General features: G+C 42.9%; 1 protein-coding gene across 3 annotated transcripts; it reads right to left on the bottom strand.

The window, feature by feature from the left end:
* Positions 1-32,469: 32,469 nt before the first annotated feature.
* On the bottom strand, positions 32,470-46,841 carry LOC147605221 (PI-PLC X domain-containing protein At5g67130-like). 3 transcript variants are annotated; one of them, XM_086793801.1, is made up of 9 exons: positions 46,466-46,841; positions 46,168-46,364; positions 34,399-34,521; positions 34,147-34,284; positions 33,897-33,995; positions 33,452-33,755; positions 33,104-33,327; positions 32,930-33,016; positions 32,470-32,696 (listed from the first exon to the last, which is right to left on the bottom strand). In XM_086793801.1, the coding sequence occupies exons 2-9, from the start codon at positions 46,264-46,266 to the stop codon at positions 32,661-32,663; spliced, it is 1,110 nt and encodes a 369-aa protein (XP_086649927.1). In that variant the 5' UTR covers positions 46,267-46,364; positions 46,466-46,841; the 3' UTR covers positions 32,470-32,660. The 3 variants fall into 3 exon arrangements, with proteins under 3 accessions (XP_086649927.1, XP_086649928.1, XP_086649926.1); XM_086793802.1 differs by having other exon boundaries at positions 46,241-46,364; positions 46,466-46,839; XM_086793800.1 differs by having other exon boundaries at positions 34,399-34,468; positions 46,466-46,837.
* Between the last annotated feature and the right edge of the window lie 25,248 nt (positions 46,842-72,089).

Below are 72,089 nucleotides of genomic sequence, written 5' to 3'. Positions count from 1 at the left end.
ATGGCTGCCCAACACCCAAATCAGCCATAAGGCGTCTGAGCCACACACACTCAACCGTAGCTGTGAAAGCTGCCCTGTACTCAGCTTCACAACTAGAAGTGGCCACAGTAGGCTGCTTCTTGCTCAACCATGATATGCATGAGCTTCCAAGCATGAAGCAAAAACCACTCGTGGACACGCGTGTGTCATAACAACCAGCCCAGTCAGAATCTGAAAAAGCATGTAAATCTGGCGGCAATGATCCCCCCTTGGGATAAAACAACCCAAGATGCCGAGTACCACTCAAATAGCGAAAGATACGTTTCACTGCCTGCCAATGCTTAATGCCTGGGCTATGCATAAATCTGCTCACCTGTGAGACTGCAAACTGAATGTCTGGCCTCGTAATGCATACATAAATGAGGCAACCAACAGCTGTCTGATAGAGTGTGACATCAAAGTGATCTCCAGCATCATGAAGACTCAACTTCAAACCTGTCTCCATTGGAGTAGCAATAGGCTTGCAGTCTTCAAGGCCAAATCTCCGCAACAATGTTTCAATATACTTTGTCTGACACAAAGCAATACCTCCATCACACTGCTTAAATTGCACCCCCAAATAATGATGCAAATGCCCCAAATCTGACATCTCAAAAGAGGCATTCAAATCAGCCTTAAAATCAGCAATATGACTCTCATTTGGTCCTGTGAGCAGCATGTCATCGACATAGAGAGCAATGATTAGATGTACACCATCCACACGTTTAGCATACAAAGTGCTTTCTGTTGGACTATTCTGAAACCCATGTGCAGTCAAATATGCATGTATTTTTTCATACCAAGCTCGTGGAGCTTGCTTTAAACCATATAAAGCCTTTTTTAACCTGCACACTTTGTTTTCCTGCCCTCTTTGAACAAAACCACGAGGCTGCGATACATACACCTCCTCATGCAAATCTCCATTTAAGAACGCAGTCTTTATGTCCAGCTGATGTACATTCCAACCATTATGAGCTGCTAATGCACAAATGCTACGAACAGTGGTCATACGACATGTGGGAGCAAAAGTCTCATCAAAATCAATGCCCTTCTCTTGAGCATAACCTTTTGCAACAAGCCTAGCCTTATGGCGATCCACTGTGCCATCAGGCTTACGCTTCAATTTGTATACCCACTTAGTGCCAATGGCCTTCTTGCCAGGGGGCAAGTCACATAAAGACCATGTACCATTCTTCATAATAGCATCGTATTCTGCTTGCATAGCAGCCATCCAATTTTCTGAAGTTTGTGCCTCATCAAATGAAACAGGCTCACTTTCATCGCACATACTAGAAACAGCCAATGCATAACAATCTGACGCATAAGAGGCACCATGAGAGCCAGAACGAGTGCGACTAGACAAAGGGGCATCCAACTTGCTGTCACGCAAAGTCTGCACCAGCCATCTAGGCATATTCCTAGAGCCCTCAATCTCTTGTCTCTCATCCTCAAGTGCATCATGCACATCTGCATCAGATATAGGCTGATCTGTGCCATCATTTAAAACCTGCATAGGCTGAAAAACTGCCTCATGAGGTATTGCACTTGACTGTGCACCACTGAAAAGAGGCAACAATGTATCATAGACATCACGTGAGCTGATATCTGTCTCCTTAGTACATGAAACCAAGGGCTGAACTGCATCTTCCACAAATACAACATCACGGCTAACCAAAATGCGCTTTGTCTGTGGATGATACAAACGATAGCCTTTGCTCTCAGCACTATATCCAACAAAAATACATTTGACAGCTTTGTCATCCAATTTTCTGCGATGTTGCACAGGCACTAATGCATATGCCAGGCAACCAAAAACACGTAAATGGCCAACAGATGGCTTGCGGCCATGCCAAGCCTCATATGGAGTGACAACCTGTAATGCTTTGGTGGGACACCTGTTTAGTACATAAGTGGCACACATGACAGCCTCAAGCCAAAAACCATGTGGTAGACTTTGACTCTTAACCATACATCTTGCCATTTCCATGAGAGACCTGTTTTTTCTCTCAGCCACACCATTTTGCTGTGGTGTATACGGCACTGTACATTGGTGTTTTATCCCACGCTCAGCCAGAAATGCATTAAATTCTGAAGACATATACTCCCCCCCTCGATCTGAACGGAGGGTGCCCATCTTACTTTCTGACACATTTTCAGCCATAACCAAAAACTGTTTGAAGCACAAAAACACTTCGGACTTTGCCTTCAAAGGATATACCCATGCATGCCTGGTAAAATCATCAATGAAAGTCACGAAGTAAAGGTAGTTTCCAAATGATGGAGTTTGCATGGGACCACAAACATCACTGTGAACAAGCTGCAATCTGCGTTCAGCTCTCACTGATCCATCTTTGGGAAAGGAAGCACGCTGCATTTTACCCAATATGCAGCCCTCACAAACATGCTTGACAGGTGCCTCAAGCTTAGGCAAAGAAGACACCATTTCAGATTTCTGCAGGCGCAGCAAACTTGCAAAATTCAGATGACCAAAACGTGCATGCCACAGTTTTGCATTTGAAATAGCCTGCGTATCCATAATAGCACATGCTGAATCCTCTACACATTTGCCATCCATATTGAGCTTATACAGCCCTCGACATAGTGAACCAGATGCTACAATGATGTCACCACAAGAGAGATCATGAACAGTACATCTGTCATCCACAAATTTTACAACCAAACCTGTTTTGGCAAATGCGGAAACTGACAGCAGATTCTTTTTGATCCCTGGCACATACAATGCATCAAAAAGTGTAAAGGTGTTGCCATTTGCAACATTCAGCACAATCTGTCCAACTCCTTTAACGGGATAAGAGGAGTTATTGGCACAAGTGACAGTATTCCCTGTGGGAGCAGACTCAAGGAAAGTGAATAAACTGCGCTGCGAGGTGATATGCTTAGTGGCACCACTGTCAAAGTACCATACATCTGAATCTACTGCAGACATACATGTGTCATGCAAAGATGGGTCATAACTGCACTGCGCATTGAATGCCCATTCTGTATCTAGCACAACATTAGCAGATTCATTGTTAGAAGGAGAGGCATCTGCAACAACCATACCAGCCTCTTTCTTCTTAGCCTCTTTCGCAGCCAGCTTAGGACACGCTTTGATGACATGATCATTTCCCTTACAGTACTTGCAAAATGTCTTCTGTTTGTCACCCTTCTTCTCATCTTTGTCTTCCTTCTTTGGTTGCGCAGCATTTGCAGATTTCTGCTTACTAGAAGAAAAGCCAGCTTTACCTTTCCCGCTTCTCTGACTAGCAACGAAAGCTTGATCTGCGACACGCATAATATTCCTGTTTTGCCTTGACTGGTCTTCTTGCAGCAAAACAGAAACTAACTCCTCAAATGATAAGGCATTGGGATTGCCTTTCATCATCAAGCGAAGAGTGGAAGCAAAACCCTGATAAGAATCTGGTAGACCATTCAAAACAGTCTGCACAAGTGAACTGTCTGACAGGATTTCATCTGCAGAAATGAGCTGCTCTTTGAAATCCTTGATCTTTGTCAAAAAGCTATCCATAGAATCACCTTCGTTCATATGCTCACTCTCCAACTGTTTTCGGAGATAAGCAACACGAGCCTCATTTCTTGCCTGATACAATGTGGCAAGTACATCCCAAGCATCCTTAGAAGTCCTGCAGGAGCGAATATGTGGGATAATGGTACGTTTGACAGACAGCGCAATCAAGGCATGAGCCTGCGCATCTCTACCATCCCAACGAATCTGCTCTGCTGAAAGTGGTGGTTCTCGAACAGCTGCTACAGCACTTGTGCCTGCACCATCATCAACAGTACCTGTTTCTGATGTGTTTGCAGCATTCCCAGCCACAATAGGACGTGCATCAATACCCTGCACAATGTTCCATAACCCCTTTGCTACCAATACATGTCGCATCATATATGCCCACAATGGATAGTTGGTGCCATCCAACTTATCCTCAGCAGCCAACATGCGGAATACATCATTGTTGTCAGCCATGGCCAATGACTGTACTACTAGATGTAAATGCTGTCTGTAAGAGGAAAACCTGTATAAAATCGACCTGTGCTATGTAGCACAGCCCAAAACAGACGAATGGGCACCTGTCCTGCAGATTTTAATTTTGACAGAAAATCTGCACAGTAGGACGATTTTGCCTGCGCAGTACTTGGAATGCAAAAACGGAGGGCGAAATGACCTCAGATCAAAATTCTGACCTGCAGTCGCTCGTGAAACCTCGTCGCAATCGGAGGAGATGAAGCGGCAGGTGCCGGTGATGCTGCCCGGGAGGAGGAAGCCTGCTCTGATACCAATTGTTGGAATTAGGGTTGCAGGAATGCACACACAACTTCAAGAAGATGAGGAAGCTTGAGCACAACACAGTAGTGTATTATGAGTGCCAAAAATGAAAGATAACAAGCCCTAGAAGATAATGGGCGTATATACAATGCACGGGGGAAAAAACCTCCTAGTGAGGGAAAAAGTGCCCCGGCGGTCCTAAGTGTGTTCACACACATCACTACTATAATATGGTAACACTGACGACCCGCATAGGGGATAGGCCCCACACTTACACCACTGGCATGGTTGGTGAGATCATGGGTGATATGCGGCCAGTGGGATGACAGGCTGTGTGACAACCATTCTAGAGACTGGCATAGTTATAGCGCCAGCTCATTTACTTGGGTTCACACTATAGAGAAACCTAGTATGTATTTTGGTTGAGTACCTTTTCATATGTGTGTACTCTTATCTTTGTATATGGTATGTTGAGTGAAGAAGAAGAAGATTTTCAGCTTCTCACCTTGTGTGTTCTCTATTAGGGTTTTGTGAGTGTGTGTGTGCTTTGCAAGAGCTCAAGCTCTCTTCTCCCCTGCATCTTTTCAGGGAGCTGGGCACAAACCAACGTGGCCGCATGCAAGGAGGGGAGGCCAAACAACCAAGCTCTCGGCCAACGCAACCGCATGCAAGGACACCATCGAACTCGTCGAGAGGAGGGGAGGAAGGTGACGTAGCTGCATGCAAGAAGGGGAGGCCAAACAACCAAGCTCTCGGCCAACGCGGCCACATGCAAGGACACCATCTCACAGGCCAAAAGCCAATCTCTCTCTCTCTCTCTCTCTCTCTCACACACACACACACACAAACACGGGCCGGTTGCATGCAACCAATCTCTCTCTCTCTCTCACACACACACACACACACACACACACAGAGCGCAAGGTTCCAGAACAACATCGAAGAAAGAGCTGGGTGCAAGGTTCCAGAACAACATCGAAGAAATACACACACACACACACACAAACACGGGCCGATTGCATGCAACCAATCTCTCTCTCTCTCTCTCTCTCTCTCTCTCTCTCTCTCTCTCTCTCTCTCTCTCTCACACACACACACACACACACACACACACACACACACGGCGTAAGGTTCCAGAACAACATCGAAGAAAGGGCTGGGTGCAAGGAATACGGGCTTACCATCGACGATACCAAGGAGGGGAGTTGCGCTACAGTAGACCGAGGAGGGGAGGCGTGCTACAACAGACCGATGAGGGTAGGCAACGGCCAAAGGGGAGGAACACCTGCATAACAAACTTAATATTAGTAGGAGAGAGAGAGAAAATAAGGTGAGAGAGAGAGAGAGAGAGAGAGAGAGAGAGAGAGAGAGAGAGAGAAAATGAGAGAGGGGAGAGAGGCATGGCTCACTAGCCGCACACAGCACAGAACGCTCAGAGACTCACATAATTTTTAAACTCTCCCCGCCACATTGAAGGTATGGCGGCTGCATGCTTTGCCCGCCCTGCAACCTGTAGGTCAGAGAGGTGGAGGGGTGGAGGGGTGGAGTCTGGACCTGCAGGCTTGAAAGAGGAGGCGGCCCTATAGCCTGCGGGTAATAGAGAGGAGGCGTCGTGGACCTACAACCTGTGGGTGACAGTGGTTTGAAGGAGGCGGCGAATGCATGGATTGCAAAGGCGATGCACCCCCAAAGAGTTTGTCACGTGGAGGGGGTGCGTTAGCCAAGTTAAGAATAGATAGATGTGGTTGCGTGCCAATGGGACAAGTTTGGATCATTTATGGGTATGCACCCCCAAAGAGTTTGCCACGTGGAGGGGTTGCGTTAGCCGAGTTAAGAATTGATAGATATGGTTGCGTGCCAATGGGACAAGTTTGGATCATTTATGGGTTTGCTTTTTTGCTGATGGGCCGGACATGTTAGAAATGATGCAAAAAAACAAATTCAGCAAACTGTCAGATCAAACTCACAGACTGTCAGATTCAACCATCAGATTGGCGGATCCAACCAACAGACTCTCAAATCCAAGCAGCAGACTGGAAGATCCAATCAACAAATGGGGAAATATGACCCAACAAAGGGTACTTAGACATTGACATGAAGGAGCGTCGCCAGTTTGCTGAATTTTTGCTGCCTCCGAACAACCATATGCTCCCATATGCTAGTTCTATCATGTGGGTGGCTATAGGTTGAGGCAGAAAGCCCGCAGTTGGGGTATTCTTTGAAGAAGTGTCCCATTGCCTTTCGTGCAAATGCTGGTGAGAAGGCACCCTAGTTTGAATTTTTCATTGGGCATGAATCATCGGCCCCAGCATTCCTCTGACGCACCATGAGACATACTATGTTTGTGGGTTGATGCTTTGCCAACTACATCGTCTCACTTGTAGTGTCCCTTTTACTATCACTCTGTGATTTTGACCTTTCAATCGAATCTGGGTAGCATTGTATATTCTAAATCACGGGGATCTTCACTCAAGTTTATGGTCCTTTCATCCCGAAAAGGAATGCGGTTTCCTGTCAAACGAGTTGGGACCGTTGATGGTTGATGGGCCGGATACATTAATTGTCTAAGTATTCTTTGTTGGCTCATATTTTCCCATCTGCTGATTGGATCTGGCAGTTTGCTGCTTAGATTTGATAGTCTGTTGGTTGGATCTACCAATCTGACGGTTAAATTTAACAGTTTATGGGTTTGATTTGACAACCTGCTGAAATTTTTTTGCATCATTTCTAGGAGCGTCGTTAGTCTGCTGATCAGATTTGCCAGTTGTGAGGTGAAAAAAAAGAAGAAAGAACATGCCTCTATAGCCCTTCACCTCCCAAACTTGGAAAACACTAACACAACGGAGGCACCACCAGCCACCACCGGCTGGAACACTTTCACACTTCACCACCCAACCCACGCCAGACAAACAGCACAAAACAGGGGCACCATAGACCAAGATAAACACCCAACATTTATATTCCCAGAAAACACTTCATACAAGCTTCTCCCGACACAGAAGCCTTACTCACACAACTCATACACTAACTCAGACTTGTCACTGCCGAGGATACACCACATCCCCAATCACCACGAACCTCTTGCCTGCCTGTTGTGCCAATAGCACCAAAAGGAACCCGGCCACTCACTCTTCAGAGGGCGCCCACACCAGCTAACCCTCAACTCTTCTGCGACCCATCACTTCTGTATGTGTCGTCAGCAGCAGCAGCTCGATCATCATCATCTCTCTCTCTCTGTGCTGATCCTCTGCCAGTCTCTTCAAACCCTTCCTCTGCAATGCTACCGGCCCCACCAGCTCAGCAGCAACACCTCATCTCTCTCTGCTTCACTCGGCACCCTGCTCTCTGTCCACTCTGACTAACCGAACCAAGGCCACACCACCTCAGTCCGTCCACGCTCCAGCCTTTGCTGCTCTTCACAAGTCCCCAGCGTATCACCGCTCTTGTACTCCCACACGGCCACCCTTCGCTCTTTGACGCCCGCCAGTGCTTCCACTAGCTCCCACACTTCACAAGCCCACCAGGCTTCTCTTCTTACACTGTCAGCCCGTCACCAAGTCGACTAGCCGCTCCAGCTTCCTCTTTGGTGCCTTCTGCGCTACCCACTGCAGCACCTTCCCTACAGCTCTCTCTGTTCGCAGCTGCACTGCAGCCACCAAGGGCCCTGCTTTTCTCTCACAACCGGCGCCCTCTTTTGACCAAGACTGCTTCTTGTCCACACCTCAAAGGCACTCACCTTGCGCCAGCCACTCCTTTCCTTTTACAAGGCGGCCACCACCTTAGCCACTCACAGAGGCACTCCCTTTTCGCTATCTCCAACTGCAGGCGACCCATCACTTCCGCTGAGCGCCCCAGCTGCTCTTTACATGGGAGGCCCCCCGTTTGTCCTCGCCAGCAGTCACACCATGTTAAAACCCTAAGATCTCTCTAGATAATTGTTATGCATAAACGTGCATAAATCAGGCATAAACTCAACCACCCAACCACCCCCGAGCCCAAGGGATGCACACATGAATAATGAATGAAATACATCATACCTCTACCTTGATGTCCCATACCATCAAGAGGTATAACACAATCCAATAGCATGTAGCTATAGTGTGAAATGGTAGGTGAGTAGATATGGACCTCTACACAAGAGAGCATAGCATAAGCCTCCAAGCCCTCAAGCTCCCTTGAGTGTGCCCCATGCCCCTATTATATAGGAGGGCCCTCAAGTGACTCTTGACTTTCCATTCCTCATGTGTGACCCTTGGATGCCTGACCCTAACCTTAAACCTTAAGGTTAGTTCTAACCCATGCTCCACTAGAGCTTGTTCCCATGCTCCCATGCTCACAAGCCTAATGTGGGTTAGTCTCCTAGTATATGCACACATAATGTGTATATAGCATAGCACACATAATGTACATATAACATACTTCCCCTCTCTCAAAACATTGCACTCTTGCAATGAAAAGAAGAAGAACTGCGTTGAACAATCTCAACCGACTCCCAAGTCGAATTCTCAATTTCCCTATCTTTCCACCTTATTTTAACCTCAGGGATTAGTCAACTACAAAGTTTTCTTTCCCTGAATTCAAGTACCTTATCAGGTTCATGTGGAACATAGGATAATTCATCGACTTCAACGAGTTCTTGAGGAGTAACTGTGTCATCCTCACCTCCCAGTTTCCCTTTCAATCTATCGATATGAAAGACTGGATGAACACTAACAATTGGAGGTAGTTTTAGTTCATACGCAACCGTGCCAATCCGATATATAACTCGAAATGGACCACAATATCTAGGAGATAAATTCGAGCATTTTCCCATTGACAAAGTCTGAAAATCTTTAGGAACATTAAAATAAACCAACGCTCCTGGTTCAAAAGACCGAGATGAGCGTTCTCTATCAGCATAAATCCGTGCCCTATCATGAGCACTCCTGATAGAATCCCGAGCTTCGGTCAGAATTTCCTGCATATCTCGCAAGAAATCCCTCGATGCATCAAGCTCGATGTCCTTAAGACTGACATCAATAGGTGCCCTGAGTTGATACCCATACATAAGTATGCACGGACTAAAATAATAGCCGTAAATTTAGAACTATTATAGGCAAATTCCATCATTGGAAGATATTTTCCAATATGATGATTTTCTAGAGACATATGCACAAAGCATATACACTATAATCTGATTCATACACTCTGTTTGCCCATCAGACTACTGCGGATGATCAGAACAATTCACATTCAAAGTAACTTCCTCGTTGTAAACCTTTCGGAATAAAGTAGGAAAGCATGGCATTATAACAGCAGAAACCAGGGATTCATTGGCGCCCCGACATACCCACATCTGCATATAGAATAATCGACATCTCGAGTTACCCATATCAACATAGAGAATCATCAACGTCTCGATGAGTCACATATATCCATCCGTAAACCTATCAGGTTGATTGTGTAAATCACCTAAAGTACGGAACTAGAGAAAGAAATGCCAACAAAGGAAGAATCCAAACACAACAAGATAAACTTGTTTGAACTCTAAAGAAAGAGATTTCAACAAGTGAAAATGCCGATGAGATTACCCTCATCAAAACATGCAGGCTATAGATAAAAGAAATTTATCTAGAGAATGCCCACAATATAACTTCTAGTGAATTTAGAAAATAAGATTGTCTTTGAATGTTGAGGTCAACATGCTAAGTGATGTAAGCAAAGCAACAATCTTGAGCCCAAATTATCCCATAAGATAATATATGTGAGGGATCCCTAGCGTCCCATACCACCATGATACCACCCATACATACCTTAACAATTTGAAACTCCCTAGTATGCCGTCTAGGGAAATATGAATAAAATCCTGTATAAAAGGAATAAGATGGCCTTATCCAGACTTTCACATACTAAACCTGTCTCTATATACCTGAGACTACATCAAGGAATAACTCCTTCTGAGTACATCATTAGAAAAGAAATTGAATTATTGGCGCCTTTCTAATGATAACTACCCAAAACACAATAAAGTTAGGGTAGACAAATAACTCACCTAGATATATAAGTAACTAGGTATCAGAGTTGGAACATATACAAGAGTACAAGAAATATACTCCAAAATTATGTGCAGGCAAATGCTACCTTCAAGCACATGTAAATATTCAAAAGATCAAAAGATCCTTATGCTCTCTTCTCCTCTGCATCTTTTCATGGTATCGGAGCCTGGTTATGCTAAGGGCTGAGCGACAAGCAAGATAAGCATAGGAAGCGGCGAGGGTAAGAGCTTCATCTACTCTTCTCCCTTTGGGTTGGGCTGGGGAGCTCGTCGGGAGACACCGGCAACAAATGAACTCCGATTGACGAGCTTTCTTTGCGGGAGCAAAGCGATAGGGTAACTATATAGTTTGTTGGACATACTTTTCCAGGCCGAAAAAGCGTTTTGGGCGCATTTGGACCTCCGTTTTTTCAATTCGCAGGCGTTCATAGCGGGCACTGTTGGTAAGTTTCGATCTTTTGCAGAACTCTGTTTTTGGAACTGCAGGAAGGGCGATTAGTTGTGCAGACACTATGTGTGCTGTAAAGAGGTCTCAAAGTTGCCATTGGGTGTATGTATGCAAATTGAAGTCACTGGTTGTGACAGATTAGGTGTAGTATAGTACCGCTACATAGAATATAACAGTTTGTTTGCAGGTCAACAAGAGTACTATTTTTTGGTAAACTTGTGTTGTAGAAAAGATATCTAATGATGGAATAAACTAGATTGTTGCAGAGAAGCTTGGCAAGAATAATTTCCATGCTTGGAGGTTTAGATTGACAAATTTTTTGATGGAAAAAGGTTAATGTATTTCCACATGACAGAAATGTGAGCAGGAATGTACTAGATGTTATGCATTCAGATGTATGGGGTCCTACGAAGACTATATCTAGGGGTGGCTGTAGGTACTACGTAACATTCATTGATAACCACACGAGGAAAGTGTGGGTGTACTTCATGAATGAGAAGAGTGACATGTTCACACATTTTCAGAATTTCAGAGTGATGGTTGAAAAGCAGACAGGAAAGAATATGAAGTGCTTAAGGTCAGATGGAGGGGGAGAATACTTCTCTAAGGAGTTCTCTGAATTCTTGCGAAAGAATGGCATTCAAAGATAATTTACATGCAGATAGACTCCGCAACAAAATGGAGTTGTTGAGCGAAAAAACAGGCACATTGAAGAGATAGCATGGGCATTGATGGCAGAGAAGAATATGCCACACAGCTATTGGGCTGAGGTATGTCTACAATAGTTTATATCATGAACATGACTCCTATCGCATCCATACATGATGTAACACGAGAGGAGAAGTTTACTGGCAGGAAACTTGATTTGTCCCACTTGAAAGTTTCTGGATGTATTGCATATATGCATGTGCGAGAGGAGTTGCGTACTAAGCTAGATAAAAAGTAGAAAAATGTGTGTTTATTGGGTATTTCCTTGAGCAAAAGAAATATAGATGTTATATTCTTGCTACATGTGAATTGAGGGTAAGCAGGGATGTTTTGTTTGATGAGATGAGTAGCTTGTATGCTGTTGAAAAAGATGTTGGGACTGATGTAAGTGGAAATGTGGCTGCACAAAATGCAAATCAGCAAAATCACAGTCATTGAGTGGACTAGGAGAGTGGACCCTCATCCAGCGGTTCTATTGATAGACCATGGAGTGGCAAGCTGCGTCATAATACCAGCCCTGAAAATGTAGTTGGTGAATCACATAAAGGCAAAGAGAAAGTGGTTGAGCCCCTTGGTATGCCTGCTATTTCTGCAGAGGGCATTCTCTTGTTGATGGAGATTCTAGTGGCTTAGAGATGAGCCTTGATGAGGAGCTTGGGATTCCAGCAAATGAGGACACCTAGTGTGAAGAAGGCTATGGAAGCAATGAATGCAAAGGTGCCAACCACCAAACCCGCCCCAATAATGTAAATGTCAAACAGTCATGAAGGCACCTCGTGAGTGTCAGCTTATGTTAAGCTTAACATCTCAACACTCCCCCTTGAGCTCAACTCCAGGTCATGAACTCCAAGCATATCTCAAAATCTGAAGAGCTTCCTAGCTCCCAAGGCCTTCATGAAGATGTCAGCGACTTGATCGTGTGTGATGACATAGGCCAAGTCGATGTTACCTGCCAAGACTCTCTCCCTGATGAAGTGGTAATGTACCTCAATGTGTTTTGTCCGTGCATGGAAAACTAGGTTCCTGGCTAGCTGTATACTGCTAAGACTGTCACAATATACTGCTAGGTTCCTTTGTACTCTGCCTCTATACACTTGACAAGGCAACTGTGGGCTGATTCTTTTTGCTCCATGTCATAGCAGCACTCCCCAATGAAAACATAAATCCATTGGTAGATCTCCTGTATAATATGCTACCTGCCCAATCTGCATTTGTGTACCCATATACATCCTCTTTCCGAGCATAGACCTCCCATTTCTTGTGTTGGGTGAGGGATTGAGAAATCCATTGCACTTGGCACTTCGTGATTTGCCCAATCCGTACCTCATGCTCAAGATGCGATCGTGTGGCTCAGCATTCATCATCATACCAATAGTTATGGGGCATGGAGCCGCAAGGTGGCTCTGCCACATGCAAATGAAAGTAGTAGTGGCAAATGTTTGGATAATGGTGTTGTGATGTAGGGCGGGTGGGGGAACAATGGAATAGACCTCATTAAGAATTGTCAAAGGGCCAAGTGTGCCAGTGTACACATTGGGTACTCTCTTGAAAAAGCTGACCCGAACATAGGATGAAAGTGAGTGGGAATATGAAACAAAAACAGGATCTGAAAGCTGAAACAATAACCGAAAGACCCATGGTTCCTTTGGAAGATTCTATCATGGTATGGTTGGATTTCCCTACAAGCAATGATGTTAAGCACAAACGCGTATTGATTAGCCCTCGAGCTAGTCATAACATCGTGACAATAGACACTTGGGTGGGACAACCTAAACTCATCCCTACAAGCAATAGTCTTGCAAGAGGAGCCAATGGACAAAACATTGAAGTTCCAAGTTACTTTAGTTACACTACTCAAACAATCGAGCGATATGGAATTTACATTCCATGTTACCCTAGATTCCCTTGAGTATGATATCGTCCTCCTTGGCAGAACTTGGATAGATTAATCGTTGTATTCACTAGATGAATCCATGCAAATAGTCACCTTGAACACTCTTGCAACAGGCAATGTACAATTACTATTATGGGAGGAAGAAACCTTGAAAGAGCTGGAACTTCCAATGTATCTTACTGAAAAGATCCCTACGATTTTGGTGGGATTGAAAATTTCAAATAAAATCACCACAGCTCAAGCACAGCTTTATCCAAAATGAGAACACAATCTCATGACCCTCGAGCTATGGGATTTATTAGGTCAACCAACACTCATGGCATATCCTGAGAAAGGATTACCTTTACACAAGACTTGAACATTCCATGTTTGGGGTACTTTGAACATACAATGTATATTGAAACTAACCCCCTCACGTGCAAGTTTTTTGTGGTTGAGTATGTGTTGGAAGCAAATTTGATCTTGGGCATAAATGGATTGTTGCTGCCAAGCACCACTGTGCTTTGCTAGAGTGATAGAGTCATCATGATGGTCAACGACAAAAAGTTGACAATACCATACTACCAGGAAGAGGATCCAACTTTAATGGATATCTATGATTCTAAACGCAAAAGGATACAAGCCTCTTCCACAAAAGCCCCTCTACACAATGACCTACCATCTGCATCAACGACCGACTCTGATAAAGCAGCTACTCCTTCAACCCCATCCTCACCTACCAAGCTCAATGCCAAGACCTCGCAATCAACATCTATTACTCAAGAAGTTCCCATAGCCAAACCATCTATCTCTAACAAGGAAATCAAAGGAAAGACCCTAGAGCCTAAATATCTTCATCGATAAACCTCACCAAAGGAGACAACCACATGCTCAAAGGCCTCATAATCGATAGCCACTCCACAAGAGACTCTAACCTCATCATCATCAACAATTTCCATGAGTCTCAAACCTGCAGCCTCAGCACACCAAGCAAAGTCAAGGAGGGTCCCAAACCTTCCACATCAACCCTAAAGAAAACTCCACCAAGACTCCCACAATCATGATATCTTCATAGTATCAAAATGTGGGTGGAGAAGCAGCTACTTGTAGCTCAAGGCTATTATGAAGATGCTAATCAAATTTGGTTGCCTCAATAGTCAAAACCTCTTCCTCAACGTGTAGCACAAAGACCAAGGAAAAAGAAAAGTACTCCACAACACAGTCCACAGCAGAAGCTTATGCGAGTTCCTCAAAGAACTCCACCAATGCAACAAATGTGGGTACCAAAAACACTGTTGCACGCACAAGGGTACTACAAAAGAAATACAAATCTTGGGTCCCCAAGCGCATCACAAAGTCCCCTAAGCTTGCACAAAGAAGAAGGCCTCAACACCAAGCACATCGGCCACCAATTTACAGTGTTCATCAAAGATGGGTGCATGTGCATGTACTTCAACAACAAGGATGCTATGATGGTAATTCCATCATATGGTTGCCAAAATTGAGCAATGTGCAGAAAACCTCACCACCGACTTCAACCCCATCAACTTCACCTAAAGTTCGACAAGAATGGAGGCCCAAGCAATAGCAAGCAAATTACTCAACCACTCTCATGCATTCAGTGCACCAACACAAGAGCGTATCTATTCAAGCAAATAATGAGCAGTCTTCCCTACTGCCTCGACAACATTTGAGCAACAAATTCAAGAATCAATACCCACATCGACAAAATGGAGACTTATGAGTGCATCAAGGACAAAATAACAACGCTCTTGTCACCCCTCTGGAAGTGAGAAATAAGTGCACAAGAACCTGTTGCTCGCAAGTCAAGACCTAGTTGTCCCATAAAATCAATATAAAATAAAAAATAAAAAAAGGGGAGCAAAAACCTGCGACTTCATGGGGTCAAAACTTGCAATCTCACGAGTTCAGGTTTCTCAAAAATATAGTCTCACGGCTTAAGCACTTGCACTTTCATGATTTAAGCCTCATCACTCAAAGATTAAGCCGTATCACGCATTACCACATTCCCAATGATCTTTAATAGCCATTATATATTTGTTAAGCTTATTGCTTACTATTATTTTGGCTAAATTAATGTAGCTGCTGCTCCATGAATACCTATCCATACTCATGCACTGGAGAACATTTGTACCAAAGCCTCACCATCGACAACTTCCAAGTACATCTCTAGATGGGGAGGCAATGGTGGGCAAAAGCCTGGTCAATGGTACAACCCATCACCTGGAATTTTCCTTCAAATTACAAACCTCCCCAAACGATGCCACAATTTTCACAACTCAATGATTTTGAATCCCTAGTGAAGATCTCTATATTAGCCTCGCAAGTCGACGTAATTCTTTCAATCCTCACGAACAAGTGGCTACTTCAACACAGAGCAGTTCAATAAGAGTCCATATGACTCAATTCTTGTACTTCATGTAAATTTGCTTCATAAGAGTACTTAAATATACATAAAAATAAAAAAAGCACATGGACAAAAGAAGACAGGAATAGGTCCTTCTCAGCAACATTTGACAAGAATCATGTCACACAAAGGGACATCATTAAAAGCCAATTACTTCACATGATAAATGTCACTTCAATGAATCAAATGAGGAACTGAGAATCACCATCTCATTTTGATGACTAAGTCTACGTTCCTCTGGAATCCTTCCCTCTCTTTTCTCCCATTATAACTTAACAAAACTCACATGTAACCTTGCTGATGATTGCCAAAAACAAATTGAGCCAAAAAAAAGACCTCAAACAAATATAAAAATGCAATCATTCGCAAAGAACCCTACCCCCCACCCGTGAGGAATTTCCAATACACCACTAACCTATTCATTCATTAACTAGCTTTTCTTATTCCTTCCAAAGGAACAAAGACCATTGAACGTCACTTAACATCAACGCCATCGACAAATCTTGTTCATTATCCCCACACAGAGGTCTTCAACGCGATCGCAATCAGGAAGGGAAAAATGTTAATCCAATTCTATGATTAACAAGAGTTACCGCCATTATCTTACATCAAGGAGTCATGGTATATACATCAAAGGGTCATACATTCAAGATATGAATCTATAGTGTCCAAACCTACAACTTGGACAAGCGCCCGTAATGGTGTGACAGAGTATTTATGGCGATTCCCGCTTCAAGAACATGTGGTAGCAAGATAGGATGAAGTAAGTGATGTACTTCATGGATGTATTATGAGAGTAGTCATTGTAATAGCATTAGCCTCTTATGAGCCTAAAGTGCCCGGTTGGCCATAGTTTAAGTGAGTGTGAACACTTATGGCCATGTATATAAGTGAATTTCTCTCATAGTACAACATACTCTCCCATCGTGCAATTGAGTCTTACTCTTGCTAATCTCTCTCCCTAATGCATGCTAGTGAGTGTGTGTGAGTGAAGTGAGGTGAGAGGAGGAACGAGGACCTGTCGTGCAATGCGACAGTGTGACAACGCTCACGGGAGACGCGGTGGAATTACTTCTCAAGGAGTTGTAGAGCTTGGAGACCTCAAGGGTTACGAGCTCAAACATTGGAAAGATTCTCATGATAGTTGCGGTTCAGTAGGTAATCTCTTTTTGGATGTGTTTCAAGGAGGTTTAGGGTGAACCATAACACTTTGCAGCACACATAATGTTTGCACAACCAAACGCCCTTCCTGCAGTTCCAAAAACAGAGTTCTTGAGAGAATCAAAACTTACCCGCAGTGCTGTGGTGAACGCCTGCGTGCGAACTGAAAAGCGGAGGTCCAGACATGCCTGAAATGCATTTTTGGCCCCAAACTTTCTATCCAATAGCTTTCCTCCCGTGAAGAAAGCTCCTCAATCGGAGTTCTTTTGCCGGTGTTTCTCGAAGAGCTCCCGACAAGGGTGTAGTAGCCAACACAAAGGCGGAAGAGTAGATGAAGCTCTTACCCTCATACCACTTCATGTGCTTCTCTTGCTTGTCGCTTAGCTCTTAGCATGAACCAGGCTCTGATACCATGAAAAGATGCAAGGGAGAAGAGAGCTTGAGTTCTTGTAAGCACACACACACTCACACAAACCCTAGAAGAGAACACACAAGGTGAGAGGCTAAAAATTCTTCTTCTTTCTCACACACAACAAAAGAGGTCTACAAATAAGAAAAAGTGACTAACACACATAATAGAGTATATACAAGCGTCCATGATGTGAACACGCTAAGAGGAGCGGGTAGATGTGAACTAGTCGGTGTAGTCCAGCTGTAGAATCTCTGGCAAAGATATGTCGATGCTAGCTACCAAACCTGCCAATGATATAAATGTCGAATGGTCATACAGGCGTCTCGTGAGTGTCAGCTCATGTTGACCTTGACATCTCAACACAGTCAAGCAGTTACACAATGTCAGACAAATGAATGGTGACACCATCCAAGATGATATCAATAGAGCTAGATATCTCCATTCTCGCTGTAGTGCCAGAAATAAGTTCTCTAATGAAAGACTCATAGGGAGATTCCTAGAAGATCTGGATGAGATACCCTTTCACAATTCATTATATGCCATGGCCCATACCTTTCATAAACTTCATGAGGGCACATCAGAAGCCTCTTTCAAGACCACCCAGTGCAAAGTCTGCTGATGGGGAAAGAGCAAAGAATCCACAATCAGACAGGAAGTTGAGCAGTTGGTCGTTGCATTAATGTAGCAAATGACCCAACATTGGAGAACCGAACCGGGTCATCCAACCCCATCTCTATCCAAAGAGGGAGCTTGTATGGTGCCCGATCTGTAGAGCGAACCATACCAGCATGGAGTTTCCACATGTGAGGCCTGCTGAGATATCGAGCTCATCTAGTGAGGCGGTGGACACTGATGACCCGCCTGGGGGATAGGCCCCACACTTACACCACTAGCATGGTTGGTGAGATCATGGGTGATATGCGGCCAGTGGGATGACAGGTTGTGTGACAGCCATTCTAGAGACTAGCATAGTTATAATGCCAGCTCATTTAGTTGGGTTCACACTATAGAGAACCCTAGTTAGCCCTACACTTACACCACTAGCATGGTTAGTGAGATCATGGGTGATATGCGGCCAGTGGGATGACAGGCTATGTGAGCCATTCTAGAGATTGGCAAAGTTATAGCGCCAGCTCATTTAGTTGGGTTCACACTATAGAGAACCCTAGTATGTACTTGGTTGAGTACATTTTCATATGGTGTGTACTCTTATCTTTGTATATGGTGTGTTGAGTGTTGTGTAAAGAAGAAGAAGATTTTCAGCCTCTCACCTTGTGTGTTCTCTTTTAGGGTTTTGTGAGTGTGTGTGTGCTTGCAAGAGCTCAAGCTCTCTTCTCCCCTGCATCTCTTCATGGTATCAAAGCCTAGTTCATGCTAAGGGCTGATCTGGGCAAGAGAAGCACAAGAAGCGGTACGAGGGTAAAGCTTCACCTACTCTTCCCTATTTATGTTGGCAACTACATCCTTGTCGGGAGCTCTACGGGAGGCACCAGCAAACGATCTCTGATTGAGGAGCTTTCTTCGCGTGAGTAAAGCTATAGGGTAACTATATTGTCCTATCGAAAAAAATTTTGGGCCAAAAACGCGTTTCCGATGCGTTAGGACCTCCGTTTTCCAGAAAGTAGACGATTTCGAGCACTGCGGGTAAGTCATCGATTCTATGCAAAACTCTGTTTTAAGAACTACAGGAAGACAGACTGGTTGTCCAAACATTGTGTGTGCTACAAGGAGGTCAACAGTTGCCATTGGGTGTATGTATGCACATTGAGGTCACTGGTTGTGACATTTCAGTGTAGTACAGTACCGCGCAGAAAATATAGCAGTTTGTGCAAGACAAACCAGAGTGCTGTTTCTGGTAAATATGTCGCAAGCGCAAGATGTCAAATGATGGCATAAACCAAATTGTTGCTGAGAAGCTTGATAAGAATAACTTCCATGCTTGGAGGTTCATGTTGACAAATTTCCTAATGGGAAAGGGTTACTGGGACTACATAGAAGGTGAGCATGAAGAGGCACCGAAGATACCGGAGATCAATCCGACTGTTTGCAGATGTGAAGAGTTCAAGGATTGGAACCAAGGAGCCAGAAAAGTTATGTATTGGCTCTCTATCATTATACAGGACACTGTGATAAGGCACATATAGGATACCAAGTCCCCCAAGGAGGCATGGGACACCTTGGTAAAACTCTATGAAACGAATACCAAGGCACGAAAGATACAGTTGAAGAATGAACTTCATACTGTGGAGAAAAAGAGTATGTCTGTGAATGACTATGCATTGAAGATCAAGGGTATTGTGGAATCCCTTGCATCTATTGGCATTTCAGTAGATGATGATGATAAGGTGGAAGTGTGTCTACGTGGTCTCGGGCCACAATACAAGGCGTTCAAGACGTCTATTCAGACTCGGGAAAACATTCCCAATTTCACAGATTTGGTGACTGTCTATGTTGGAACGTACTATGAAACAGGAAAAAAATTCTTAGAAAAATTTTTCGTCTTGAGACAGTGATGGAAAATAGGTTTTAGGACCTCCTTTTCCATCTGGGAAGTTGCTAGCATACACTTTTTTTGAAAAATTATCAAGAGATTCATAGCGCCTAAGCTATTTAGGGTGAACGGACATCCATTTGATCCAACAAAGAGTATGCCAAGCCTCTTGAGGCTGTAATGGGCTGTGGGAGAATATAAAAAGCTAAAAAAAAACCTGTGTTTGCTCATTAAGAAGCATTTAGGTGCTCCAATATAGCCACAATAGAGGGAGTGCCAGGGATCACACAAAGACTAAACCTAATGGCTGACATCTTCAAGCCATTGAGATCTATGTCACAAATTCACCTCCCAGACCATGCCTATAATAAGCGTGTCATCGGGTTTTACACCCCCTATCACTTCAATCCCACCGGGCTTTGGTCCCTTACCTAACATTCTCGCAAATCCTATAAGTACCAACCCTTTCCTAGATGCCCACACCCTGGACATACTGACTAGTCTAGGAAGGGGGGTAGCCCAAGGACTCAATGAGTCTCTCCCAACAGGAGCACTCACATATGGCATTAGTAACTCACAGAAATACGGCTGACAAATTTCTAAAATTATGGGCAAATATGATAGAGCAACAAACCATGTTCAATTTATTCAAATGTTTGAATAGAGATGTGAAGCCTTTAAAAATCCTAGCTGTCCTACCAAGGTACATGCGTTGAACCTATGCTTAGAGGGAAAAGCTAGTCGATGGTTCATCACATTGATGCCTGTGGTCAAGACCAACTTCAAAACCTTGAAATCAGCCTTTATACATGGCTTTTCCAGACAAGGTGATCGGTGGAGTGCAGCAACAGAACTCTATTAAATTGAGCGTCAACCAAATGAATCCATTAGAGATTTTATCCTTTGGATAAACCTCGTAGACTCACGTTGTGAGTCGTGGGAATAATTAAATGATGTTTAATTGAAGAGATGTTTTATGATGGGCTTGAAGAATAACAACTTACACAACTTAATCATTGTATCCAATCTAAAAACATTCGATTAATGTTGTAAATAAGCAATACGTTTAGATGACAACATGCTAGAAGATGATCATGCGACGAGGTGTTCCTCATCTTAACCAAGCGAAGCAATGGCAAAAGAAAGATCGATCTCCGAATTGACATTCCCAAATTTCTATGCAACCTTGCTTAAAACCTTACAGCCAACTTCTCTAAGAGAGGATGAACTCCTTCAAAACCAAACATCCTTAATGCCTCTCCAAGTGAGGAACGAAATGCCTTGTATTGAGTGCACCATCCCAATCCCCATTGTGCATACAAGGCACCTGTTCTTCTATACTGCATATATTGTAAAACCTTTGACCATGATACTAAAAAGTGTCCCGCTTCATCCATAATTGACTCAAAACCATCATCTCTCGTGCACCAAACAGAAACCGTCCAAAGGGCAGGAAGTAGTTAATCAAACACTTCAGTGTTTCTATTATCGTGGACCTCACAAGATGAAAGACTGCACAGTTTGGAATACTTATGTGCCCATAATCACTGACACTTTGCGACCCATGTGTGAACGATGTGGCAAACACATGTTCCAAGATTGCCCAGGATGAGTTGCGATACAACTCATCTCACAAAATAAAACTCTTAACATCTTAAGTATACAAAACGAGCAATTGTCCACAGTGTCCTTGAATGTGCTTACACATTTACAAGCCAAGGCATGAGAAACAGTCAAAAAAATGCAAAAGATGTTAAATTTACAGCAATGTGATGAGCTATGGTGGATCATGCTAGAATCAACATCATTAACAAAGAGATTAGATGATAATTAAGACGTAATTTAGTGAGCAATTAATTGATAGATTAATGTAGACATGGATAATCAAAAACCAGCAAATTCTCATTAGGCCAATGCCTCAATTTATAGAGTTTACATCCAAGCATCCAATCCCACTGATTTCTCCTTGATTCACTCCACCTCTTTTGCTTGATTCTCTCCACCTCTTCCCAGAATATCTCTACACCTCCTAAATCTCCTCATGCTACCCTTTATTCTCTCCCAGTAGTAGATACTTCTCACCTTTTTACAGGTTCTCTCACATTTATAGATTCTCTTTTACAGCCTCTTGCTAAGGGCTTGTTCCCGCACACACCCTATTCACTTGTATATTTCAACACCTCCCCTCAAGTGAATACTCCTAGCACACCTGGACCCTATACCAAGTTTCCCTCTTACTTGATAGCCCGCGACCAGTGCCTAGCACACCTCCCCTCAAGTGAATACTCCTAGCACACCTGGACCCTATACGAAGTTTCCCTCTTACTTGATAGTCCACGACCAGTGCCTCAAGTCCCTAAACTCATAGTCCTTGACACTCTCTCTCTCTATGTGTCCAAGGCTACTACAAGTTCCCGTGACCTTGACGAAAGTGCTCACACACATACATCTACCACATGGCCTACATCATCGATGGCTCAGAGGTGGTTTTACTCTTGGGGCAGGTTACATTGGGTTGTGGGGTTTCTCTCTCTCTCTCTCTCTCTGAGATTTTCACATGGCTCCTCACTTCTTGGAGCCTCACATCTTCTCTTGTCTTCAGTCTTCTTGTCGTTGGCAGCTTCTCTTCACGTGTCCATGTCTTCCTCTTCTTTCAATCTTCTTGTTGTGGCAGCTTCTCACATCTTCTCTTGTCTTCAATCTTCTTGTCGTTGGCAGCTTCTCTTCACGTGTCCATGTCTTTCTCTTCTTTCAATCTTCTTGTTGTGGCAGCTTCTCTTCACGCGTCCATGTCTTCCTTCAATGCTTCCTCTAGCTCTTCTTCTCGGTGTTGATCCTCCTCTTGGAAAGAGATGTTCTTCTTCTTTCATGGCTGGGGCCACAAGCTTGTCCGCCCCGTCAGTTCTTGCTCCGTGTGTGAGCAACATGTTTTAATGTATTGTAACAAACAGTTCTTTTGGGCTTTTGATGTTTATCTTGTGTCATTATGCAATCCAAACCCAAATCTATGCGGGAGGTCTTACCTCTTGCCTTATTCTGGACAAGGGTAGTGTCTGATATCCCATTTTTACAATGATGTAATCACCCATGTGTGCCCAATACATAATGCATATAGCATTCATTCTTATGCACATTCCCAAATGCAACTCTGGCTATAAATAATCTTGAATTTGAGTGATTTGCAGGCATTAACCAAGGGGTAAATGCAAGATGATGATTACCACAAATTTATCAGCATAATTTTACCAGAAATTACATTAAATCAAGGATGACAAATCTGTACGGAATGGTTGGAGTATCAAACCATCTCCGACTTGCAATCTAAAGTTATAAGGATCTGTATCAGATACCTAATGGTTAATTTGGACCCTCAATTGCACCAGAATATAGTGATTAGTATTGATTAGTAAATTAATCCTATGTTTTGTGTGTAGAAAACAGAGTATGCGGGGAGTCTAGATCTGCGACCTTAGAGTTCAAATGAGCTCAAATCCTTTCAAGGCTATCAATAGCAATCAGTCTAGTAGAGGATTAAGCCAAGAAACACAAGATTTGACCAAACATTGAATGCTTAATCTCTATTTTATCAAAGTCACCTGTAGATTTGATGAAGAGCTTGGATCTCACTGTAGACTTGATCATATCAAAATCTATCTTCACCAACTTGTAGAGCACCCTTGAAAACCCCTAGGGCCAAGAGGAATTAGAGCAATTTGATCTGGAGGAGAAGAAGACATTTCATTTTTCCCTCAGAAAAACGGCGCCTGCTAAATCGCGATTTTCGTGAGCTTCGCTTGGCGGTTTGATGTGCCGATTTGATGGGCTGGACTATGGGGAGGCTGGCTATGCTTGCCTAGAAGCACTTGCCCTAATGTTGCTCCTGGAGAGAGATCAAGCCCCTCCACTAGCTGGGGGTGCAAAGAGCTAGTTGAAAAGAGGTTTAAAAAAATCTTAATTATCTACTAATCCTAATTAGCTAGATGATTAGCAAGATAATGGGCTCACAAATTGATGGATTCTAGGCTATGCTATGATACCATGTTAAATTTGCAGCAATGTGATGAGCTATGGTGGATCAAATGGTGGATCAAATGCTAGAATCAACATCATTAATAAAGAGATTAGATGATAATTAAGATGTGATTAGTGAGCAATTAACTAATAGCTTAATGTAGGCATGGATAATCAAAAACCAGCAAATTCTCATTAGGCCAATGCCTCAATTTATAGAGTTTACATCCAAGTATCCAATCCCATTGATTTCTCCTTGATTCACTCCACCTCTTTTGCTTGATTCTCTCCACCTCTTCCCAAAATATCTCCACACCTCCTAAATCTCCTCATGCCACCCTTTATTCTCTCCCAATAGATACTTCTCACCTTTTCACAGGTTCTCTCTCACATTTACAGATTCTCTTTTACAGCCTCTTGCTAAGGGCTTGTTCCCGCACACACCCTATTCACTTGTATATTTCACAGGTTCTCTCTCACATTTACAAATTCTCTTTTACAGCCTCTTGCTAATCACTTGTATATTTCAACAAAAGACAATACCTCAACATGGGTAGAAGAACATGCTTTAAAGCAAAACCCAAAAGAGAAAACAAAACTTTCTAAACCCAAGAAAGATAAGGGACTACAAACTATCAAAACCAAGGTCAAATTAAAAGGAGCCTGTAGATAGCGAACATAAACCCAAAAGTGGACATAATCCCAAAAGAGCCAAAAGCTATACATGATGCAGAAGCATCCACCTCTCAAAGGCCACCACATAAACCACAAAACAAATATGTGCGACACAGGATACAAAAGCCCAAAAGAAAATTCGATTTCGTCGCATGGATAAACATAATGAAAAACTGACAAACCAAAGAAAGTCAAAAAATGAAACGACTTCTAGTACGTCACTAAGTGAGGATGAAACAAGTTTTGACTCTTCACTCAGTGCAGCACATAGATCAATCAAGAAACTAGAACCCACCCAACCACCCCAAATGGATAATAATGATCACATGACATATGTGGAACGCAAAAAGCAAGCTCAAGAGAGCATGCTTAACTTGGTTGAATGTCTTATAGGGTCACCAGTTGTGCTTGAGCCTCATAATGCCAATCCTAAAAAAGCAACCAAAATACAAAGCCCAGAGGAGTATCGCTTCCCCTTTCAAGAGGAAGACATAGTCTGTAGAAGAGTCATTTGAAACATATCGTACGAACTATACGCTTGAGAAAGCACATGAGAAATTTAATAATTTCCTTACAAGATTAAAACAGTCTCTCAAGACCTCATTTGGAGGAATGCTCTTCTCCCATGATGAATCCAACATCACATCATCACTTGCACCTTTAAGGGATCAACATGAGCTATACCAAGACATAAAGAACTCCATAAAACAAGACTGTGAGGATTCACAAACAAACCTCATTAGAGGGCTAAGTGTGCCAGTGTATGCATTAATTACTCTTGAAAAAGCTAAGAGCCAGGATGAAAGTGAATAGGAATATGAAACAGAAACAGGATCTGAAGCTGAAACAAAAAATGAAACATCCATGGTTCCTTTGGAAGATTCTATCATGGTATGGCTGGATTTTCCTACAGGCAATGATGTTAAGCGTAAACACGCATTGATTAGCCCTCGAGCTAGTCATAACATCGTGACAATTATTGGAATAATTGGTTTATCTTTAGGATTATCTTTAACCTTTGTGGTGGGAGCTTTTAGAAGGAGTAAAAGGAACTAGATAAGCTAGTCAAAAATAGGAGTCTAGGTGGCATGGGTGTTACATGGCATGGGTCAAGTGGGAACCCTATTTGAAGAGGTCTTGGAGGTGACCTTAGATGCTCTCAAGGGGCACTAGACATCATGGATGATGTCAGGGAAGTAGGCTCCTTCTTCCACCTCTCCCTATAAATTGGGAGGTCACACTTAGCTCTTTGTAACCATTATTTAACTCTTGTATTAGCACTTGAATAAAAAGGCTATGTGCCTAGTTCTTTGTGAACTACATCTTGTGTTTTCTTGAGTTACTTTGTTGCTTAATGTGCTTATGGAGTGCTTGTAGTTTTGGGGCTTTTTCCAATAACAATAGACACTTAGGTGTCATTGGGACAACCTAAACTCATCCCTACAGACAAAAGCCTTGCAAGAGGAGCCAATGGACAAAACATTGAAGTTCTAGGTTACTTCAATGTACTACTCAAACAATCAATGGAGATATGAAATTTACATTCCATGTTATCCTAGATTCCCTTGAGTATGATGTCATCCTTGTTGGAACTTAGATAGGTGAATCGTTGTTTTTAATAGATTAATCCATGCAAACAGTCACCTTGAACACTCCTGCAAGCAATGTAAAATTGCTACGGGAGGAAGAGACCTTGCAGGAGCTGGAACTTCCAACATATCTTAGTGAAAAGATCCCTAGAATTTTGGTGGGATTTAAAATTTCAAATAAAATCACCATAGCTCAAGCATAACTTTATCCAACACGAGAACACAACCTCATGACCCTCGAGCTATGAGATTAATTAGGTCAACCAACACTCATAGGCAAATCCTAAAAGGATTACCTTTACACAAGACTTGAACATGCCATGTTTGGGATACTTTGGACATACAATGTATATTGAAACTAACTCCCTCACTTGCAAGTTTTTTGTGGTTGCGTATATGTTGGAAGTAGATTTGACACATAAATGGACTATTTCTGCCCAAGCATCACTGTGCTTTGCTAAAGCGATAGAGTGATCATGATGGTCAACGAGACAAAAAGTTGACAATACCATACTGCCAGGAAGAGAATCCAACTTTAATGGATATCTATCAAAATGAACGCAAAAGGATACAAGCCTCTTCCACACAGAAGCCCCTCTACACAATGACCTACCATCTGCATCAACAACCGACTCTGTTAAAGCATCTACTCCTTCAACCCCATCCTCATCTACGAAGTTCGATGCCAAATCAGCAGCTATTCCTGAAGAAGTTCCCACATCTCAACCTTCTATCTCTAACAAGGAACTCAAAGGAAAAGCCCCGAAGCCTATGCATCTTTATCATCGACAAACCTCACCAAAAGAGACAACCACATGCTTTAAAGCCTCGTCTCATCGACATCCACTCCACAAGAGACTGTAGCCTCATCATCGTCAAAAATGTCCATGAGTCTCAAACCTATAGCCTCAGCGCCAACCAAAGTCAAGAAGGGCCCCAAACATTCAACATCATCCCAAAAGAAAACTCCACCAAGACAACCACAATCATGGTATCTTAATGATATCAAAATGTGGATAGAAAAGCAGCTACTTATAGCTCAAGGCTACTATGAAGGTGCCAATCAAATTTGGATGCCTCGACAGTCAAAGCCTCTTCCCCCAATGCAGCACTCAGAGACCAAGGAAAAAGAAAAGTACTCCACAACACAGTCCACAAAAGCCTATGCGAGTTCCTTAAAGAACTCCATCAAGTCAACAAGTAAGAGTACCAAAAACACTACTACAGGCACAAGGATACTACCAAAGAAATACCAAAGCTTGGCTCCCCAAGCGCATCACAAAATCCCCTAAGCTTGCACAGAGAAGGAAGCCTCAGCACCAAGCACATCGGCCACCAGTTTATAAAGTTCATCAAAGATGGGTGCCTGTGCATGTGCTTCAACAACAAGGATACTATGATAGTAATTCCATCATGTGGTTGCCAAAATTGAACAATGTGAAGAAAAACTCACCCCACTGACTTCAACCCTAACAGCTTCACCTAAAGTTCGACAAGAATGGAGGCCCAAGCAACAACAAGAAAATCTCTCAACCACTCTCGCGCATTCAGCACACCAACACAAGAGCTTGTGTGTCCAAGAAAACATTTAGCAGTCTTCTCTAATGCCTCGACAACATTTGAGCAACAAATTCAAGAATCAAATACCCACGTCTACAACGGAGAGTTATGAGCATATCAAGAACAAAATAACAATGCTCTTGTCACCCCTCTAGATATGAGAAATAAGTGCACAAGAACCTATTGCTCGCAAGTCATGACCTAGCTGTCCCATAAAATCAATTAAAATCAAAAACCCATCAAGGTCAAAACCTGCAACTTCACGAGGTCAAAACCTGTAACTTCACAGAATTCCAATTCACGACCTGCACTTTCACAGAAACACCATTTCACGGGATTAACTTTCACGGGTTTAGGCCATCTCACAAAATAACCCTTCACAGCCAAAAAAACCTGCAATCTCATGAGATTAGGCTATCTCTCGGAATATCCCTTCACGACCAAAAAAGCAAACCCTACAATCTCACGAGTTTGGGTCTCGTAAGAGTTAACAGTTTCACAGCTTAAGAACCTACAATTTCACGATTTAAGCCACATCATGGATTAAGCCATCTCACGCATTAACACTTTCCCAACAATCTTCAATAACCATTATACATTTGTTAAGCTTATTGCTTACTATTCTTTTGGCTAAATTAATGTAATAACTCCTCCATGAGTACATATCTATACTCATGCATAAGAGAATATTTGCACCAAAGCCTCACCATCAACAAATTCCAAGTACATCTCTGGATGGGAAGACCATGGTGGGCAAAATCCTTGTCATCACTAGTACAACCCATCACCTAAAATTTTCCTTCAACTTACAAACCTCTCTAAATGACACAACAATCTTCACAACTCAATGATTTTCAATCCTTAGTGAAGATATTTATATTAGCCTCGCAAGTTGACGTAATTCTTTCAGTCTCATCACCAACAAGTGGCTACTTCAACACAGAGCAATTCACGAAGAGTCTATATGACTCAATTCTTGTACTTCATGTAAATCTGCTTCATAAGAGCACTTAAATATACATAAAAAATAAAAAGCACATGGATAGAAAAAAGCAGAAACAAGTCCTACTCAATAACATTTGACAAGAATCATGCCACACAAAAGGACATCATCGAAGGCCAATTTCTTGAAATGATGAATGTTGCTTCAATGAATCAAATAAGGAACTGAAAATCACCATCTCGCTCTAATGATTAAGTCTACGTTCCTCTAGATCCTTGCCTCTTCTCTCCCATTATTAACATCTCTTAACATCTCCACTAACATGTAACATTGCTTATGATTACCAAAAACAAAGTGAGCAAACAACCCAAAAAAAAACTCACAAATATAAAAATGCAATCATTCGCAAAAAAACCCCACCTCCCACCTATTAGGAATTCCCAATAAACCACTAACCTCTTCATTCATTAACTAGATTTTCTTATTTTTGCCGGAGAAACAAAGACCATTACTCAACACATCAAAGCCATCAACAAAGCTTGTTCATTCTCCCTACACAAAGGTCTTCAACGCGATTACGAAGACATGATCGCCATCAAGAAGGAAGGGATGTTAACCCAATTCTAGGGTTAACAAGAGCTACCAACATTATCTTACATCAAGGAGTCGTGGTAGATACGTGTGACGGAGTATTTATAGTGATTCTCGCTTCAAGAGCGGATGGTAGCAAGTTAGGATGAAGTCCTACGTGATGTACTTCATAGATATATTATCAAAGTAATCATTGTAATAGCATTAGACCTCTTATGAGCCTAAATTGCTCGACCGACCATAGTTTAAGTGGATGTGAACACTTATGGCCATGTATATAAGTGAATCTCTCATAATACAAGATACTCCCATTGTACAATGAGTCTTACTCTTGCTAATCTCTCCCTAATGAATACCAGTGAGTGTGTGTGAGTGAAGTGAGGTGAGAGGAGAGACAAGTACCCATAGTGCAATGCAACGGTGTGACAACGCTCGAGGGAGACGCAATGGAATTGCTTTTCAAGGAGTTATAGAGCTTGGAGACCTCAAGGGTTACAAGCTCAACTATTGGAAAGATCCTCACAACAGTTAGCGGTTCACCAAGTAATCTCTTTTTGGATGTGTTTCAAGGAGAGTTAGGGTGAGCCATAACAACTAGTCCACCATGCAAACACGTGGAGATGTCACAAGCTATGCATGCTAGAATTGCAACGTATCAACTAATCCGTATAAAGTTACACTTACCCATTGAAAGGTAGACTTTAGCATGCATTGAATGAAGCTAAGATTGATAATTAAGATCACGAAGCTAAGGTCTTTAACATTCTCCACCATTCTTTAATAATTTAATGAAAAAGAAAGATTTGGAGACATATGTATTCCCTCTAAATGTCTCTTAACACTATAGAAATTCAATTTTCGTTATCAGCCACATCCATTAGAAAACAATTTCCATTTAAAATATATATATTTTACTTGAAGAAAAATCATATAATCTCCATTTGCTATTTCTTAGTCCAATGTTCTAAAAAATGATTTTCTTAAAACTTATAAAACCTTCTGTTAAAAGTGCGCAACGAAAAGCGTGAGACATTGAGACATAAGCACAGAGAGAAAGAAAAGGACCCGAGCCTGGAAGCCCCTGTCAAGGTGAGTACAAATGAGAAGGAGACAAGCCTTATATAGCCCTAAAGTAAGCTGGCCGACTTGCTCCAGAAAAGGCTCACAACTAGAAAAAATAAAACATGTGAGAAATGGGTGGCCAACCCTACAACCAAGGGCCTAAACATGAGGAAAAAATATGGTGCTGCCTGAGATAAATCTGGGCATCCCTGATACATAACTTGGACACACTACCAAGAGATCAATAATGCTAACACCCCCTCTCAGATCCTGGGAGAGAAACTGGCCCAAGGAGCTAGAAAAAGAAACCTCCAAAGCAAGTCGAGAAGTCGATCTGCTCCCGCCTCTGCCACGTACTCTCAAGAAACTTCTCTCGATCCAAAAGTCCAGCAAAATCAAAAAAATGAACCACCATATGTCCATATCTCCAACCCAATCTGTATCACACCAGTCCACACAATGTGCTCCCTCTTCAGCCCAAGAAAGGATGTCGTCTGACTTTCTACCTCCAAGAAAAAATCTGCTCCTTAGAGAACACCGCCAAATTGTCTCCCTGTTGGCACCCCCTCTAGACACCCTAGAGGCCCACAATGTCTACATCAACCCTGGTACTCTCAAGCCTCCAACTGTGATCTTGTTGAGCACCAATCTCCATATACAAGGTTTCCAGATCTCCATGTATCCCTTAATCCAAGGATGCCTCTCTGTCATGCTAACACTCCAAGTGGAAGAAACATACCTCCAACACTGTAGCTAACAATCATGTTGGCACCTGACCTTTAAAACCTGTATCCATAACTCGCCGTCTCGCGTGATGGGACTACTACTCCCACACCCCTATGAGTCACCCAATCGCATGGCAACACCCCCTGAGCTCTTTCGTGTTAACTATGGCACTGAGCTCAAGAAAGCTCTCCTACCAAAACCTGACACCCCCCGTTGGCTAGCTCCCAACCAACTAGTCACATGTCGTATGTGGAACCAACCATCCACAACTCATCATCCCAAAGCACAATCTGATGTCAATCATCTACTCCAAACTTCTACTCCACTAGTACCTACTTGTACCCAATGAGCCTGTACACCTGCCATGCATCCTGTTCCCATCTTAAAACTGAGCAAGTACCTGTGAACCTCGACAACAGTTCTCGTCATGAAGTGACCTAGCCTACCTCTGCATGAATGCCAATATCAACCTGTACACCAAGCTCCCAAATCAATGCTCATCCTAGGGGTGAAGACTCATGTGCCTGCACCCTATAATCCAAAAGGCCATCTACCTGGGGAATAGGAGTGGCTCAAGTAACCACATCCCCCTTGAACACCCTGAGAACCTAAAGGAAACACTTGTACACCAACAACACTATGCTAAACTGGCACAAACTCATTGACCCCCTCTACTGTCGAGAAAGGACTAACTGTCTTCCGCACACACCTCGAGGATGTGAATCCAAGTGTGCACCCATGAGTCTGAGAACTCTGACAAAGCAAAGATTGGCCGAGCAAGGGCTCAAGGCCATGTGGAAAGAAACCATTCCTGAAAAGAACACCTGCAACCAAAGGTATCTCCCCTACTTGCTGCCCCAGACCTGCAAAACACAGCCAAAGGTATCTCCCCTGCTTGCTAGACAAGGCCAAAATGCTCCCCCCTCCTCTACAACCAACAGTATAGAAAAACGCAAAAATCCGTCTCTAAAAAAAACACCAAAACACCTTCTATAGAAGAGCCTCAACCCGATGCTTTGATACCATATCAAAAGTGCATAGCAAAAAGCGTGAGACATAGGCACAAAGAGAAAGAATACAAATCTGCATAATGAAGAAGCAACAATGATACAATCAGCCCTGTGCAAGGGGTGGTCCCCGTAAGTGCGAGCATGATGAGCAACTCCCGTGAGGGAGGACCCGGGCCTAGAAGCCCCTATCAAGGTGGTACAAATGAGGAGGCAAGCTTTATATAGCCCCAAAGTAAGCTGGCCGACTTGCTCCAGAAAAGACTCACGATTGGAAAAAATAAAACATGTGAGAAATGGGTGGCTAACCCTACAACCAAGGGCCTGAACATGAGGACAAAATATGGAGCTGTGCGGGATAAATCTGGACACCCCTTATACACAACTTGGACACACTACCAGGAGATGAATAATGCTAACACCTTCACCTGCAAATCTGAGAAATTATCAATAATTATTTTTTTTAAATTTGAAGGTTTTTGTTCTATAACCTCTCAAAATTTGCAAGTATTTATACTCTTAAATTTTAATTTTGAAGGTATTTTCCAAATTTTGAAAGGTGTAATTACACTATACTTAAGTTTTTTCGCACGTTGTCTTAGTTTGAGCAACGTTACAAAGGCAACAAATTGCAATCATGGGGGGGTGCATGCTCCTGAAGTTGCACCATGCTGCAAGACAAACACCCAAAAACACCAATCAAAAAAGGAAATAATAGTTAAAGCAATAGCAAAAGCTAGAGTCAGTCCACTAAGAAACACAGGCAATCTCTCATGTCGCATCTGTCATGCCATGGGCAGTGACAGTTCCTGCAGCCAGCCTAAGTTATAAGGAGATAAAAGGGGGTAAGAGTTTGTAGCCAGCCTCAGTTATAAGGAGAAAAGGGGGTAAGAGTTCCCCTTACCTGACAAGCATGGATATCATCACATCCACACATGAGTTTCCCATTGAGAGTATCTACAGCCTGAAAAGCTCCTCCTCCCTCACTTCTCTACAGAGCAAAATCTTCACCAATTAAGCTCGTGCATGAAATGGCTCTTTCTGCAAATAAAAATGCCAAAATCACGTAGAACCTCACCTTATAAAAATCAACTGCAAGAAAGTTTGACCATCTTTGGCCAGCAGCTGCATAGCAGACCTTGAGCATGGAAGACAACATATCCGAGTTGTCTTGGCAAGCAGCCATCTCACTTGGGTTTGTGGGGAAAAAATTCTCCAAGACCAAGGATTTTGATGTGGTACTCAAGGGCGACGATTCCCCGCGATTAGGACAGGATCCTGCTTTAATACCACCATCACCATCTGATAACACACCATATCAACATCATTAAAAACTTATTAAACCATAACATCGTGAGGGTTAAAGAGGGTTCCTTCACATAGATTGTGTCCAATATATGTGCATCTCCATGATAACATGACATACATTGGTTTTCCACCACATAGTTCCATTGATATGCTATGCCTTCTATGCTTTCCTTGGAGGAGATTGATGTGAAGACGACCAACCGCCAGTTCTTCACGATCATATCACTAACTCGAGGCCAATCACCCCCACCTTTGGGCATCTCTGATACTGGGAACCAGTACTTCATCAACCCCGCAGCAGTAAAGACATTTGTGAGGCCATTATCAGCATGGACGTAATCTTCAATGAAGATGGTCACTATCTCTGAGGGGTTGGCTGAGAGAAATGCCTCTACCTCTTTCAAGGTGTCAAGAGCTGGTTCCTACCACAATAGGTGGTTGCACATGTATAGATGAAATTGAACAAGAAATTAAAACCAATCAAAGTCTCAAATCTACCAAAAATAATTATTAAATCATCAAAAAGGCGCTCATGTATCTGAAATGAAACTTGTGGTACATACAAAAGCTGTGAACGGATAACACTGTCCTCCAAATGAGTGGCAAAGCCATACATCGTTTTCAAAATCGTACATGTCAAGCATCAATCCCCTAACCCCATTCTGCAGCATTTCCACACATGAGAAACAGAGATGGGCATAATATTGAACCTCCTTGCAGGGACATGGCTGATATGAACTCACAAACCAAGTCTGCATTCTAGGCAATAGATGACATAAATGAGAACCCTAACAGCACCAAAATTCTACTCACATTTAGCTGGTCTGTAACAGTATCCTCCTGGTTTTCAAATGTTTCTCTGGGAACCCCCGTGTGAGAAGGCTCTCCCACTATTGCATACGAGTTATGGGTTGTTAACCAAGCATATTTGTTGAATGGTAAGCTGTTGTTCTGCAATCAATTTAGTGTTATATTATTGCTCTTCTAAGGCAAACCAAGTTGCCAATCTATAGCAGCCACAACAAGAATTCTACAAAATGCAGATAAAGAGCATAACTTGATTACCAATGATAGCACGTTATAAGTATTTGACCTGGTGCATCTTGTATCAATATCACCCGCCATGACGCATGAGCTGCAGTATAGACCAGCTGCACAATCTGAGCTTGATGAACATGATTCTAGTAGCTGCACATTGTTTCAAGTTTACTCTCTCTCTCTCTCTCTCTCTCTCTCTCTCTCTCTCTCTCTCCATATATATATATATATATATATATATATATATATATATATATATATATATATATATATATATATATATATATATATATATATATATATTGTATCATTGCACCACAGGCTTTTACATGGCCGTTTTTTCTTTCAGCTCTAGCTGGACTTGTTTTTAAACAATTTTCCATGATTCACTCACTCCGTGGACATCTTTGGTGAGACTCTAGATCGGGCCACGGCACTACAGTGAGCCCGATGTCCCAGATAGCGATCCCTGGACCTCGCCAGCAACAAACATCAGCCCCAACTTGAGAAGATCTTGGGAGATCTAGAGAGGCACAAAGCCACCTTCCCACACCCAGTGGATTGTTGGAAATTATTTCATCCCCAGATGGACTTTCCCATGCACATTCATGCTTGTATCTGGCTCCATATGAAGCCCTGCATAAGCATCTAGGCACTACACGTTTTTGGCCTATTTTGCCTATTTTTAGACATTATTTTAGCATTTTTGTGTAGTCGGCCAGCCCTCTGTTTTTCTAATGGCCGACCAGCTTCTCTCCCACCTATATAAAGGTGGCTAGGATTAGCATCATCATTATCTCTCCTTTCAGCTGCTGCAGTGATAGGCAGCATCTACGGGACCTCCCTCATGCTGCTCCACATGATGTACTACCTTTTCTGGTGATATTCAGCAGTGATCTTCTTTTCTCCTTCATGCTTGCTGTCCGTACACAGTGTTCTACAATTCTTGCAGCATTTCTTTGTGGGTATCACAGCATTGGACCCATTCTTTCATGGTATCAAAGCGGGAAACCTCTACAGGGACCTGCGTTTCTTTTCCCATGCTGCTGTTGACTGTTTACAGATATAGGAGCTGTTAACTGCTGCGTTTCTTCATCAAGAACCTGCGTTTTCTTCTATGGAGCTGCATTTTCACTTGGGACTGCCTCAAGTGCTGCGTTTTCTTCCTACAGAGCTGCTTTACAGCCTTTACCACTAGAGAGTCATTCTATTCAGGCTGTGTTTACTGCATAGCCTCTGCGTTTTGCTGTTATTAGCTGAAACCCTCTTCATAGGTGCTGAGGATTGGAACCCTGAGATAGTCTGCTTCTTCTATTTTCAGATTCCCACCCTCCCTTCCCTTTCTTTCTTCTTTCTCCTGCTGTGCACAGCTTGAGATGTAACACGCGGAAGCTCTGGGAGTCTTCTTTCAGCCCTAAACACCACTTAGAACATGCTGATGCAAAAACGCAAAGAGAGAGAGAGAGAGAGAGAGAGAGAGAGAGAGAGAGAGCTGGAAATTCAGTACATTCATATGGCACAAAAAGGTACCCAGTTCTACAGCCATAGGCTGCCTTCATAAAAAGGTGTAATCACCCAAAACAGTCCTACATAAAGGACCCACTCCCTAGTGGAGTGAATGATCATAACTAGGAGCAAACACGCCTATTTATAGGCTCTTGGACAAATAGAGTGCTGGCCGACTGCTGGTCGGCCAGCCAACTGGTCTACAAATTCAGAATTGATGATGCGCCTGCAGCCGCCTTTGCTCTGGTACAGACGACAGCCCTTTGTTTCAGCCGACAGCTCCTATGTGCAGCCAACAGAGCATCCAAGTCCTTCTCCAAATCCAACCCCTTGCCAATCTCCACCTCATGCTCCAAACTTCCTGGTTCTAATCTGTTTTTCTGGTTGCCCCTTCAGGATTAGCTCCAGACAATGTTCATAGCAATACTTGCACATGACATGAGAGGAGGTACTTTGTTCCCGTTACTTCTCCATACTCTTTTGCACTCCAACCGTGGTGCTTAGCAGGTTGTCAACATACAACCTAAGATAGAGGAGGATTATTTGTCTGCAAACAACATCCCTTCAGTTCTTGTTGGCCTGCTGAGAACATGCCTCTTAAGCTTTGGCCAACATATATTTCATGGACTCCAAAATCTCCTAGTAAGTCTCCATCACGCGGTTAGCGTCAAGCACTGAAGACGATGTCCTGGTCAAGAAAAACTGCAACAATCTTCTAAACGTTGCCTCATATGGAGTCTTGTAATTAGCTAAAGAAAAAGAATCCTTCGAAATAGCTTGAACCAAAGGCAAAGACTGTTCCTACTTACCTTGTTGATCATGGACATAACACTTCAACACGTTGAATGCCAATTGATTGTAAAGCTATCTGTCTGTGGGTGGAATGCACTAGAAAAATTTAACTTAATACCAAAATTATCAAACAATGCTCTCCAAAATTATAAACCCAATCCCCTTCCGAGAATTTCACATCCCTTCTATTCTTGTTGGCCTGTCGAGAAAAGACCTCTTAAGCTTTGGCCAACGTGTCTTTCACATACATACTCCAAAATCTCCTGGTAAGTCTCCGCCATACGACGACGCTATTAGCGTCATGCCCTGAAGACGATGTCCTAGTCACGAAAGACTGCAATGGTCTTCCAAACGCTGCCTCATACGGAGTCCTACCAACAGCCTAAAGAAAAAGAATCATTCGGAATAGCTTGAACCAAAGGCAAAAATTGTTCCCACTTACCTTGTTGATCATGCACATAGCACTTCACCACATCGAACGCCAATTGATTGTAAATCTCTATCTCTCCGTCCGTCTATGGGTGAAATGCACTGGAAATATTCAACTTCGTACCAAAATTATCAAACAATGCCCTGAAAAAATGGCTAGTAAACTTAGCATCGCGATCTAATACTATGGTCCTAGGAATGTCAACAATTTGGTACCAATGCCGAATAAACAGTTTTGCAACATCTCCAGTAATCATATTAGCCCTGCAAGGAATGAGCATTACGAACTTGCTAAAACGATCAACAACCATCAAACACTGTGTGTTACGCTCACCTTGACTGAGGCAAAATCCATATATATATATCTTGGAAAGGGCCATCAAGAATTGGCAATGGTTATAACAAACCCGCTTTCTTCCCATGCAACGCTTTCACCTTTTGACAAATAGAACAATGTTGCACATACGTGAATACGTCCCACCTCATTCTTGCCTCTCGATTTTCTCAAATATTGAGTTCCTTTCCCTATGGCCACTAGTGATGGCCGTCATGGACATCATGGAGAATCATTGCCCTAAACTCCTTCAAGACAAAGATTCAACTTTTATAGAAAAGACAACTAATAAATGACATGGTCCTTTGGTGTCCAATGCCTGCTCCGACTGAGTACCGAATTCATTGAAATCCATGTACTTGTGCTTCATCTCACCTCTTTTCCATGCCATTTAACATTATATTGCATTTAATGCATGTTCTCTGTTGGCCAATAGCTAGCCGCATATTTAGGGAGCCTATAAAAAGGCTTCATCCCCTTTTATAATCATTTGTTCCCTAGGCTTTTGGGACAAATCATAGGCATAGGAGATTCCTTTTGAGAGGTCACAACGCCAAGATCTATCTATACATGGATGAATATATATATATACCTAGATGAATCCAGGAACATGCCCAAATTCACCTTTTAGGAACATGCATGTTATATACTCATGGCAGCCAACCCACAAGACTAACTCCATTATGTCTAGTATGGACTAGATACTACGACATCCCACTAACGTCATCAGTGCCCAATAGTGGGTGTAGAACTCTGTATCAAGATATTCTCTCACACACGCACTCCACACACACTTTTTTTTTTGGTAATATCCAGTGCAGTATATTTATATGCTCATAAATTTACAAGATGGGAAGTCTCCGAAATGGAGAGTATCCCAAATGTCAGAAACATAAAGAGAAAAGCTCTAAGCAAGAAGCATCCATATCACCCTCATGGCAGGCATCATATAAGGATCGCCGTAATGAGGCTCGGAAGGATTCATATGACTGGTGATTCTGCCGATCCAAGTATGCCAAATTATGCTCACTCCAAATTGTCCAAAGAGCCCAATATCTCACCCAAGAGAGAAATAGTGAGTATTGGGACAAGGACCGCATAAATCTGCCAAAAAGCCAGAAATGTTTCCCAAATCTGTGACTCGGGAAACGGAGCCGAAGAGAATCTGAAATTCTCCTGAGGAGGATCCTGGAACAAGGGCAGTGCCAAAGCAGATGAAGAACAGTCTCTGAGGGAGCCTGACATCTTAGACATGTGGAAGATGCAATGTGACGTTTAGCAAGTGTGACCCCCACTGACAATGTGCCTGTCAAACATCTCCAAAGAAAAAGTCTTTGTTTCAATGGCATTTTACACTTCCACAACATCCAGAGATTCTTCCGCCACCATGAGAGGGGCTTCCTTATATGCCACAGAGAATTAGCATGTTAGTGAATCCATGGGGGAGGCTGAAGAAGCCTGTAGGCTTTGATGGAGGTTAAGGCAGGAAGGGGAATAGGATGAATGCAAGTAGTAGATAGCTGCAACAGCCACAGGTGGAATAGGTAAAAAGGGATGCAATAAATCAGCAATTTTCTTCCATATCGACCTGTGATGCATTCCCAATGCATAGGAAGCAATGGCCCGAGGAAAGGATAAGACATATCCCCGATCATCTACCACATCATGTATGTACCTAATTCCCAATTTCATTTTTGTCTTCCATAACATCTCCATAGCTTGAGACATAAAAGCTGAAATATCCCTGGAGGACCAATGCAGCAAGGGCAAATAGAACTAGAGATAGGACATCACAATGGATTGTACTATTCTGAGCCTGACATGAAGAGGCCAAGTAGAAATCTTCCAGTATTCCAGTTTATGTTGAAGTCTTTGGAAAATCCATTTTAACTGCTGCTTTCTGGTGATATGCCATCCTATGGGATATCCCAAATGCCTGACAATATCTCTGGAATGCACCACCTGACCCGGCCAAAGAATAGAATGCCAGTCACATTGTTTCAGGGGGAGTAATTTAGATTTGTCAAAATTAACATGCAATCCCACTGCCAACCCATATAAAGAAAGAGTGGCCATAAGCATGCGAAGTTCCTGAGGAGAATTCTGTGGCATGAAGAAGGAATCATCAGCATATGCTTGTGCCAAAAAAGATGTAGCCCCTGGGATTTTAAGACCAGTCATGTGTCCTGTGTTTGTAAGATGATCAAGATACATCAAAAGAGGATGGGTCGCAATGGCATAGAAGAGAGCACTAAGAGGGCAGCCCTGTCTAACTGATCGACCCAATATCCATGACCGAGACAGATGGCCCCCAAGAATGCACTGAGCAGTAGAGCCAGAATAAAGCCAGTAAACAGTATTTGCCATCTTGGGACCAAAGCCCAACTTTGTCATGATCTGAGAGATGAAATCCCATTGAACATTGTCAAATGCCTTAGCAATATCCACCTGCAATATAAGCACATCTTGATGCGAATACTTCCTGGGCATGAACTGGCAAAGGATGAATGGCAAATCTGATCATTTGCTGAAAGTTGTGATGTTGGAAATAAGCCCGATCTGACAAGCCCAATGAGAAATCTATAAGGAGATGAGGGCTAAAATCTGCAAATTGTTGTGGATAAAACAAATACCATCTGTCAAGTCTTGCCCAATACGTAGTAAGTGCATTATGATGAAAAATATATCCAGGGACTGACCCTTGGAGAAGTACCCATAAATCTTCAGCCTGCACAGAAAGAAGCATGTCATCCCATTTCTGCCTTTCCAATGATAACATATGAGATCGTGAAGTGGTATTATCTCTAGGCAGAGGGGAATTATTAAAATCCCCACAGATGAATGCATTGGATCTCCATGGATATCTGCATAAAGAATCCCACAAAGAAGCCCTCATGGCAGATGTCTGGGAGGCATAGACTGATGCAAACTCAAAAATATCACCATTGACATTGCATTGTATGACTATCCATCTGCCACTACTATCATTGAAGGCCAACTGAGGCTCCAACTCATGCCTAACCAATATGCATACACCTGAATAGGTAACAGTACCAGCATAATATATATCATAGCCGCGCAAAAAACCATGATGTCCAGCCATGGAGTGTTGATTATGCTCTTGCAAACAAACAATATCTGGCTGCATTTTATGTACATAAATCCATAAAAGCCTCCACTTTGAGACATTGCAGAGACTCTGTACATTGTATGTAAAGCACTTAAGTGTTTGAAGCATGAAAAGGTATGTACAGTAGAGTTTGAGGATAAGAACCAGACATCAGAGAGGCTAGGCCTCTGCCTGCATAGGCTGCATGCCTTCATTACCCATGAAAGACATAGCATTTTCCCCTTCTTCTGAATCACATATGGGGATGCCCTTCTTCAGTACGCCCACCCAATTTTGAAGGACAGGAGCAGAGGCTGAAGTAGAAGTTTGTCCTGGTGAGGGAGAAGAAGCATCCCATTGACGAGATTAAAGGGGGCGTTGCTTCAATACAACCACCTTCTTGGGTTATTTAAAACTGTCCTGATCAATCCCCACAGTTTCCTTCATCTTCTCGTTCCCTTTATCTTTTCCTTTTCCTGCAAGTGCGTGCACCTGATTGACTGATTTTGCATTCTTTGCTCCATTTGTATTTGCTGTCTTGACTTGCAAATTCTCATTCTTTTCCTGTGTCTGGGGTGGCAAGGCATTTGGGGGGGGCTGATGCAGAACCATTGGGCATTCAGAGGCTAGATGCCCAAACTTGTGACAGGCAAAACAAGCACCTGCAAAAACACCCCACTTCAATTCAAAATACTTTTTGCCCAATTGCACTCCCTCAACTTCCACCGCAATAGAAGGAGGGGTAGGTATGTCAGTGTCCCAGAGAATGCAGAACCTGTTACGGTTTCCCATGGGGCGTGGAGGACAAATGACAAGTCCCAAGGGAGCAACCAGGCCAGGCAACTCTTCACGCATATAGTCCCCTCAACCCATACAGGGCAGTGATGCCGTATAAGACTTTGATAGTCCTTGTTTGGGGACCTAGGCATAGCATGTACCATTTGCCTCCCATAAAACAGGGGAGAGAACTCAAGAAGCCTCTGCTTGCATGAAGCATCTCATAAATGCACCTCATAAAAGCCTCTGGAAGCAAAATACACTCCCTCTACAAAGCATCCTCCAAGGATGGACTTAATCCACTGCGCGACATCGCTGGCCGCGGGGATTCTTCCTGGAAAGAATATTATAACCGCAGTTTGAGACAACTTTCTGAGGGGGTTCACCAGGGACGGTAACTTCAATTTGTAGGTGACCTCTGGAATCGGTTTGCCCCATTCTTGTCGTGACTGCTGAAAGTCATCCTTAAGGGTATCAAACGCATACTGAGCTTCCAACGTAAATGCATCATCTTGTAAAGCCGGCTCTGATAGGCGGTGCTTAGCATCTGCAGATCTTTCTTTTCGGGCATATGTACAAACATCTAAAGCTGAAGCCATTGATGGAACCACGGAAAGGGAAAGGTCAGAAGGGCTGTAAAAAGGAAAGGGCCGATATTGACAGAAGGAGGCTATGAGGTTACGAAGGCAAGAAGGAAAGTGGAATAGAACAGTACGGCAGAAAAGGTGCAGGAAGGCGGCAGAAAAGACTGCGAAAGGTCACTACAGAGTTGAGGAAAAATCAGGGCAGAGAAAGGCTGAATCGTGCAACAGGGGACATGAGGCAGGACAGTCTCGGCGACACACACACACACACACACACACACATATAAGTGTCAGAATATGTAGTGGAGATGATGACAAAATCTGAGAACACAAGAGCAAGTGCACTGAAGAAAATACAACAATGGAGAAGGAGAGAGAGACGTGTAACTCTGCTCTATATACACAAGAAAATCCTGAAAAACAATATACAATGGCATGGGGCAATGGGGCCATTTTATATGGCCCCAAACATGCAATCGGCCTGCATCAGGGACAACCGACAGGACACCAAAAGGCCACAACCTGCAGATGTGTAAAGTTGGCCAGCAGAAAGGTGTCGGCCAACATCTGTGAAGTCCACAACTCATGCAAATCAATCGGCCAGCTCCCAGAGTGTGAATACATGCAAACTGATGCAGTCAGCCAGCAACTGGGTTCTCCTACCATCACAGGGCAGCCTCCCAAGCCATGGAAAAAATAGGAAAAAATATGGAGAGTGGGGAAAAATGAGAAAACACCTAATAAGGGCGGGCACACCACAACAGAGGCCCTGGTGTATATGTATAGACAAGAGATGACTTCTAACACCCCCTCTCAGCTCCTGCCTATGGAACCATCCCCAGGGAGCTAGAGTGCCGCCGGAGCAACGCCTGAGATAGCGACTTCGTGAAGAGGTCCACCACACTATCCTCCGTCGAACAGAACTCTAGCAAGATGTCATCAGCAACGATCTTTTCACGAACAAAGTGCCTCTAGATGACCAAGGATTCCACCAGTGGAAAACCAATCCTGCCAAGTAACCTGTGCAACTTCACCACCTCGCAAATAACACCACAAGCAGCCCGGTACTCTGCCTCTGTCGACAAGGCAAGAGATAGCTGCCTCTTACTGCTCCATAAAACTGCTCCTGAGCCGAGGGTAAAACTGTCACCTGAAGTAGATCTCCTCGTGTCTGGATGTCCTCCCCAATCTGAGTCACTCCAACCATGGAATCGGACTCCATCCATTAATCCCCCTCCTATGTAAAAGAGTCCAAGATCCTTCGCATGCTGTAGAAACCACAAGATACGCAATCCTGCCTCCCAAAAAGTCATCTGCAAACATGAGCTCAACAACCTCATCAGGAAGCTCCCGTCCAATCTGGTATACATCAACCAAATCAATGAACCATTCTGCTTCCGAGTCAAGAAAGTATTATACTGCTCACAAGGATCAACACCTGTTACGGTGGGATGCCAAGTCCTTGAAACCTGCTGAAGACCACTCAAGGCCTTCGGAAACCTGTAAACCACCCCCTCTGAATCCGGAACCACAAAGCCTGGAGAATGTGCAACATCCACCTCCTTTTGCAAGTAATCAACTGTCATCTGCCTGGCTTTCCAAGAGGTCCCCGTGGAAAGAACTTCCTCATCTACAGGAGTTTCTCTGTCCCGAATACTACGAGACATCAAAGCATATGTTACTTGTAAAGTTTCCTCTGACTGACGAACACAAGAACTACCAACATCTGTACTGAAAAGTTCCTGCTAACTGCTGCCATCAACTGGCAAGCTACCCTCCATCTTGTCCTGGAAAGCTTGCACATGCAACGTATCCACACTTAAGTGGCCATTACCAGACTGCCACTAAACTAAGGACCTGGGAGAGAGAGTGCTAAAAGTTTGTAAACTCCATTCTCCACTCCGCTTTCCCAAACTACCTAGCTTGTTGTCTTGTCCCGGAGAGCAACAAAATGCTCATCAGACTCCACCCGTACGCCAATCTTGCAAACCTGATGCACTGACAACAACAGATGAAAACCAAGTGACGGAACATACAACACCTAGGAGGAATGCTTCCCCCCACTACCATCGGAAACTATCACGAACCTGCCCTCATTGTGAACTAAGATAGTGGATGTATCACCAGTAAGAATGTGACCAGAATACCTGCAGAGATCCTGTAAATCTGAACGGGAGGGAGTCATGTGCCTGGAAGCACCAGTGTCTAGAATCCACTCCCAAGTATCCGTAGCGGCGAGTTCTCCAACCTCCCCCCTGCCCGAAGAAAATAAAACATTGGTGTCCATCACCTCCAGGTGCACAAATGCTGGAGTCTTCACGATTGCTGCTAAGGATTCTTCACCCTTCTCGGTGTTCCGCTTGAGACACTACCTCCAATAGTGGCCTTTCTCGTCACAATCATTACAGGTCCTCTCTGCCTTCAGTTTCTCGCGGTCTAAGTCGGGCATCTTCTCAAAAGACTTCTCCGATGAAGCCTTCTCTTTGCTCTTGTTACGGCCTTTCGACCGTTGGCCAGTTAAGGCCTCCAAACCTCCGCCCTGTGAAGGGCTCAAGAATCTTTCCTCCTCGTCCAGGACCATAGGCACAAGCTCCTCCCATGTAATGGTGCTGAGCCTGCCACTGGTAATCAAAGATGAGTAGAATGCTGAGTACTGAGAGGACAAATGCGACAACAACGTTATGGCCATGTCCTCCGATGATATCTCCTTCCCAGCCTGAAAAACTTCCTGCTGAAGAGCCTGCAGCTTGTTAATGTGCTCTCGCATCGTCGATGACTTTGCAGGGTTCATAACCCGCATCTGTACTTCTAAGAAAATCCTCTTCATGGACCCTGTTATAAAGAGAAGCCAAATGCTGCCATATACCTCTGGCCAACGTCATATGCTTTATATGATTGATTACCTGCGATGTGCAATTGAGGAAGATGAATGAACAAACCCTAGCATTGACACGATCCCACAACTGTGCCTGTGCCTCCCGGTCCTTCCGAATCGACGGTAACTCCCCTTCCTCTACCTCCGGGCGTGGAACTCTAACAACGATGAAATCAGCAAGGTCGTATGACTCCAGAACAAATTCCATCATAACCTTCCATATGTCGTAGTTGTTCCCGTCCAACTAACGGTCCACCGGGAACGTGGGGAGTGTAGGGATCTTCACATGTCTCTCAGCCATCTCAAGCAGATCTGCCATTGCGGGGATGTAACTGAAAAGGGTGGGTGGATGGGAAAAAGAAGAACTTACACCTGCAAGTGGCTGTCCAGCAAATCAGCCCGCCTTCCTCTTGCTTCTCCTCTTCTCGAACAGTCCAAAACAATCCACCAATCAGCAACACAACAGTCCCCCTCTTGCTCACACAACTCCCAAAGATCTATCAAGAGCCTAGAGCTCTGATACCATGTCAGAATATGCAGCGGAGATGATGACAAAATCTGAGAACACAAGAGCAAGTGCGCTGCAAAAAATACAACAATGGAGAAGGAGAGAGAGACGTGTAACTCTGCTCTATATACACAAGAAAATCCTGAAAAACAAGATACAATGGCATGGGACAATGGGGCCATTTTATATGGCCCCAAACATGCAGTCGACCTCCATCAGGGACAGGACACCAAAAGGCCACGACCTGCAAATGTGTACAGTCGGCCAGTAGAAAGGTGTCGGCCAGCATCTGTGAAGTCCACGACTCATGCAAATCAATCGGCCATCTCCCAGAGTGTGAACACATGCAAACTGATGCAGTCGGCCAGCAACTGGGTCCTCTTGCCATCACAGGGCAGCCTCCCAAGCCATGGAAAAAATAGGAAAAAATGGAAAAAAATATGGAGTGGGAAAAAATGAGAAAACACCTAATAAGGGCGGGCACACCCACAACAGAGGCCCTGGTGTATATGTATAGACAGGAGATGACTTCTAACAATAAGAGCATATATTCACACAAAGCCCTTCGTACTGAGTTTCTGTCAAACCTCCGGAGATGCAGGGCAAACTCAGCCATAGTGAAGCCTAGCACTAAGGGAAGTAGCAAATAGAAAGAATTAATACAGCAAATAAGTAGTTGATAGGGCAAGGATAGGGTAAGGCACAGGGTGACTGATCCAGCATGATTCCTAGGCTAAATACAGACATGAATTGAGCCCAAGGATAGGGTAAGGTACAGGGTGACTGACCTTCTCTCTCTCTCTCTCTCTCTCTCTCTCTCTCTCTCTCTCTCTCTCTCTCTCTCATGCATCCAAAATCATCACAATGCACTTTGTCACTGACTTGGGAAAGTCGTACTGAATATCCTCTCCAGATACAGAAATGGGAAGCAGCAGGGCAGGCTTGTAAACTAGACCTGGCATTGTCCAGAGGAACAAGCATGGGCTTGTTTGACCAAAAGAAGCCAGCCTAGAAGGCCACCAAAGACGAGGACAAGGTCGCATCCAGCCATGATTAGAGAGATCTATGCAGAATGGAACCTGCGCAAAAGCAACAAAATGACGAATAAGAGTATCAAATAGAGACATTACAACCTGCTAGCATGAGAGAGAGAGAGAGAGAGAGAGAGAGAAATCCTTACGCGTGTCGATGGACAAACCAGAGCTTGACATGAAGCGGCAGAGATAATGAGGAGAGATTCGGCTGCTTCTAAAACGCTCGGCAACAGTGAGAAGAGGGAAGAGGGGTCCCAGCATGTCGATGGGCTCGACGCGGTCGTCGCCATGAAAATATCGACAAATCAAGCAGCCAGATCTGTTCGTCATTATCTCGCGTACGTTAGGTGAAATACCATTGTTAGGTGAAATACTCTTGTTAGCATCTCTCAGGTGCCTGCGGCCAGCCTGGCCCAAGTGTAGGATGTCCTGCGCCTTTTCCTTCACGCATCCTGCCTGGCCCAAGTGTAAGAGAAAATGATCTCTCTCTATCTTCTACAGTTGTGATGTAATAACCAACAATGACTTTCCCCAAATTTGTGTGTTTACTCGGCGCATCCACTCATCATGTCGAACGACATAATGATCCTCCATACATTGCTTCTGTGCCACAAGGGTACTAATGCTAAGCGTTGGGTGACCTATAGTTGTGTGCTTACTCGGCATCCACTCATCATATATCGAACGACATAATGATACTCCATACATTGCTTATGTGCCACAATGTGCCACAAAGGGTATTAATGCTAAGTGTTGAGTGACCTATAGTTATGAATCACTTGGGGCACCTTCACATGTATTCAACCTCAGAGTGCCTTTTCTACTAGTGAAGCACTAGCGCACTCTTAGTAGGTGAATAAGTCTAGTTATGGAACATCAGATAGAGCTATGGCGATGCATATCAGCTAGCCAAATACCAAGCACAACTAAACCAAGAGTGGGATCATTCAATTTTATCACACCCCCCAAAGGTCAACTACACTTGAGGGCCAATGCCACATTGATGAGAATGCCACTCCATTCAACAACTGAGACCTTTAGTGAAGGTATCTTCACAATTATCTTGTGATGAGCAATAAACAGTGTTAAAAGTCTCCAAACAAAATTAGCTCATGCACAAAGTGACAATGGATCTCTATGTATTCCATCATAAACGAATGAGTTACCATTCCCAACATTACAATATGGTGAATCTTGCAATCCTAAAAGAGGCACAAACTTATTCACAGATCAATCACCAGCTCACTCAAGCAATGAGAGAACTTGCCATGAAACTTAAAGTCTCTAGTTAAGATCACGTTAGAAATTAGAAGGCTAGTGTAGGGGTTGATTCTTGTGTGCACATTGCACTCCTATTTATGCATACAAACCACATCAAATATGCCTCCATTATATCTTAAGGTTGTATACCCCCCTTAATGCCACCCTTCATCATGTGTGTTTCCAACATGGTACTACCTTGAGATTAGGGAATCATACCTTGCTACGCGCCAAACAATTATAGACCACCATTGGTCATTGCCGATCAAATGAAGATAGTCTTGGTGCACGAATCCGCAATGCAAAGCCATGAGTCCTCTTTTGTACATGCCCAAACAACTTACAAAGCCAGAGATAGGGCCTCACATCAAGCATTTTTTCCACATGCAGCCTTAACATGCTTCCTAACTCAAGGGCCAACCAAAATCCTATCTCCAACTAGCCCCAAAGCTCATGGATTAATCTCTTCACTAACTCTACATCTCTAACTATCGACACCTCTTTGGAACTAATAGCATAGTTCTACCATCAGGAAGAATCACTTGTGAAGGTGGTAGACTCGTAGCAATGGTTAATGTAGCAGGGATTCTTTTTGATAGAATATCCATATGAGCACTTTCTAATGGCGTCAAGACCACTTTCTAATGGCATCAAGACCCTTGTGTTCTGTTGAATCTTGCTTACTTGATGGATGCGCAAGATTTGATTGTGGGATTTGTCTTACATGAGCTTCTCCTCTCTATCCACCCCTTGTGTGATTGATTAGTGTAGGTTACCTTCTTCTCACCTCCATCAAGGTGATTGAAGCTCTACCTCCACACTCTATAGACATTGGAAGCATTGTGGTTTAACAACAGAGTGAGAACACGATGGTGGGCTAGCACACCAAATGACATTTGTTTCGGCATAGGTTAAGGTAAGCTATTATCTTGAATAGTGCTAGAAAAAGCTTCAGGGCTCTCTCTCTCTCTCTCTCTCTCTCTCTCTCTCTCTCTCTCTCTCTCTCTCTCTCTCTCTCTAAGGCCTTTCCCCTTCTCCCTAACAGAAACTAGTTTGCTTAACATATTAGACTACTTTAAATGCATCGATACGATGATTTATAATTATGCTCAATTTTTTCAATAATTGTTGCAAATCTTCATTTCCATGTATACAAATATCATGACAAGATTATACACCATATTAAGAGATAAGGTGACTTTTATACAAGAAAATAAGCAAAAGACTCTTAAAAATCACATCCATCTCTATGCCAAATCCATAAGGTTGGGCTATGGGAGGCTTTACATACAAGGACTGAAAAATACCAGTTACAAAGCATTGGGGCTAATCCCTAGGAATGGCACCACTTGTTAACTTGCACGAGGGGCTTGTCGACATGGTAGCTCAGTTGATGCCATGTGAAGGCTTCTCTTGTGCGCCGCTTTTGCCACACGAAGAGGTTAACATGATAGCTCAGTTAATGTTGCATGAAGGCTTCTCTTGTGCCATTTTGTATGACGCACTTTCCTTTACCTGTGTGATCTCGCCCACCTGGACCTCAATCTCTGCTGTGCGCTAAGCCCTGCAGTACCTTGTTTCTCTTATGCCCTTCTTTTCGCCTTGTCTCCAAGCCGCCACAATTACGCCTCGCTTCCCTTAAACCACTTTTAGGCACATACCAAGATTATCTTTTCTTTTCTTTTCTAGTCTTTTTTTTAAAAAATTGTGTCAGGCCACTTTGTGGGCATCAAATAAGTCGAATTCTGAGTCCGACTAGCAGCAAAGGTTTGTATTTTTTCTAGCTCACACTCGGTATCACTAACCTAAGGCCTAACTAATTAGCTAACCTAATTTTAATACTAACAATTTATTAACTCAACTAATATTAATACTAACTACTAATATCAACACGAACCCTAGTCAACTAACATTAATACAAACTAATTACTATTTCTAAACTAACCCTAACTAGCCACTAACTAATAATATGAGTAATTAAACTAATTAATACTATTGAGGCTAACTAATTACTAATTCAACTAACTTAACTAGATTAATACTAATTTAAGATTAATTAATTAATTAATACTAATAAAACTAACTAATTAATAAACTTAACTAATTATACTAACTAATTAATAAAATAATATTAGTATATGTTCAATGCTCACCTCTCAGCATGTATCTCATATTTATATGGTCTCTATTATAAGAGGAGAAACCATTGGTGCACATATCTTTAGTGGGAACACGAGTTTAGATGTTGGAAGGGTCGTAGTTATGAACTGTTGATGGTTAGGAGATGATGAGGGATACAAGTGTAACTGGGGGATTTGAAAATATTCCTTAAAATATTCTCTTAGATACTAATTTCATCATTAATTGGCGTTAGTCGGTTGGGACGCGCTATGGATATGCGGGCAGTGAGTTGTGTCAATACAGCATCGCCACCCACATCTTAGACGTGTCCACCGCACTACCTGCAGCAACACTATAAATAGTCATAGTTGGCATGAGCTAAGGCATCCAATGCTTGTGAGTTTATATTCCCTATACTCTCAGTAATCCTCCATCCAGAGTATGTCTAGATTGCCATCTAAGCTCTACACTAGAGTGCATGGGTAGACATCACCATCATATTATACTTGGTATGATTAGAATTTTAAAATTTCTAGTGTACTTTCTCTTGCTATATGGAAATGAAAAAAGGAGAAATCGCACACGTACACATGGCATTAGGCTTGAGATTATGTTTTTTGTAAACCCGAGCATGGGAGCTTGTCGAAAAAAGCGAGCGGATATCAGGAAGTGGGGTGAGCCACCGTGCTACTGGTGGTGGGTAGCTATGCCTGTAATTTGAAATGGAATCTATATTAAGTTGCTTGAGGGTGGGGCTCTTATTAATATCGAATGCAAGGTCTTGGTCGCCTTTATCAAAGTGATGCCATGTTGGAAACTCAGGGTGATGATGAGGTTAAAGAATTGGATGGTGGTAATTATGGCCAGATCATATTTGTCATTGAAGGCTGTCATCCAAGCTATCATGATTTCTTCTATGTAAGGGTTACCAGAAGGGGGACCATGGGAAGTTGAATTGTATCTTTGGGTTCTGTTACTGGTGGAACACGCCAGGTTAGTGCTGATATGCCGAGGGGCTTTGCAGCAGTACTCGAGCCACATGTGGGGTTTCAAAAGGAAGGGCCATTGCCAGACAGGTTGTTCACCCATGAGAACAAAAGTGATTGGCCTTGTGTCTAGGTTGGGTCTCTTGTATCCCCCTTGTTGCATGTGCGGGTGCTGCTTCTTCCAGGCATCCTGCTTGTTGGCATTGATGTAGAGTCATAGGACATTGATGTCCATACGATCTGTGACTTTGGTAATGTGCTCCTATTGGAGTTGGTGACCAAGTACGATGTAGACTTGTTTGAATTCAATGCGATCTAGAGGGTCACGCTAATTAAGGGGATTGAGTGGGGGATCCAGCTCCTCTTGGTCCTATGGTGGCTGTGGGGGGGTTTTCTCCTTCCTCCAGGGGAATATCAAGAGGGGTTGTCGAGGTAGAGGGTAGGGTATGGAGCAAAGCATCAAGCAAGATGGGTGGGCATGTTGATGATGAGGGTTTATCTTGGGTGAGCATCGACGGGCCCAACCCAATGAAAAGAGGGGCGAAGGTGACATTGGAGAAGGATGTGGGGAGGATAAGTGAGGAGGGGTGGCGTGTGGTGGAGGAAATAAAGGGAGGCTGGGTGGCAAGACAAAGCTTAGGAGGGAAAGCTGACCCTGGAAGTTAGTTTAGCATGGAGTGTGCGGGCGTCAAAAGGATGTTGTCGGGTGCCAGCTAGTGGTGGGTTCAGCGGTGGAGCCTCCATCATCGTGTGACCAGGGATTGGGTTTTGGGTGTTGGGTCCCTAGGGCTGGGTGTCACCACTTGAGGGTTGGGAGGGGTCATCATCATCACCACTTGAGGGTTGGGAGGGGTCATCATCATCATCATCACTATCAATGTCATAGCCCTCTGTGGCCAGCCCAACGGTGGTGCAGGCGTTTTAGAGAAGAAAAAGGTTTTGGCTTAGTAGGCCTCTTCCCTTGTGAATTCTTGGGGAAAGGCTGGTAGTGGTGGCGAGGACCTCCAGCTGGTGGTAGACATGGTTGTGTAACACTAAGAGGCCTTGGGGGGAGTATGGCTCGGGTTCCTGACAAATGAAGTGCCTTGTTAGCCATGTAGAGTTCCTGCCACTCCTTCCCTTCCATCCAAGCGAATGGTAGTAAGAGACTTTGAGAAAGCATAAGGAAAAGGTCAAAGTCCATGGGGCATGGTTAGCTCGACCAAGGTGTCGGATTATGTGTCTTGTCCATGTTCTAGGATGTGGGCTCAATTGAGAAGGTTGGCTGTAAGAGGATGGACTGGGAGGGTGAAGAGGGTAGTGGGGGTGTCGAAAGAGATTTGGCTTCGGAAGAAGAGGATGATAAACATATTAATGGAGTGCAAAGGGATTTTGGTGATAATGTAGGGGAGGGAAGAGGTGGTGATGGGCTCTTGTAAAAAGATGTTATGTTGGAGGAGGTTAAGTTGGAGGGCGTGATAGTGGAGTTTGAGGATGGAGGTAGGGTTCTAGGGGCAGGTAGGTGAGGGGAAGAAGCTTGGTGGTAGCATCCATCAAGGTATCTACTTTTCCTTCAATAATGGTTGATGCTTGCTCCCCCCAAAGCTGTTGGCAGCTCTTGCCAAGATCTCTCTTCTCACAGCAGCCTGCACAGCTGCTCTTCTTTCGTGCTAGTGCTTCTTCTATAGCTTGCTTTGTAGGTTTGGAAGATGGCACGAATACCCTCCTAAATCTCCTAGGTGACCTAAGAAATTCATTGCATTTCGTTGGCTTCCCTCCAAGCTAAGGAGCATTCTGCCCTATTTGACCTGCACTCTTAGTTAGCTTCTCGTAATTGATCTTGCAGGTGATCAATGGCGTTTAGGGCTTCTACTAGGCTGGTCTCTTAGTCTGCAACAAGTGAGGCCTACAGCGTGTCATTGGCATTCAAAGCAACCTGGAGGTCATGTTGAATCTGTATATAAGGTTGGTCCTGGCCAGGAACATGGTCGATTAAGAAGCTTTGCTCATGTTGCCTTTGCATGTACTCAGTCATAGAAGTCATTAACTTCCTTGCTAAATTTGAGAAACTAGTGACAAAATCGGGGATGGTTTCTTGTGAGGTGCAGATGCCTTCTAAGAAATCTTATTAGGATCAAAAATGTCCGGCTTGGACCCAGCATAGCGTGTCCATTGTGTGCTTGTTAGCAATAGAGAAGGGCGATGCAGAAGGACCTTCATCGAGGCATACTGGCAAGGGCGAGGTTAGTGGCTGGCCTCCAGGGGTGCTGGATGACGAGTGTAAAAGGGTTTCCTCCAAGAATTGGGAGGTCTTGCGAACCTCCTCCTCATCTACAGCCCTGTGTTGGTCTTCTTCTTCCTGTGTTTTGATATACTGGTGCTTGGATAGGGGATTGTTGGGGCAAGGTTGAGGTTCAAGAACTAGGAGAGGACGATGGCCTCCACCTCTGTAAATAGACAGGGTTAGGCAGCGTGTCCCACCCGGTAGCATGGTAAAACACTTTGGTGAGAGAGGAGGCCGCGACCTTGCCTTGGGGGTTGGTGCAAATAATGTGGAGCTCCTTGTGCAGATATTAGGCCTAGTTCACTGCGACTCCCTGATGCACTCAGGTGAGAGTGGAGAGGTTGCAACAATTGAATATGTCTGCCCAACATGTGGTGAGAGGAGGATAGAAATCATCCTTGCCTTAGCTCATGTTGTGTGATGTTGTGCCACTCCATGCCATCCTTGGTCATGGGTCCCTAGAATGTGTCGCACACATGCCGCATGACATGGCTATGGCGGACATAAGGCTGCTCTATCTTGGGGAGCTGGAGAGCTTCTCGAACTATGTCCAAACTAAGGTGCACTACTGTGAGGGAGGCTCCTTCTAAATCGAGGACATGCCATATAGCCTGGCTTGTATAGTAGATTTGGATGAACTATAGGAAGTTGGAGTTCAGGTCCCCAACACACCATTGTGGGCAATCTACCAAGCCCAATCTGCTCCAAAAGTGGTACCACTACTAGTTCGGCTATGGCACAGTGACACTTCTCTATGTAGTATAGGAGCTTATGCTCTACCTTGTGGGTGTTCTTCATAAGGCTATGGATTGCAGAGCCATCAACCTGCTTCATAAGGGCTTTGCCTAGATGGGAGAGTTGGGTGGGGTGGATGCCATATTCCTCGAAACAATGGCTAGCATATCTTTTCTTCTTCTTGGGGGCGTGGGTGCCTACCTCGAGAGAAGAGTTGGCTGCCGTACTACTGGCGGGAGGTATGACCATGAATAAGAAAGAGAGAATGGTTATGGCTCAGGACAAGGCAAGAAGAACTGTCGTGCCTTTATAGTGGCATGGCCATGGATAATAAGCAATGGCAAATGGCCGTGGGCTGGTTTGAGTGAAGGGCTATTCCTCCGCCCTTTTTGGCATCCTATCTACAGGTTTTGTGCCACTTCACTAGGGGGTCAAGATTTAGTACGATTGGGCTTTTCCTTTGGTGTTTTCCGTCTTTGGATGTTCTTCCTCACCCCCTAGGTTTGTGGTTTTCTTAGTAGTGGGCATTGTTTGGTTCTGTTGGTGGATTTGCATGTCTTGGCCTTTGGTGTCGCCTAAGGCTTGAGAGGTGGGTTGTGATCTTTTATGGTTCCACATTATATTAGCACCCTCATTGTATCCATATGCTTACAAGGATCTCCTTTGGTACCCACCACTGAGTATTGTGTTGGGTGGATGGCTTCTGTGGTGGAGTCCTTGCCGAAACCTTTTGGGCCTCTACCTGCGGGTGGTTAGTAGTGTTAACATTGGCAAGGGAAATGACCGCTTATTCCCTCAGCAACAACCTACTACTAAGAGTCTTTGGCTATGCTCATAGCATACACCAGGAAAATGCGGATCTAAAAAAAAATAGATGCAGCACACAGACCACTGAAAACTACTAGACTAACCGCCTAGTAAACAGTGGAAGAACATGATGACTTAACAGATAACTCTACTGACCATAACATATGAAAAGGAAATGAATACACAAAGACAAAACAAAAAGATGCATGTACAAGAGAGAGAACAAAGAACGGTCTTGCTTATATCAATCCAAAAAGGAATATGATACAATCGGCAGCAGCAGCAAGCTTTTACAAAGCTCAAGATCCATTTTTTTATACTGTCTCCTTGCAGTATCTGTCAGTACTGTGATTCCCTTGGTGATAAGATGCACCGACTGGGTGTCAAGGAAGTGTCGATCTTGTAATAAAGTACTCTAGCTACCATTCGGTTGGCTCTGACAATTGGCGGTGTTGACATGCATGTGAGACCCCTCTGCCCCCTCCGTGCACCGGAGTCCCTGTCACTAGCAGCAGCGGCCCCTCTGCCCCCTCCGTGCATCGGAGTCCCAGTCGCTAGCAGCGGAAGTAGCTTCCTCTTGCTGCGCGGGGCAGGGTTTCCCACTCGGGGTCTCGCCTCGAATATCACTTCGGGCCTCACCTCGAATATCCAGACACGAGACTAATCTAGTGGTCATTCCGAAACCGAAACTGGGAAAATTTTTCTTGCCTGGAAAATGAGGACGATTCCACCTTTTTTATTTTTCTTAACGAATTTTCTAACGGGGTCAAGAGACTAAACTATCCTTCACCTGATTAAACCAGATAGAAGAAAAACCATCACTGCCTTAATTTGAAGAAATTAACACTTTTTCCTAGCCGAATCAGGCACAGCCGTTGATCTAATCATACGAGGAAATCAACGCTTTTTTCCTAACCGAAATCAGGCACAGCCACCGTTGATCTACTCATTTGAGAAATTCTTTAGGGTTTTATTTAACTACTCGAATTCTAAGCGTATTCCTATTATTTCAATTTAATTATTAAAACTCCACTGATTCTAGCCTAACCCCATCCGGCCCATGGGCTAAAACTCCACTGATTCCAGTCTAACCCCATCCGGCCCATGGGCCCATGGGCCAACCACTAGAATTGGTAGAACTAGACAATTACTCACTCACCCATAATTGAATGCCTTTCTTAACTTTTGCTTTCGAATACAGATACGCACACACTCCTCTTTAAAACTTTAACATATAAAATAATCCATTGACAAACAGTTATTGGTTACAGATATCATAACTCAAAATTCCATCTAGTCCCTTGTTTCTCAAAAAGCAGTATCACTCTGGACTCTCCGTTGAGACCAACTGGTCACCAATGAGATTCAGATTACAATAATCATTTCGTCCATCATACATATCTTCCACGACATACACATGGGTGTCCTAGGCACCGCGAGCCCATGCATCGCCTGGTCATCAGAACCCTCTAGGATCCTCCTTAGGTGTCCTGGCACTTCACTCAGGGACCGCTTCGTCGGCCCTCGCCCATCGTACCTGAAGCACACCATTTTTCAACCATACTGAGGCTGGTCAAGACCTGGGCAGGCTTTGCTGCATGAGCCATCCTTTGAATACTCCCTGCTAGCTGTTGCAAACCGAACTTCCCTTAGAAAAACATATACCAAATGCTCCCTCCAGCATTCTGGTAAGATAGTCCTTTAAGAAAACAGGGTTTCTATGCAAGTTTTCAGTTTGATTTTCTTTTGAATACAATGAGTATTTCTTGAATCAGTATCCCCAAAACTTCTTGATCAGAATTCTGAATTTCATACCAGAATTCCTCGAATTTTGTAACCTTGATCCACATATCAATTTAAGGGGTCTCAAACTTTGATTCAAATTTGGCGGGAGTTTTGAGTGTATTTTTCTATACTGGTCACATCTTCTTTCCTCGAAATTGACGAAAGAGTTTGGTCTTGGTCATAGTTTGATTCAAGGTTCGAGTCGTATAGGATTTCTTTTTCTGAACTATCTTTCTCGAAAAGGTTTGATAATTCAGTTACTATTTTACTGAATTTCTTTCTTTGAATATACACTTAACTGATTTCTAAATTAGTTATGAATTCCAATGAGGAATAAATTAATCATTTATCTGAATATTTCGATCTCGATAGATTTCTTGAATTTTCTTTTTACAATCCGTGTGAGTATAAAACGATAGAAATTTCTCTCTTAGAGTATTTACTTATTCATTTATCAAATACTCATAGAAATTAAACATAGATTTTAAGAGAATTCTAATTTTGATATAAAAATTCTTTATGCATCTATTTATGCATAAAAATCAACTTCAATGGGAATAACACTTTTATATAAAAGAAAATCCTTTTATGCATCTATTTATGCATAAAATCAATTTAATAGAAATAACACTTTTAAAATAAAAAGAATTTTTTTATGCATCTATTTATGCATAAAAATCTATTTTTTATAAGAATAACGCTTTTATAATAAAAAATTCTTTTATGTATCTTTCTATGCATAAAAATCAAATTTAATGAGAATAACACTTTTATAATAAAAAATTTCCATCATGCATCTTTCTATGCATAAAAATTAAATTTAATGAGAATAACACTTTTATAATAAAAAAATTTCCATCATGCATCTTTCTATGCATAAAAATTAAATTTAATGAGAATAACACTTTTATAATAAAAAAATTTTCATCATGGATCTTTATATGCATAAAAATTAAATTTAATGAGAATAACACTTTTATAATAAAAAAGTTTCCATCATGCATCTTTCTATGCTTAAAAATTAAATTTAATGAGAATAACACTTTTATAATAAAAAAATTTCCATTATGCATCTTTCTATGCATAAAAATTAAATTTAATGAGAATAACACTTTATAATAAATTTTTTTTCCATTATGTATCTTTCTATGCATAAAAATCAAATTTAATGAGAATAATACTTTTATGATAAAAATTTTTATTATGCATAAAAATCAAATTTTATAATTAATATCAGTGATATCCATGCATATTCAGAGGTGAATATGTACGTAGAGTAATTCAAATATTTCTTTTAGATGCAAAAATGGTGGAAATTACTCTTTTGGAATAACATAAAAACAAACTTTCTTTTCCACAAAATCCTAGAAAGTTTTGCCATAACCTCCTTTGTATGGCTGACCATTTCTCATTTTTATCATTCTATTTTTAGCTTAAATTAACCCAAATTAGACTCAGAGAACTCTAATCTACATAATTTTCTAAATTCAAGAGAGTAAACAATAAGAAGAGTTTAATTAATCCCTTAGTTAATCTTTGTAGGATTAAGAAAGACTGGAATGTAAAGAAGAGAAGGGGGGTGGCCTTTTCCTCAAAGGCATAGCGTTTGAATTTAATTCAAACATTTACAAAACATAAAAATTAAGAAAACCATAGATTTTTCATTAAACAAAGTAAGAGAATTAGCTTACATGGAGCTTGTAAGCTTTCCTTTGGCTTGAGGGATTGAGGGTTCTACTCTTGTTTGAAGCAAGAGTGGCCACCAATTCACTTTGGAGAGGATTAGGCCAAAAACAATTGAATTATCAACAAAATTCAATGTAGATGGCTCAGGCAGGAGTAGAGTAACAGTGCATAAACACCATTAAGCTTTTACAAAGGGGAAGGCTTCTATTTATAGGAGAAAGTGAGCCTCTAACCAAGCAAACCGATTCTAGAATTTTCCAGATCAGTTTGGTCAATTTTTGGGTCAGTTCAGCTTACTTTTTGAAACTAGACTTGAAATAGGAGAGAGGAGAGATGAAATATCTCATTTAATTGATTTAAAATTGGGGGATAATGATGAGAAAAAAGGTGCCTTCTTCATGAGGGAAGATCCCCACTCTGAGGTGTCAAAATTCAGTTTTTTAATTGTTTTCTTTGGTCCTTTTAGTCCACTCTTCATCTTATGTGAGCATTTACTCATTTTTTGGGGGTTTTTCTTTTATTCTTCAATTAATCTCCTCCCTACATTTGGATTAATCTTATTGGTCCATAAGAACTTTAATCCAAAATTTTTAGAAAATCTGGACCCTTCGGCTCTGAGGTCTTTTGTGCAGATTATAATTTATTTCTAATGCATCTTAGGAATTTCTCTTTAAACTTCTTTTTTGGAGGAATTTATTTTAATAAGAAAGGATATTTTTCCATCCAAAGATATCTAAAAATTTAATTATCTCTCTCTAGAACATTTTCTCTCTCTAGGCCAAAACACGTAGAAACAAGATCTTTTATTATTCTGAAAAGGGGATTGATTACAGGAAAAGAAACTGGACATCTTGAGGGGCTGGGGAATATGAGGGGCTGGGGAGGAATCTTACAATGTGGTTGCTAGATACAACGTTGGCCTGCGGCACAGGCTAGCCTACGGCTAACACTTGACATGCTTGGTGGGTCGGATTCCCAATCTGATGACTCGAACCCAAAAAGTTTTCGTCCTCTGGAATGTTAGATGCCTTTCAGCCTCTGGGTGAGTTCTGATCACTAGTAGAGGTGTTACTGATGACCTTTGGTTCGACGCTTTTAGTGGCCGGATCTTGAATGCTATGTAGTAGGCACATCTTGGCTCTATATGTAGAAGAGTGGATCTGAAAGGCGGAAGATGAAGAACGCCTTCCACGAGATGAATTTTGGGATTGATTTTTGGAAGAAAATTTCTGGGGTAGTACTCACTTCTTCTTAGTGTGCTTGCCTTGAGTTCCTTAGTGTGCTTGCCTTGAGTTCCTTGATGTGAGCGAGGATCTCGTCTCACTACCGTGCTTGTTGGTTTGTTGTTGCTCTTTGTAGGACATTATCATGGTAATTAGCCGGTCATGCAACTGGTCATAGTTCTTTTGGAGAGCTGTGGCATAATCCTTTAGCACTTCCAACAATTGCAGCATTCCCATGTTGATAGGTGTCTACGGATTTAGTTTTGCCAGGTTCTGTGTCGAGGCATTATCGTTTTTGCTGCTTTCCTAACTTCACCACTTACTTTAGAGTGAAAATGAATGCTCTCATCGGGCCGAGGCGAGGATGGATCTGCCTCTTCTAGTGATATCCCAGCTACATCTAGTAGTAGCACAGAGATGGGAGGCAAAGGAGTTGCCCATGATCATTAAATATGAGCCCTCATGTTTGGTTAATCCTCCGCGCTACTACTGCTATTAGTAGCTCAAAACCATGTTGTCTTCTTGTAATTAGTCTTTTGATGTCATTGTTTTTGCTGTATCTCCATCTTCCAAAATGCTGGCATCTTTTCCCTCTCCTTCCAAAGTAACTGTCTTTGTCCTCATCAGAGCTATGACTGTGCCGTGTTGAATGTTGGCATAGCCAAGAGTGAGATTTTGGAACCCATTCTTCGATCTCCAATTCTACAAAGAAGGCGGTTCTCTTCCTGGATGTCCTCAGCTTCTCCCTTTGTTGTAAGGGTCTTTATTTCCACCACTAGATGACTGGCCTTCAATAATGTAGAAACTCGTACGAGGGCCTAGATGGCCATCATAGGTGCTGCCTTCCCTTTTAGGGTAATGTAACCTTGGCTTGTGTACCCAGAATTAGAAGAAGGAATTAGGGGCTATTGGATTTTGGGAGTGTGTTGTGCCTCATAGGGTGTGGGTGTACAGATGGGTGGTACTTCAATTTTGGCTATGGGTTTTCTAGGCTTAGCAGTTGGCCCTTGGGTATATATATGGTATTCTTCATGGCTGTGCATAGTAGGTGGAAGGCAAGAGAGAATGTAGAAGGTCATTGTGTAGGCGAAGGGTTATGGCATGGAGTGAGAAGGGGTGCTGCATACAAACAGATAGATACACAAAGATTAATTGGATCTTGCGGTGATTTAAAAAGAGTTACCATGTAGCATTGGTGTGCAGCGGCGATTGAAAATTCTTGATGGGACTGCATCATATCGCTCAGCACTTGTTTGAGAGGAGACGAATCTTTTATGATTGTTTGGAGAGGATCGATATATCATGATGGTGATGGATGCCCAGGTAGTGTATTGGTGGTGATGTCACCTCACTGAAGGGATTCGGTGGGGCATTGGTGCGTGGCAGGGTTGTAGGTGATTACCGTTGATGATTGGCTTTTGGAACAGTTTATCGTTGAGCGTGTTGAGTAAGAAGGTGCCGTTATAGAATTTTTCGACTATCTAGAATGGTCTTGTCCACCAGAGCTTCAGTTTTCTGGGATGCAGACCTATGCGAGACTGAAAAAACCGGACTGGATCTTCTTCTGAACATGTGAAACTTGGAGTGGCGGGTCGATCCATTTCTTCCTTCTTTTCTAGATAACTCTGGTGACAAAAAAACTCTTGAAATGTGCTTCATCCCCAACTGAAGGAGTTGGTCTAGGCAATGCTATAGGGACTCTTTTGGGCTTAACTTTTCTTCAATGGCAATTCAGAGACTTGATACTAGGAATTCCATTGGTAGGAGTGCCTTTGTGCCACATACTAGTTTGAATGGAGCCATTCTGGTCGAGATCTTGTAGGCTATGCGGAATGCCCATAAAGCTGAATATAGCTTCTCATTCCAGTCATTACAATTTTGATTGACCAACTTTGTGGGATTTGCTTGAGGATTTTGTTGGTTGACTCAGCTTGACCGTTGGCTTGAGGATAGTACACTGTGGAGCATTTATGAATGATGAGATGTTGGGTGACCAGTTCTTTGATGACATCATTGACAAAGTGCTTGTCTTGGTCACTAATAAGCTTGATTAGGCATCCAAAACGAGTGATTATCATCTTGTAGAGGAATTTGGTAGTTGATTCTATTGTGTTATCCCGAAGAGCATGGGCTTCTACCCATTTGGTGCTGTGACTAGTGAAACGGGTTGGGGGTTTAAATGGGCCAACAAAGTCGTGGCCCCATTTCTGGAATGGTTCTAGGGGGAGGATGGGTTATGTGGTATCCTGTCTCTATCCTGTCTCTTGGTGGCTGGCCGAGACATTGGCATACATCACATTGCTTGAACCAACATTGCTTGAACCATCTATAGGCATCACCAAGTATTGTCAGCCACCGAAATCCTACTTGGAGGATTTTTCTTTCGATGACTTCTCCGACGGCAACTAATTCCTTGGTGAGCTTCTCTAAGGATAGCTTCCTGCTCATGTGATGGGATACACCTCAGGAGGATTTGGTCAATCCCTTTCTTGTATAGCTGGCCGGCTATGATTTGGAAGTGTTGGGTGCAGATCGCAACCCGCTTCCCACTGAGCTCACAAAAGATTCTCCATCAGACATGTGACAACAAATGTTAACATTTTATCATGCCATGTCTGGGGGATGGGGATGATTGTGTCAGTTGTGCGAATAGCTCAACATCCAGTAGGTCATCCACTACTCCACTTGGGGCTTCGCCGCCGGACTCCAAACGGGATAGATAATCTACCACTGTATGATTGGCGCCTAGGGTGTGCACTATTTTGAACTCGAATTATTGGAGTATTAGCATCCATCTAGCTAGTTTGCCTGCTAAACTTTGCTTATCCACCAAATACAACAAAGCGGAGTGATCCACATGAAAGGTAAACTTATTACCCAGTAATAAGTAGTGCCGAAACTTGGTGACTAAGTAGATCATGCCAAGGGCTTCTTTGTGTGTGCTTGAGTAGTTCCACTTAGCATTAGAGAGCCTTTTGACTGGTGTAGTATACAAGCGGGAACCATTTCTTCTCGGCCTCTTGTACTAGAACACTACCAATTGCCACATCAGAGGCATCCACAAAGACATGGGCAGTTCCAAATTTGGGGGTTGGACAATAGGCACTTCTGATAGCATGAGCTTGAGACGCCGGAACGTGATGTCGCATTCCACTGTCCAGTTGAAATTTGCCTACCTCAACGGCTTGGTCAAAGGTGTTTTGATCTGCACCATCTGTTGGTTTACGGGAACTACATGGGCGAGGTATCTGAGTATTCGGCTATGCCATCTGACTTTCCTCAAAAATATTCTCAGCTCTTTCTCATTGGTTGGAGTTAGGGATTTCTGGATTACCTCAACCTTGGCCGGGTCGACTGCTATTCCTTCTTTGGAAATGATGTGGCCTAATAGCATTATGCTTTGGATAACAAAGGCACATTTGGTTGGATTCAAGCTTAATCTAGAGAGTCCGAGCACAGATGTAGGTGCATCAAATGTTGAGATGTTTTGCCAAAAACACTAAATTCATTATTGAATACCCGCATGAAGGTGGTCAAAAAATTGGCAAAAATTTCCTGAACCATGCACTACTAAAATGTAGCAAGAGCATTCTTGAGGCCAAAGGTCATGGTGTTTGATGTAAAGGCTCCCCATTTTGTGATGAAAGCTATTTTCTACCAATCTCACTGAATCCATCTAGGAATGAGTACATCTCTGGCTTAATATCTATAGCATCAAGCATGGAATCCGTGAATGGCAAGGGAAAAGGATCTAAGATGGTTGCGGCATTTAGCTTCCGTTAATCTACACAAACTGTCAACTTTTTGTTTTTCTTTGGCACAATCGCGATTGGGGACAACCATGTCACTTGATCGACTGGATATATGAATCCAACTTGTAGCAGCTTGTCTATTTCTTCCTTTACCCTTTTGGCATAGTTTGGGTTCATCTGGTATCTTTGTTGCCAGCAGATAGGGATGGCATCTTCCTTTAGATTGATCTGGTGTTGGTAGAAGCTAGGATCAATCCCTTTCATCTTGGTGTAGCTCCATGCAAACACATCTTTGAAGGAAGTGAGCAACACCCGGACTTCTTCTTGGAACTCAGTGTATAGCTTGGCACTGACTTGGACCATCTTGGGGTCACCATCAGTTCCGAGGTTCATTTCCATCAATTCATCCTCTTGGAGTGCCTGAGGTCTTTGTCAAAAGCCCTTTCTATTGTAAATGAGTTGCTGCAGGCTCAAAGTAGTGCCATCCTTGGCTACAGCCTCGTAAAAATCTTCTACTTTATCCAGACTGTGTCCTTCTGTCTCTATGAAGCGGACTGATCCTTGGGAACCTTATCCTTGTGGAGACTACTTAGTCGATATTTGTCCATTATCCGGACTACATCAACCTCAAACAGGGTTATCAAATTAGCATTTTGTTGGAGATACTCCTCCTTGTTGTCGAGGTCTAGCCCTTCCAACATATTGACTCGCGAGACAATTTTCGGCCGTGGTTTCTCCACCTTCCATCTAGTGGGCGACAGAGATCTTTATTTTCTTCTTTTTACACCGAATAGTGATCATATCTGCGTCCCAATCTTGCTTGATCTGTGCTTAGCGGAGCCAAAGTTTTTTGATCAGCATTGGATAAGCACCTTTGATATCCTCCATCTGGAGCACCACAACTGCTATCTGGATACCTCAACTGTGAGATCGTAGATTAATCCAAGTGGCTGCACTTGCTGCTGATCCGCCATTTTGGCATGGGCTCCCATCTGCTCAACCCAAGCATGCGGCATGTTGCATCTGATAGGATATTGACTCTGGAACCGCCATCCAGCAGAACTTCTGCTATATCCACTCCAACCAACTTGACCTAGATCATTGGGATGGCTTCATCATAAATGGGGGCTGGCGGGGTATCTGCTTTCTCAATATTCAGGGCTTCCAGTGACGACTGGGGTGGCATTTCCTCCCCTGAGGTTTCAAGAGTGACCTATCAGCTATTCCCTGAAAGAGTAAGTTGGGTCTATCTCAATCAGCTGAGTCTGCATCCGACTAGTTCAGGACAGATAGATGTCAGCAGAAGGTCCGTGGAGTATAAGGAAGGTGAGCGAAGATTTGGGGTTGAGGGATTGAGGGATTGAGGTTAGCTGGACCTAGAGGACAATAAGAGAGCTAGGAGGACCCATTTTGTATCGAATTCTATGACAGTCTCCCGGATTAGTTTACAAATAGCCAAGGTCAGTAGAGGGAGTCAGCAAAAAGGAGTGCTAACAGGTTCAATGAAGTTCCTAGGTAAGTATTTGAAGTTTGCTAACATTGGAGGATAGTTTGGGAGTCAGGCGGATAGAGATCTGACTGGGATCTACTACACACATCCGTTTTAGACTACAGTCAAAATTTGGTTAGTTCTGTGTCAACTGGGAGGGATTTAGGGTTGTCAGAGAAAGTCAGCTGAGGCATTTAAGCTGAAGATCAAAGGTGTTGGGAGTTAGATCTAGCCTGAGAGCACAATTAAAGGTATTAGCCTATCTAGATTGAAGGGTGTAGAGGTGTCCGTTTGTGTTATCCCACAGGTCGAAGGATAGGTTCTTGGTTGATTAGTGCCTTTTGAGCTGGGATCCTAGTGTCGCCAACAAGTTTTGATCCTTATACATTTTCTTCTTATGTGCCCACTAGTGGTGTAGTAGAGGTCATCCCCCAGTCACCACCACACAGCATCTTGCGGGGTTATTTCAGTTACTGGGAGGGTTATTTCAGTACTAGGAAGGGCCCTGGTCCTTTGTATGTGATTTCCCATGCTATAAAGAAGGACCATATCCCTCTCACTCATCTCCTTGTCCTTGAGATGGTTGTTAAACCATTGTTTATGCCTCAGATTTTCTACAAATCATGTCGTGCATAGCTCTGAGACGTGTTTCATCTTGTTTCTCTAGCTCAAAGAGTCGATCACTTAAGATGTTCCCAATGAGCCTTTCTTGCACCGCGACCATTAGGCTTGGCACCAAGAATTCCATGGGCATGATCGCTTCAAATCCATACATTAAGCTAAAGGGTATTGTGTTAAAAATGGCCACTTTGTATTCCATCCTATAAGCCCAGAGTGCAGTCATGTAGCTTTTGTTCCCAGTCGTTGTCGACTTGCCTCTAGAGTCTTGGCTAGGATGGCACATATTGTCTTGTTAGTACTCTTTGCTTGGCCATTATCTTGGGGCTAATAAGGTGAAGATTTATGGTGCGTGACCAAGAATTATTGTAGAAAGAATTGCACTACTTCATTGATGAAGTGGGTGCTATTGTCCTCACTGACAAGCTCAAGAGGACATTTGAGTCGAGTCATCACACACTCATAAAGGAATTTGGCCGTGGATCTTGCATCGGCCTTTATTGTGGCTCTAGCTTCCACAAATTTAATGCAGTAGTCCATTGCTATTATAATATACCTTGCTTGGGTGTTTCGGGAAACTGGACTAATGGTGGGACCAACATATTAATTCCCCATTTCTCAAATGGTTGCATGAAAATTATGGAATAAAGGGGCATTTGTCTCTCAGCAGCGGTATGTTCATGAGTTGCTTGAGGCCTTTGGGATGATGGAGAACTACAAGCCTATTACTTCGCCGATGGACCCGAACACAAAGTTAACCGTTACAGATCCTTGTGAGCCAGTTGATGCCTCGCAGTACCGGAAGTTGGTTGGTTCCATCACTTGACTTATTTGGCCACATCTCTAAAAAGGGTTTGACCACCATAAGCATGCCCAATAGAATCTTTTGAGCAGTGGTACTACTGCGAAGTGTCCACCTATACTTCTAGAGTGGACCTTTTCCAAAATAGAGAGACATATTCATCCTCATGGACTCCTCATCTCATTACTCCTTATTTTCCTTATTTGTACAATTGTCATGCGATATCGCCTTCTTAACAAGGTGTCTTGCTTGATCCTTGTTGATTGCTATTTCGATGGGTCGGCCATTAGCCAAGAAATGCGAAACTTCCTCTCCCCATTTTGGAATCAAGCATAGTTGGAATAGAGGAGCATCTGGCAAGTCATCACATCAATCCCCACCAGTGGTTCTCCATTGGGAATGCGCGACATATGGTTAGCCAGGGTTAGCCAGCCCATCTTGGGAACCTTTCTATACTGTGATGGTAAAATCAAACTCCAATAGGAGCCATCTTGTGATTCTACCCGTGGTGCAAGGTCTATTCACACAAGGTAAAGAAGAGCTTGGTGGTCTACAAAGAAAACAAATTTAGTTTGCCAAAAGGTAATGGCAAAACATTTTGACTGTATGGACCATGGCCAACCCTTCTCTTTCTGTGGTTGTGTAATTTTATTTTGCTTCGTTCAACTGGTGATTAGCAAAGCTAAGAGGGAAGTCCTTGTTATGTTCTTTGAGTTGAGCCAGTACACAACCGATTTGCAAAAGCTAAAGCATCTATATGGACATGAAATATTATTCTCCAATTGGGGGATCTTAAAATGGGAGTACTCACCAATGCTCTCTTGAGAGTATCATATACTTCTGGCATTCCTCTATCCATTCAAAAACAACTAGTAGTCCATAAAGAGGGTGAGCTATGTCACATACATTAAGATGAAACGTTGATAATAACCAACATGCCCCATGAATCGTTGGACTCCTTTAAATTTGGTAGGGGGTGGCAACTTAATAATGAGTTGCACCTTGCTCTGTCATATGTGGAAATGCGATGTTCTGGGAAAATGTGTCCCACTAAGATCACTCCATGTTGAACCCAAATCTGGCTTTTCAAAGGATTAAGAGATTCTATAGATTATGTATCTTTCTAGCACTTTTCTAAGACATCATAGATTTTCTTTCCATATAGAGTGACAAAAGGTTGTCCATAAAGACTTCAAGGAATTTTCATAGATACTCCTTGTAGGTTGTACACACCAAAGTGTTGGAAAGTTCCTAGGGAATTGGTTAAAGCAAATGGCATGACGCAGTAGAAAAAGCCATTTTACGTTGATCCTTTGTGTCAATTAGTACTTGGTTGTAGCTTAAAAACCCATCAAGGAAGCTGTAGGCCTCCTTTCTTACTACATGCTCTAGCACATGCTTTGTGAAGGGTTATAAATAGTGATCTTGTATCATGTGGCTACATTGACTTTTTTGAGGTCCACACACACTCTAACTTCTATATTTTTCTTGGGTACTATCACGATGGGTGAGACCCATTTGGTGTGCTCTATTTTGTAGATGAATTTGACATCTATAAGTTGATCAATCTCTTCACAGACCATCTTGAAGTACTTAGGCTTCATAGGATACACTCTTTGCTTTACTAGCCTTGCCCCTTCCACCATGGGGATGGTGTGTTTGACCACTTCAGGAGGTACACCTTTCATATCAATGTACTTCCAAGCAAAGCAGTCTTGGAATTCATTGAGTAGGTCAGTAAGGTCTCTCTCTTCTTCCTGTGGAGAGCTCCTTCCCAATATAGATAGGTTTTAGATCACCTAGACAACCTACCAGGTTGATTTCCTTAACCTTGGCTGGACCATCATAAGATGTTTCAAGCTTTCCATCATGGGATCTTTAGCCTTCTCATACTATACAAAGCATGCACCCACCTTGTAGGTTTTAAAGTGTCTAGAACCCACCTTGTTTAGCCCCCTCTGCCTCAGCACTTTCCTTGTCGATTATTTTTTGGCTTCTCACTTAGCTTGCGCCAACTTTTTGTTTCAAGACCTACAAGCAGAGTGAGAGAGTTTTTGGGGTTCTAATTGTGAGTTTGGTGACTCTTCCCCTTTATTGGCTACCTTGTTAACCAAAATGGGGAACTCATCAAGCTCCTTTTGCTGCCAGACTTGGCCAGACTTGGCAGAAGTTTGAATGTAAATTAACAACCTCTAAATACCTTAACCAGTGTTCTTCAGATTCTATTGGGAAGATGTAAGCCTATTCTCCCTTAAAAAACAACTAGTTCTAGGGGTCTTAAAGGTAGGTTTCCCTCATAAATGACTTCACCTCTTCTACGCTCATGGGTTTGTTTTCCATGTTGTCAAACATGCAAGCATCACTTAGCATGTAGAGGGATGTAATTTCTTGCCCGTCTACGATGGCAAATCTTGTTCTAGTTTGTTTTGGAATTCTATCCATGGTTGCAAGAATATGCATCTAGTTCTCTCAGAGTCTTTCAGCTCTGGGAGAGGTGCAAATTCCATACTATCCCTTTCATCTTTCAATGACCTGTTACATGTCTGGCATAGGTGCACTGCTATGGATATAGTAGTAGACACATTGAATCTTTTGCCAAGGGTCCCCCACTCATTGAATGGATCTTCCAAGTGCGTAGGTTCACCTTTAGTGTTAAATATTTTTCCTAATATAAATGTGATGCGTATCCCAATCATGGATCATTTTGGTCTCTCTAATGAAAGGTTGTCCTAGGATGCAATCATAGGAAATTGGCTACTGGTGGCCAAAGTTCATCACAACAAATGTGTGTCGGGAAGTCGTTTCAAGAATTTTAATTTTCAAATCCCATGGAAGACTCATAGGCTTTATGGTGGCTCCATCGTAGGAAATTGGCTATACTAGCCAAAGTTCATCACAACAAAGGTGTGTTAGAAACTGGTTCCAAGAATTTTAATTTTCAAATCCCATAGAAGTCTCATAGGCTTTGTGGTGGTCCCCCATTTCTCCTAGCACTGCTTGGTGAATTTTAATTTTAAAATCCCACAGAAGACTCAAAGGATTTGTGGTGGCTCCATCAGCTAGTTTCAAAATCAACACAATGTCATCCACCATACGTTTACCCCATTTCATTGCTTGGTGACAATGCTCACTCACATGCCATCATCTAGGATGGTGGTGACTTGAATTTCATCAAAAGCTAGGGATATTGCTACATCAAGTTAAATTTCATTGAAAGTTGTCGCATCAAGTTCATGTCCTTCAAAATATTTCCCTAGCTTATTCACCCGTACCATTCGGTACACATGTGGTTCCATCTAGTTCTATAGATCCTTCTCCATCTGACTCATCTGGACTCCCTAGTTTCAATTGCTCCTCCATTCCAGCTCTGAGCCTACCCTCCATCTAATCTTTCAAATCCTTCCATAGACTCGGGCTGCCATGAAGCAAGGTGCCAATGGGAATCTAGACTTGTGAAGACAAAAAGGAGGAAAGACAAGCAATATCTCTTGGAATGGGGGTGGAGTTATGAGTGTGGACTTATGAGTCTGATGATCCATGTTCATGCTTAGGCTCCTTAACATTTATGGTATAGGGATATGAACATCAGTGTGTCAGATTTCCTTTGGTGGTCATCCCCTCAGCTTTCCTTGGGAAATCATCCCCTCAGATTCTTAAGATAAGCAATTACTAGATCTACCTGATACGAAACTGTTACTAGCTTAGGTTCAACATCTTAAGTCCTCTATCTGGCTTGTGGATTTCATTAATTGGTTTTCATGTTGCTGCCGATGAAGTATCTACTTTAAAGTATCTGACCATGTTGCCCTCTCAGGTTCCTCCTCCATTTTAGATTGGCATTCTTTGACTAGCTCTTGAGAAGCCTTTAGCCTACTCTTCTCCTCAATTGGGTTTGAGTATTGAGCTAATTTTCTCGGTAGACGATCAAGGTCTATCTACTCCCTTTTTTGAGGGATGGATGGTAACAAGGACTTCTCCTCATCAGATTGGCATTCTTCGACTATAGATCTTGAGAAGCTTTTAGCCTACTCTTCTCCTCGATTGGGTTTGAGTATTCAACCAATTTTCTAAGGTGGACGATCAGGATCTACCTACTCCCTTTTTTGAGGGATGGGTGGTAACAAGGAATTCTCCTCATCTACCTCATCAAATGAGGAAGATGATACATTTGTAGTTGTCCCTTCATTGGATCCACTTTGTATAGTGACATGGTTGTCTCCCTTACCGATCTTTATGGTCCCTTTCTTCCAAGTATGCATGGTAACTTGCGGTTGCTCAAACTTATCTATTAGAAGTTAAGATCCTTGCTTGTACCGAGGTTCCTTGTTTTTGTGAAGTAGATACTTCAACGATAGCATGAGCAACAAACAACTCTCCTCCTGCTTTGCATTCATGTGACTGCACTGAGAGGCAATGTGTGGATAAAGTAGATACTTCATCGGCCGGCAGCTCTCCTCTTGCTTTGCATTTGTGGAATTGCATCGAGATGTTGTTATGTGAGTGATCTTGTACTTGGAGAAAAGGTCCTATAATAGATGCACTGTGTGGATGAAGTCGTCCCACACACTCAACAAGTTGACACTAGTGCTTAGTTTAATTTCAATCCATTTTTCCATGTGTACCAATTCTCAATGGAAATCCTTATTCATGTGGTCTATTCCACAACCTGTGCATAAGGGAGTCAAGGCGGGGGTACTCAATAGGAGTACTTGCGATCCCTTTCTTAATGAGACACTCAGCTATTAGATGAGGTCTAAAGTAGTGATAGCATTGCATAGGTGATTATTTGGACACACTATTTAGGTACCACCCTTACGGTGTTGCTGGCTGCTAGGTATACAATATACATGTGCTCACCCTCCATCACATAACGACTTATGATTTGTCAAGGTCGGCTACTTGGTTTAGGTGGAAAAAAAATGATATTGTTAGTAGTCGTCTCCTCTTCTGCACCTTCTTCGAAAACTTTTGTCGGGGTCAACTAGTAAAGTGGGGTCACTCATGGTGGTAAAGGAGGTTGTAGCAAAAGAACTCGTGGTGGTAAAGGAGGTTGTGGTAGAAGAACTGGTGGTGGAAAGTGTACGTTAGGTGCCCTGAGAATACCTTTTTGGGTCACTTCATGGCTAGGTTGAGGTGCATTATGATGTGTAGGCACTAGTAAGGCCAGCAATTGCCTAGGATTAGGCAGTAAGGCTTGTGTGGTGGTAAAGGCCTAGCTTGGTTGTAGCAATTTGATGTTTCGTGGTTTCCCCATCTCTGGTGGTAATATACACAGTAGAGAGTTTGCCTAGATCTTAGATGTGGACATTCCATACTAGTGTGGTTTGCTTGACGAATTGAGCACCATACTAGTTCTCTCTTCGGGTAAAGATGAGGTTGGCCGACATGGCTGTAGCCTTGACCTATTCTACATTGTTGGGTCATTTGTTGCATCAATGCAGTTGCTACTAACTACTCCACCTATTGCTCTGAAGAGGGTCCCTTCCTTTTCCTTTAGGTTTTGTGCTTGTGGTTTTAAAAGAAGCTTCATAAATACCTTCGTGCAATTCTCCGGAATGAGTTCCCTTGAAGTTGTCTTCAAAGTTCATGGCACTTCTATAGCACTACTCAAAGGAGGTGTGTCCCAGAGCATATAGAGAGTTATGTAAGGCCACATCTTCAAGTCCCTCTAGGAATCTTGACTGATTAGCCTTTTGTTAGAGAACTTGTCCCTATCATTACAGTGAGATTGAAAATATCTCACCAAGTAGTTGCGGATGGATTCTCCTTCCTTTTTCCTCACATTATGTAACTGTTCGACATGACCCTATCTTGAATACCCTACTTTGAAGGCCTCTTTCAAGGCATCAAATGTGGCCTTGTCTTGTATTTTTAGTGATCAAAACCATTGATCTGCTTTACCATCAACCTAATCTTCTACATGGCCAAATGCTTCACAAATCTGAACAAACATCTCCAAATGAGGAATGGGATCCCATGATCCATCAAATTTTGTAATAAGTTTGGAGATATGGGTTGGTTTATTACTCTTTGGTCTCGACACTGTCATCAGTTGCATAGGTATTGGTGGTACAATCCCCAAAGCTTACCCCTCCCTATTTTCATTACTAACCTCAATATTTTAAGGGTCAACCCAATACTAGCCGGAGGTGCAGGTGGAGGTATGGTATGGTAGGTGGAAAAGTACAGCCCAAAGAGTAATATCCCATCTGTGGATCATGTCTCAATGGTGGGCTAGTGTGC

The sequence above is a fragment of the Cibotium barometz genome, chromosome 60 (genome assembly GCF_041138505.1).
Source record: "Cibotium barometz isolate CiBa-2024 chromosome 60, ASM4113850v1, whole genome shotgun sequence".
NCBI lineage: Eukaryota > Viridiplantae > Streptophyta > Polypodiopsida > Cyatheales > Cibotiaceae > Cibotium > Cibotium barometz.
This window is presented reverse-complemented; position numbering and strand designations above follow the sequence as displayed.

Coding starts and splice junctions, on each gene's coding strand:
- LOC147605221 (XM_086793800.1), bottom strand. CDS start 46,609: ATGGCGACGACCGCGTCGAGCCCATCGACATGCTGGGACCCCTCTTCC. Junction 34,469..46,167: donor ATTCAGTACGACTTTCCCAA/GTCAGTGACAAA, acceptor TCTATACTGCAG/CTCATGCGTCATGGCGGGTG. Junction 33,328..33,451: donor CTATGTGGTGGAAAACCAAT/GTATGTCATGTT, acceptor GTGTGTTATCAG/ATGGTGATGGTGGTATTAAA.